The sequence below is a fragment of the Ascaphus truei genome, chromosome 14 (genome assembly GCF_040206685.1).
Source record: "Ascaphus truei isolate aAscTru1 chromosome 14, aAscTru1.hap1, whole genome shotgun sequence".
In the NCBI taxonomy this organism is placed as follows: domain Eukaryota; kingdom Metazoa; phylum Chordata; class Amphibia; order Anura; family Ascaphidae; genus Ascaphus; species Ascaphus truei.
In genome coordinates this window covers 40959716-41031804 of record NC_134496.1, presented here as the reverse complement: position 1 = coordinate 41031804, position 72089 = coordinate 40959716, and positions in this window count along the sequence as shown.

Below are 72089 nucleotides of genomic sequence, written 5' to 3'. Positions count from 1 at the left end.
GCTAAATATATAAATGGGGAAGACAATGTGATACCCAGTGTATAAAACATATAAGATAAGATAAAAAAAAAAGTCCCATAGATATGATGCAGTTGAAAGACTATCCTGGAAATGAATAAAGCACCAAAATAGTGAAGTACAGTAGGTATAAAAGATTTTAGCACGCAAAAAAAAATGCCACTTGCGATGTTATTCTGCCAGATTGTAAGTGGCATTTTTTTTTTTGCGTGCTAAAATCTTTTATACAGTACTTCACTATTTTATATCTGGTTTTATACACTGGGAATCAGATTGTCTTCCCCATTTATATACCTACCTCGCTCACAAGCTGTGCTGACAAGTCAGCTCGGCAGTCCCACAACCACCAGGTGTTGGGGGCGGGAGGGAAAAGAGGCGTGAGCAATTTCTATAGCTCCAGAGGCTCCGCACAATTCCTGTCCTTACGCCCAAGCAGTTCTAGCAGTCACAAGCGCACAGTGTCCTCAGCCTCCGTGTGTTTGAGAGAGGAATTGGGAGACGCAAGGAGCTTAACGTAACAAAGTGTAGCTCCTGTGAAATCACACAGAGCCCCTGTGTAGTATATGTGTGTATCTATCTACTGATGCAGCAGCCGGGACTCGAACAAATCACAGCGCCGTTTTCGGGTGCGCCGCTGTACTCCACACGGCATTAACGCCGCCAATCGCCCCATGCACACGTGTTTATCACGGTTGCTTTATTTGAATTTTATAAATTGTGTGCAATTAAATGCAATGAAATGAATGAATTGTAATGTGTACAGTACTGTGCTACTGTGTCAATTTCAGGTGTTTAAAAGTCAGAACTCTAAAATGCCATTTTATGCTTTCGCGTCTTAAGGCGGTACGGTTGGAAGAAATCCCGCGCCATGACATGGGCATTCCGAGGTATACACCGCGTGAAGTGTATCAATAACGGCCGCTGCATCTGTATCTATCCAGAAGACTCCACAGCACTAACTTAGTATAGATAAAAAGAAAAATAAATTCCATTAAAGATAAGAAATTAATAAAAATGGGCGACGTTTCGGACAAAGGACAATATTGGTCCAAAAAGTCACCCATTTTTACTCATGTTTTTGTTTGACATGGAATACATTTTTCTGACAAACACTCACCCTTCTATGTGCAGCTCGCTACTTACGCTGCATGGCTACCAGCCCCTAAGGGCTTGTTTCAGGAGACACAGCTCCCTAAGGCTGCGTCCATAGAGATGGGAGCAGTGCTGAACCGTGCTGACGCTGAGGCTCGCCTGCTGAAGCCTGTGCGATTTTATGCACATGCAGGCGAACCAGCGGGCGCGATCGGGAGGCGGGGGGAGGCTGAGGGAGGCGGGGCAATAACATCGCTGTTCCAATCACCCGCGACGCACCGACGTCAATGTCACGGCGCCGTGACGTTGACGCTGCTTCACACTGATTGGATGTTTTCAGCCGACAGCGCGCTGAAAAACAGCTTGGATGTCGGCTGAAAAATCCAACTCCTCAGCACGCCTGCGGACGCTCGCGTGAGCCCCCTCTAAAGACATCCTCATTGAGGATGCCGGGGCTCAGCGCGGAGCGTCCGCACGGCTCAGCGCGGCTTCCCCTGCTATGGACGTGGCCTAAGTCTGCCTTAAAACATTCCTTGTTCATTCAGATCAGGCTAATTAGCTGCACTTGAGGGTAGCTTATCCAGGGGAAATTAACTCCATGTACGCTGGAAAGTCCCCTAGATGCCCTATTCAACTAGAGACAGTGATTGCATCACAATATATGCTCTAATTAAGAGCACCCCTTTGTTGCCCCCCTTTGTTGCTTTGGGATCAACATTGGTGTTACCCTGGTTACACTAGGCCAATACGGGAATCCTGGCTGGTCCTTCTCATGTGACCCAATATCTTTGGCCTGTTTGGGAACAGTCACTCCCATACAGACTGATGAGGAATATTAATGTAGATCCACGGATAGAGTTGATCCGCCGACACCTGGGATCCCTATTTTATCAGGCCCTCTTTGACAAGCCGTTTTCCTATCTCGTCGATAATCAGTATATCCTCCTCCTGGGATACGAACTTAAAGGGGCACTGTCCCTATCTACAACATAATAAAACGGGGGGGCCTGGTCTGTGCTATTACTTTTTGATCCTCCCTATCAACTCTCCCAAGGTTCCTCTCCTCTTGTACTCCCCTTCCCTTCCTCTATATACTCTCCGTGACATCATAATTATATGTCAACACAGTGTGGGGCTACAGTATATAATATAAAAATACACATACATACAGGGCTTGTTTTGTGACGGAACTGTCCGGTACTCAGTACCGACACCTCTGTTACCCCGGCTGCATGTTTTTCCCCTGCTTGCCGAGTGGACGGGGCGAGAGAGAGAGAAGAGAGAGAAGAGAGAGAAGAGAGAGAAGAGAGAGAAGAGAGAGAAGAGAGAGAAGAGAGAGAAGAGAGAGAAGAGAGGGAAGAGAGGGAAGAGAGAGAAGAGAGGGAAGAGAGAGAAGAGAGAGAAGAGAGAGAAGAGAGAGAAGAGAGAGAAGAGAGAGAAGAGAGAGAAGAGAGAGAGAGAGAGCTCTCACAAAGGGAGAATAGGAACAAGCAATTAGTGAACAATATTGTCACTGCCAACTGGATGAATCCTCCGGTTGAAGGATACGCGGTATATCTGCAAACAGCTTGTATAGCCCGGGAACTAAATCAGCAACTCAAGATACTCCACGAGCAGCTGGTAGTTGGTGGCAAATCTCAGGTCTTCTGATCATGGTAAAAAGAGCAGCTGCAGTAAGCAACTAGCGCTCTCAGCTTCCGGCAGCAACGGGACGCGATCTGGCCACGATCAAACCGTCCCAGAGTGATGACGCAATGACGCTACTTCTTCCTGATACGTTTCGTCACTCTGCAGCGACTTTTTCAAAGGAGTGTGATTGGCTATCAGTCTAATGGGGATATATGCACCCTACGGGTTGTTTAGCAACCCGAACATAGCCAAAAACATATATAATGCATAAATGTCTTAGCAAAACTGCTAAAAACCTTAGCCAAATAAAACATAATAATAAATTAATAATACTAAACATAAATCCTCTAAGATGTCAACAATATCTACAATAAAAAATAAATAAAAAGCACTTATGTGAAATCCATATGTATAATATAAATATATACATATAGGTTAAACATGCATCATAAAACCGAAATGATGGGTGTAGTGATATTCCACCAGTTGTACCAGAAGATAACTTGAAGAAGAACAAATACAAAAATACAAATATGCAAATGTCTGGGAGAAAGTCATATCACCATTTGATAATGATTTTTTTTTTTGAGAGAAACTGCCTCCAAATCCAGCAGCGAGCTGGTTAATTACACACAGGCAATGAACCAGATCCACCAGGCTGATTAGGACTCTGAGAAAAGCCTGATGTGAGAAACAGGAGAGCGATTCCTTAGCTCACATTTGGGCTGACAGAAGGAGAGCAGAGAAGCCTGCACACAGACAGGCAAATGTGAGATCTAGACATCCAAACACCCAGAGACCTATATTTCCAGGACACAGAGGACCCAGGAACCTGCCAGAGACTGACATGGAGGGCAACCTGCTTAAGGTATCTCCTGAGACTTTGGGGTGATAGGCTGGTAATGGGAATATCCTTCCAGTCCTGCAGAGAGGGTCTGGGGAAGTAAGTTAGCTCTTACTAAGGGATAGGGGTTTGTTATTTTGCTGTTTTTGTATGTTTGCCTGGATAAAGGAACAGGCACAATAAAGCCACAATTTCATTTCACCCTAATCGGTCTCCATTAAATGTACCTCTGCACACATCCCTTAAACGTCATAGCAAGAGGTGGCGTTACTCACATCCAGACCCTGACGTAGGTCTTTTAAAGGGTCTGGGTGAGTGTAAGACCACAGATAGGTAGGATTTAATTATCGTATTGTTATTTACAAGATTCTTTTCCTCTCCTGTCTTCTCTTTTTTTAACTTTAATTAAAAAACTATTCAGGGACCTGATAGAAGTCACGTCACCATTCGGTAAGACCAGCGTAACGCCATGTTATTTGAAGCTAACGAAAGGCAGTTCTAACTTGACATGGTGTTAAGGGAATGCTAATAACAATGAATATTGTTTTTGCGTGTATTTAGCTTTGAGGATATCTATTAAATGGAGAAAAATTAACGCCCGTTACCCAATTAACATCCATTAGTAGGCCAAATATAACAGCCCTCGGAGGATTTACCCCTATGTACCTACCTTCCTAGGGCCACAATTTCTGCACTTCATGAATATATCACCCAAATAAGTGCCACAGTAGCGTACTGATTGTAAAAATTATGTAAGACTTTTTTCATTCTTAGAACCATCTCTCAAGCATAAAAGAAGAAATATACCAAAAGATACAAAGAAAGAGGGCTAAAGAAAGATAAAACAGAATAAACTAGAAAGGGAAATTCTTTCATCGGCATGAAAATAAATCTTGATACAACTTGGACATGTGACTGATGTCCTTTCTGTGCCAATGATATATTGCCTACGATACCTGTTGGCAGAAAGACACAATTTCATCTACCGACAATAGCACATGCAATGAAAAATATGTTTGCTCAATTTTTCTAAAAGTATAAGAGTTTAGAAAAGGTTTCACATTTTAAGGTTTTAACACGTACCTGTGACAGGGTCTACACCCTCATCTAAAAGGGCTTCACACAGAAAGCCTGTATTTGTCTGATGAGTCCAGCAGGGAGCTGGTTAATTGCAGCTACAGACAATTAGCCAGTCTGGTTAGCCTGGTTCATCAGACAGGGAGAAAATCCTCATGCTTAATCTGCAAGGAATATCTTTAGCACTGAGGAAGTGTTGCTGACAGAGAGAGTTCCCAGGAAGCCAGGCCCTCTATTCAGGACATAGAAGACCCTGGAACCCACCAGAGGGTGCACCCCATGAACACCAAACACAGAGACTCATATAATGAGCCCCTGCTTGCAGGTACCTCTTTGGACTTTGGGTCAAAGGCTGTAAGAGGCTTAGCCTGCCAGCCCTTCAGATAGGGATTGTGAGTACGAGTTCTCCCCTACAGGGGGATAGAACTGTTTTATTTGTTTGGTATGCTGACATGAAGCTGTACTGTTTTGAAACTACGGGCTAAATAAATACCAATGTTTATTTCCCCCATCTATGTCTCCCTGGTTGTACCTCTGCACTCGTCGCCTAAAGAAAACAGATGGGCCAAAATAATTATTCACAATGAATGCAGATTAAAATGTATTTCACAAAGTTACGTTTATCTGGATATTTATCTCAAACAATTACCAAGTAGTCTTTTTTTTTAATAACATTTTTATTGAAACTTTACATAGAGTAAAGTAACATATCATAATGATACACATCGAGGAGATACAGAAAGGGAAAGGATCACAGTGACACCATTACATTGCATGTACCAAAACAACATATTTTTACCTTTACCTTACCATATTTTTACCTTCAAGCATATACAGATGCAGCTGCCATAATTTTATGAAATCACGCAGTTTATATCTCATATACCATGTGATGTGATGGCGCATGATTACTTCCAACCATACCACCTTAATACGCGAGTGCAGGCGAGTGCATAAAATGCGAAGCAGAGGAAAAGACCTCCCAGCCCGACGCTACAAGCCTGGTAGACAGCGTGTATCACGCGCAGGCTAAATTAACCCTTTGCACAATGGAGACTAACCATGTAGGGATAAGAACTGCAGCTGTACTGAAAACCTTGATCACATTGAACGGGGGAACCCCTGGACACGCGTTAGAGGTTTCTCTTTTTAATTAGCTAAGTCCCAATAAATAATTTGTTATTTTTTCATTAGCCTCCAGTTCTCGTTCTTGTATAGTTGTGCTCCAAGTTTTTTCCTCCTGCTTACCTGCGAGTGCATAAAATGGCATTTTAGTGTTCTGGCTTTTAGCACCTGAAATTGACACAGTAGCACAGTACTGTACACATTACAATTCATTCATTTCATTGCATATAATTGCACACAATCCATATAATTCAAACAAAGCAACCTGGGGCGATTGGCTGCGTTCATGCCGCGTGGAGTACAGCAGCGCACACGAAAACGGCGCCGTGATGCTTTAAAATAACAGCCACTGCATTTGTAATAGAAATTTGTATTTGTCAATGTAGGACTTATAAGAATGTATGTATTTTCTCATTTTACTATATTATATCCTTACGTCAGCAAGCAAATCATAGCAACTACAGCAAGTACAGCTGCGTCAAAGGAGAATCATCAACAGTTTCTCCTTTCCTCGCCTCTCGATCCATGGATCCCAGGTTCTATAGAATCTCTTAACCGTGTGTTTTAAGAAAGATACTGTAAGTCACTCATAATAACCTCATCTATTCTTATTCTACTACCCTTTGGAACGGGACTAAACGGTTCTTTCAAGCCGCTGATATTGCACATCTACAGTAGCAGCTGTTAAGATATATGAAATCAATCTCTGTGTGTTATTACTTACATCTTCCACTGGTTTGGCGAGAAGATTTATCAAAGGATCAAGGGGGGTTTTAATTTCTACTGTTTCCTCTATACTGTAATTCTCTGAATCATTTTCCAGTACGGTTCAGTTTTTGGGGATATCCACCATTGTGGGCCATACAATATCTCCCATTTGTGCCCACACTGTCCTGTAAACAAATAGCTTTTATTAACACCAACATTCTTTGAATTTAAATAAGTATTTTAAAAAAATCGTATCATTGGATTAGCATGAAATGTGTTCCATTGAACAGTGCATCATATAGTTTTAAAGCAGCAGTCCAAACTGCCATTTTTTTCCCTTTAATATGTGCATCAATACAATCCACAAAATTCTAAGTAATTAGGTAAGTTGTCGATTGATCGATCGGGGAAGTTTCACCTTCGGGGTTCACTAAATGGCGCAGCAGAAGAGGACCAAATATGACAAAGTTCTGTGGGGAAGATCATGTGACCAGGCAGTCACTAGATAGAATTGGTGCACTACTAGATAGGGCAGGGCTCAAAAAGGGGTGTGCCAGAGTCTTTCAGAAGAGGAAGAGGATATGACTTTGTAAATGGTTGCTATAGAAACAAAAATGTTTGTTACATTATAATACTGTAGTGCCCATGGTAATTCTAAAACAAACCAGTGGCAATCGCCAAAAAGACCCAGGTACATGCTGGATACATGCCTTAAACTTGCCTTAAACTAGACCCAGCATTTCTGCATTGATTAATGGTCCATCAGATTAACAGCGGGGGTCACTGGCAGTCCCATTCAAACTGAATGGTACTGCCAGGGACCCCTGCTGTGTTAATCATATGGGTCAATGCAGAAATGCCTTAAACTTGCCTTAAACTAGCGAGGTTACACCCGGCACATACCCAGAATGTAACCGGGCTAGTTTAAGGCAAGCTTTAGAATACTCGTGGTCTCGTCTGTACATTAAAAATGTCAATTAGTAAAGTTAAAAAGCACCAAGCAAAAGAGTAAAAAAGGGTAACATAGGTCCTCAAGGCTTATCTGCAATAAACACCTTGATAAAGCGCTCCTGTAGTGCGAAACACATAGGTGGTGTGCATTTGTTTGTCCTTTAGTCTATGAGACTTTAATAAAACCTTTCTATTGGGGCCACCTCGTGATGTTTGGTTTTGTTAGTGCTCCGTTTCTCACCATCATTTTTTAATTATCTGCAATAATTCAGTCTTTGTGGAGCCTGTTTTTGCGCGCCGTGATGATGTCACTAAATGGCCACATCTTGATCTCTACATGTCCTCGCTATTCGCCAGGTACTGCTCCAAATCCAAATCCAAAAGGATTTTGGAGCAGTGTCTAGCACTGTGTTGTGTATATACATTATATTGGGAGAGATATCTCTATTTCTATCAATAGATAGACAAAAGATAAAGAAGTTTCACTTAAGATGCGCGTGCTCAGCACACACAACCTTTTCTTATTTATTTTTTTAAAGGATGGGGGGGGGGAGGCGCTACCAACATGCCGCCTTGGGCCCCACAAAGCCTAATAACGGCCCTAAACAATTAAGGGTGTTGTTACCCAACTGGAGCAGATTTACAGGTGTATTACGGTTAGAGAGTAGAGGTTGCTCACATGGTGGTTTCTCTCTCTCTTCTCACTTATATTTTAATATTCTCTCTCTCTTCTCACCTATATTTTAATATTATCCCTCTCTTTTCACCTCTATTTTAATATATTATAAAATAATATCCTACAGGCAAACAAACCAAACACCAACTAGTTGACTAAGAGACCGGTCAGATTGATCTCCCTAATACCTATACCACTATATAACAGATTATAAATAAATGCATATAGTCTCTCACTGCACTTTTGTTTCTCTCTTTACCCCTCTGTGCCTCTCTGAGGCAGCTTTCTCAGTCCTGACACACTCAAACCCTGCCTTATTCTTCTAACGCCAACATGAAATGGACGCGAGGGAAGGAAGAGGTGGCTTTATAGGAAAGGGAAAATGCTGCAAGATCCAAGTTGAGCAGGACATGAAAAAGAGATTTTTGCCTCGTTTCCAGCTCAAGTCAAGCGCGGGGATCTGTGATGTGGGCGACATTTTGTTTGGATTTGTGAAAGTTCCGGGTGGTTCAAAGTTCCACAATCTGGACCTACTCATTGTTAATATGCAGCCGGATATTAGAGATGGACGAAATCTGCCTACATCTGTTTCCAAGATTTTCTCGCGTCTCCCCAAAAAAAAAAAATTGTTTCCCGGTGTAAAATCCGCAAACAGATTTGGTCGGATTTAATCCGTGCAGGATCATCAAAAACTGCCATGGGATACAATCCGTGGATGGATTTGTAGAATATCCAATCTGCAGATTTAGCAACTTGTTGGCGGATTCTTAAACATCCATCAACGGATTGCTGAATCCATGGATTAGATTCTACAAATCTGTCAACGGGTTGCGGAATCCGTGGAGTGTATCGGCAATAATAAAAAAATCCGCAAAACGCGTATCGCCCTTTTTGAGATTGATCCGCTGAAATTCGCCCAACTCTACAGTTTGTCTCATGTGCACGCAACCAACCACCGTGTCATTGTTTCTAATGTAATAGTGTACTAGCACTTCCACAGTATTTCACAATGCAATGTAGTTTAAAATGTAAAAAAGCATTCAACGCTTTTAACGTTTCTAATATTTAATAAACCTAGGGTAACATTTATGAAGATTTGAAGCGAAAAAGAAGATTATGGCCCAGATTCACTACGCAGTGTAAGACGTTACACTGTTAGAGAAATATAATAATAATAATAATAATAACTTAATTTCTAATCCCTATGGCTGGGATTCACTAAGCCACGATGTGGGGCATCGCTCACTGATACAACGATAGCTGCTATTGACTTGAATGGCAGTTAACTCTAGTTTGGGATGTGATTCTCACATCAGAGCTTAGTGAATCCAAGCGTACAGTATGTGTTCTGTTTGAGTGGTTTTGGGTGTGGGAGGAGTGCCTCACATTGGGTTAGCATGTTTAATATTCAATGGAATGACACTGCACAATATAGTTGAGTTATTGCCGCCTGCCATGCTTAATTTATGGAAGGTCTGATGCCATTTGTAAGTCAATGTGATCCACACAGCTATTATGCATGAGTCACATTACAGTATGCAGTTGCATATTTTTTATCTGGGCAACATTACCAATTGAATATTAAAGCGTACAGAAACAGAATGAATGGTTACATACCCACCTGATTACCAACAGCATTCACTAAAGTTATGTGCTTTGAAAAAGTTAAGAAAAATATACCACTCTTTCAAATCTCACCTGTTCTAATTCTCATTTGAATAAGTTAGCCACTTCCAAAAACCAAACCCAGTTTATTGAAGATATTCAACCAAGTTTAATTTAGAGAACACTTTAGAGCAGGGATGGCCAACTCCAGTCTTCCACGGCCACCAGCAGGTCAAGTTTTAAGGATCTCCCTGCATCAGCACAGGTGGTTCAATCAGGGGCTGAGTCACACCTGTGCTGAAGCAGGGATATCCCTAATACCTGGCCTGTTGGTGGCCCTTGAGGACTTGACTTGACCACTCCTGCTTTAGAGTATGTGCTACTTATTTTGGTAGCATCAACATTGAAAGATCCAAGCAAAACTTTTTGGTGACACATACTGTATAATAGTATAGGAGTTAAAATAAAGGCAGTTTCTTCTTTTCTTCATTTGGGTAAGAACAAGTACCTAAGATGTGATCTTATGAGGTTTTGCTGCCATCTTCTGATGAAAGCTTTGTGAGATAATTAAGAAAGAACACAAATGCTTCTTATGGGGTTTAATTGTGATGTGGCAAAAGGACATTAATGATTAAAATCTATATTCCTTTAAAAACGTACACACATTTCATACTTTTACAATGTACAAAATATATAATAAGATTAAAGATGGGTGAATTTTTGGGGTGGATTTAAATCCGCAGCCGATCGTCCGGTTTCTTTGGTCCGTGGATTTCTGCGGATCAGTCTCAAAAAGGACGATTCACGTTTTGCGGATTTTTTATTATTATTACCAATACACTCTGTGAATTCTGCAACCCATTGATGAATTTTAAGAATCCACCAACAGATTGTATCCAAAGGCGGTTTTTGATGAAACCACGCAGATTAATACCGAACAATTCTGTTTGTGGATTTTACCCCGTGAAATTGATTTTTTTATTTGCCCATCTCTAAGAGTTGCTGAAATTACCAAAAAAAAAAACATTAGGTTCATAACCATTGAACCACATGGTTTTTTTCTTTCATCTGAATGAATGTAGGTTACTGAAGTTAAAAATAATTAGGAGGGTTGTCCCTTCAAAAGGACTGAGAACAGTTGTGATATAACTTGCCGTTTTAACGGTATAAGCACTGGGCATAATGCTTGTATGATTGATCACGCATTGGTGATCATCTAAATCACAGTGGGGCCGATTCACTAAGCTCCGTTAAGTGAATTTAAGAGCGCAAAGTACCCTTTAAGACCGATACGGCTGCAGTGAGATTCACTAAGCAGTGATAACTGCGCTTTATCGGTCTTAAAAGGGCTTTTTTCAGCCCTCTGCGCAAAATGCGCACGATCAGGCTATTGCACTGCTTTTTGCCAGTACTAAAGATTCACTAAGCAGTGCTACAGTAAGTGAATCGGCCTTAAAAAATGTGCCAAACAAATGCGCCAGCTAAAGGCAGGCGCAAAAGGAGCTGGACTTAGAAAAAAAATCTTTGTTTACCTTTTTCCAGACACACCATCCATACCACAGGCCCGCGGGGGTGCCCATGTAATCCCCGAGGGACTACGGTGGTCCCCGGGGGTCCGCGGGTGTCTGGGGGTCCCCGCGGGGGTGTCTTGGGGTCCCCGCAGCCATCTGCGGGCCTGCGATACCAATGGTGTGCCCCCAAAAAATAAACAATACTCTAAAAAAAATACCCCCGTCCCCTAACACATACACTACAGTAATGGGCAAAATTACTATAATCCACATATGGATAATAATGCATTTGCCCATTAAATATACATTAATTACAATGAATACAATAAATACATTTTGTACTCAATAGCGTATTTGTGATGGTGCTCAACAGTGCTGGGACTATGTGAAAGGAGGGGAGTAAACTGGGTGATAATTATATTTTACAATGGCACTGTCCCTTTAATTGGGCATAAGGTACCCTGAAGGTAGGAGTGGGTTGCCAAAGACAGCCCTCTCTTTCCTCATTAGGTAGCCCCAGGTTTAGTACTCACTGAATCTTCTTTCTTCTCCAGTCTCCCCTCCAGAGCGTGCAGCTGTATTAGGGTGTAGATCCAAAGCCAGGGTGTGCAGCGCACAGCAATAAGGAGGAGCAGGTCTTGCAGAAAAAATAGTCCTTTATTTAATTCATGGTGTGGGACAACAGCAAACCTTCAACGCGTTTCGTTCAAGGAACTTTATCAAGAAGTGCTGTTTTAGGTTAAAAGCTACAGTTTATATACAGCTGACTGCCTTATTTTCGCGCCAAATCGTGACGTCATGTTTAATGTCGAAGCCACTAAGAATCGTTATACTCGCGCATGCGCGCGGCGCCAACAACTCTATCATAATCTCTATGGTATTCTGAGTCCTCCGCGCATGCGCGCGGCGCCAAGTTATCAGGGGGTATGCTGCTGATGTCCGCCGAGTATTCCAGCTTGTACACGCCCTTGGGGCGGTCCTAAGCGCAATCCACGCCTCAGACTCACACAGGATAACTCCCCCTTCTTATTTATACCTCGCCAGCGCTCTTAGTGATCTCTGGTTATGTAAGACCTCCGCGCATGCGCGCGGCGCCGAGGTATCGGGTAGCCCACTCCTAATGTCAGTCATGTACTGCAGCATAAAAGCGCAATGCATGCCCCTGACTATAATGAATGAAGTCTCCCTACTCCACGTACCGCGCGAGCGATGAGGTAATGAATAACATATCACATCCCTGTTACAATTGGGCTATAGAGGGGCTATAATGAGCCACTATGAGATAAATACAAGGAATGAATTTGTATAATGGCAGTAGGCTGTATACATAAAAAACCTATAGGCAATATATGTATATAGATAAACAATAACACATGATAAACAAATACAATAAAATACATATTTTAAACAGAAAAAACACATATATAAAGGACAGTTTATTGTTTTAAAATATGCATTTATCAAAAAATGATTAAATGATAAACACAAAGTAATAATAAAAACATTTTTTAAAAAAGCAACAAATATGTCTCGTGCCTTAATTACAGCAAATTGCATATCCCGCTGGATGAGAGTAATAATCATGTAAGTTATTAACATCGATCTAATGTGGAGTTATGAACATATATATATTAATATTTAAATTTGTACCAATTACCTTGCCCTGACTTTATGGAAACTTCCAATTGTCAATATGGTTTATCAAATCAAGATAGTTAATTCTAAGTCAAGAGGTGGAGGTCATACTGAAAGATAATTTCTTATTTTGATTGTTTTGTAAACATTGAACTTATTATTTTAATTATCACGTAAACACATTCACAATATATAGGAACCTTTTGATGTGTTTCTATAGATCGTTCCAAAGTAAATTATACTCATTTGAGAAAATGGTTGATATTCCATTCTATATTTATTCCATCAGGGAACCTAGTTCTTAATGTAAATATCCAGTAAGATTCTCTGCAATCTAATGTTTTCACAATGTTACCCCCTCTTTCTTTTCTGATTATTTTCTCAATGCCTACAAATGAGAAATTACTGATGCCTCCCTGTCCACATTCCGAAAAATGTTTGGAAACAGGGTGTTCCCTATCATTTTTACGTATCAACCTACAATGTTCTTGCATCCTTATTTTTAATGCCCTTGTGGTCCTGCCGACATATCTCTTCCCACAGCCACATGTAATCAAATACACTACAAATGCAGTGTTGCAATTGATGAAATTATGTATGGTATGGCGTTTATGTGGACTGTGGGAAAAGACATGTCGAGCTGGTTTCATGAACTGACACATGTTGCACTGATTACATCTAAAAGATCCCTTTGTCACAAAATGTTCTGATCTCTTTACTGGTGTTGATACTACACTTGGTGATAAAAAGGTAGCTAATGTCTTAGCTCGTCTGTAGACAAATTTTGGACCCTTATCTGTGTATTTCTTTAGGATTGGATCCATCCGTAACAATTCCCAGTGCTTATTCACAATCTTATTTATTTGACTGCTAGATTTGCTATATTGTGAAATAAACAGTGGACATGCTTGGTCCTCTTTTCTGTCTGTTTTTGTTTCAGTATATACACCTCCCCTCTTCCTTCTGGACACAGACGGCATTACTGTAGCTCTTTCAATTCCCTTGACCTCCTGTAGTGTAGTCTGGAGGGTCTCCCTGTCGTATCCTCTCTCAATAAATTTGTTTGTCAGCTCCTCAGACTGAGTGATGAAACTCTCAAATGTTGAGCAGTTCCGTCTCAGTCTGAGGTACTGGCCTTTGGGTATTCCTTTGATCACCGACCTGGGGTGGCAGCTGTCGGCTCTAAGAAATGAATTGCGGGAATTTGGTTTCTTGTATATATCCGATTGTATTTTTTGATTGATGTCGATATAAAATAAAATGTCCAGGTAGCTGATGTGATGAGTATGATAATTAATAGTGAGTTTGATATCAAAAGTGTTGTTATTTAAATATTCTATAAATTCAAGTAAAGTGTCAGTGTTCCCGTGCCAAATAAAGATGAGGTCATCAATAAACCGTTTATAAAAAATAATATTGTGCCTGTAAAGATTTGTGCTTCCAAAGATAAATTTATTCTCCCACCACCCCATAAAAAGGTTGGCATAGGAGGGGGCAAAACTTGTCCCCATTGCCGTCCCCCGAAGTTGTAAATAAAACTTGTGATCAAAAAGAAAATAATTGTGCGTGGGTAAAAAAAGTATTGATTCCATTATAAAAGTGGTAGTAGGTAATGAGCTGCCTGGACATTCTATGAAATGGCAGACAGCCGTCATGCCCAGGTCGTGTTGGATGATCGAGTACAGGGAGACCACATCCATAGTAACCCACAGGTAATCTTGATTCCAACTAATATGTTCTAATTTAGTTAGCAGGTCACCTGAGTCCAGAACCAAGGAGGGCAGTTTCCTAACAAAGGGCTGTAAATATGCATTCACATATTGAGACAAACCATCTCCCAAAGATCCAATACTGGAGACTATTGGCCGACCAGGAGGATCGACCAAAGTCTTATGGATCTTTGGGAGATGGTGGTAGATGGGGATGATAGGGTGGCGATTAATAATAAAGTCTGGTTCATTTTTGGTCAAAACATGTGTAGCTGTTCCCAGATCTACAAGCTCAAGTATTTCTCTCAGAAAATGATCCGTGGGGTCCCGTGGAAGCACAGAATAGGAGGACACATCCTCCAGTTGGCGAAATGCTTCCTTGAAGTAGTCTGTCCTACTCTGGACCACCACAGCACCCCCCTTATCGGCATTTTTTATTACTAACCCAGAATTCTCTTGAAGTGATTTAATAGCAGTTCTCTCCTCCTTGTTGAGGTTATCATACCTAGAAGGGGAAAAGGAAAAACCCTGAGCCAGCAATCTGAGGTCACGGACCACAAGGTTCTCAAACATATTTAGATAGGGACCTTTGGCAAAAGTGGGGTAAAAAATGGATTTCTCCCTGAGTTTGGATTCCCAATCTCCTAGAATGTGTGTTTGTGTGTCTTCTAAAGTGTTACCTTCTAGAAAAAGTTCTTCCATATCTCTCAGTAAACAATCATCTCTAAATGAGTCAGAAGTTCCTATGTTAGAGGAAGAGGATAATGAAAGAGAGGAAGGGTTAGGTATATTACACATGGTTACATTAGGTGCCTCACAGGGCACTTCATCTGGTGTTGTCACCGTTTGAGACCCACCACAGCTATCGGAATGATGGAAGAATTTTTTTAAAGTAAGTTTGCGTACAAACTTATGGACATCGACCACTACACCAAAGAGGTCGACGTCCATAGTTGGCGCATATTTTAAACCTTTATTGAGGAGTGAGGTCTCAGCAGGTGACAAGTCTATACCAGAGATGTTGATTACATTGTTGGTACAGGTTAATAATTCTTTTTCCTTTTGTTTGCTCTCTTCCCTCCTGTGTCTTTTCTTCCCCCCCCTCCTTGTCCTCTTTCGTCTCTCCTGAACATAAGATAGTTTTTTGACTGTTGGTCAGTTTGATAAGAGTCACTCTGTTTGGCAGCTGTGGATTCCCCCCGGGTCATAGAACTGTCTGATGGACGCCTCTCTTCTCTGGGATGATCCATATTCCCACGTTGTGGATTATTTGGTCTAGTTTCCATATCCATAAATGAGACCGAGTGTGATGTAGTCTCCACATCGGACAGTTCAGAGTCCCCACTTTGATAATCAAAATTGCTTGTTTTTAATATAGATTTACTTGGGGTTGATCTGCGTGATTGATTACTAGATGTGTCCCTTGAGAAACGATCAAACACAGGAACCGTTCTCTGCCAATTGTATATCTGATTTTTTTCGTAGTCTATACGGTCACGGTCATATTTGTTTTGTTTACGTATCATAATTTCTCTTTCTGCCTCCTCCACAGTCTTGGCTAATATTTGGTCATATTTGGAAAAGCCCTCTATGTCCTTAAATTTCCGCAGTTTATCCTGAAGTTCTTTAATCTGCGTGTCTAGTGTCGATTTTTCTTTGATTTTGTGTTGCAAGATTAATTCCATTAGGCCAAATGAACAGGTATTCAACATGGTGATCCACTGTTCTTCAAAGTTTTTATCAGGGAAGCCAAAAGTTGGCGCTTTCTTCACTCTAAGGCCCCGTGGAATTCTTTTCATTTTAAGATAGTTCTCTGTGGCCACAATATCCCACCAGATACGAGTTTTATAAATCAACAGTCTTTCCAATTTCTGGAAGTATATTTTCAAATCACAGATATCATTTGTGTCTGTTTCCACTACATTTTCAAAGACTCGTAGGGCTTTTTTCCTCCTACATGTGTCATCTCCACAATTAAATGTGTATGCAATAGGGATTGGGTTTACTTGTACATCCTCCATATCATCCATTGGGGTTCCCACAAACAATGTGTATCAATGTCCAGAAAAAACAGTTTTTTAAAAGCTGAAAAAATGCACAGACCTGCTCCCATAAGAGTTACAATTGTATATGCAAATTCCTTAGTTCATAATTAGTCCACTTATGCACGAGCAACCATAAAGAGAAAACGTAATAGCGTATTTGTGATGGTGCTCAACAGTGCTGGGACTATGTGAAAGGAGGGGAGTAAACTGGGTGATAATTATATTTTACAATGGCACTGTCCCTTTAATTGGGCATAAGGTACCCAAGACATTAGCTACCTTTTTATCACCAAGTGTAGTATCAACACCAGTAAAGAGATCAGAACATTTTGTGACAAAGGGATCTTTTAGATGTAATCAGTGCAACATGTGTCAGTTCATGAAACCAGCTCGACATGTCTTTTCCCACAGTCCACATAAACGCCATACCATACATAATTTCATCAATTGCAACACTGCATTTGTAGTGTATTTGATTACATGTGGCTGTGGGAAGAGATATGTCGGCAGGACCACAAGGGCATTAAAAATAAGGATGCAAGAACATTGTAGGTTGATACGTAAAAATGATAGGGAACACCCTGTTTCCAAACATTTTTCGGAATGTGGACAGGGAGGCATCAGTAATTTCTCATTTGTAGGCATTGAGAAAATAATCAGAAAAGAAAGAGGGGGTAACATTGTGAAAACATTAGATTGCAGAGAATCTTACTGGATATTTACATTAAGAACTAGGTTCCCTGATGGAATAAATATAGAATGGAATATCAACCATTTTCTCAAATGAGTATCATTTACTTTGGAACGATCTATAGAAACACATCAAAAGGTTCCTATATATTGTGAATGTGTTTACGTGATAATTAAAATAATAAGTTCAATGTTTACAAAACAATCAAAATAAGAAATTATCTTTCAGTATGACCTCCACCTCTTGACTTAGAATTAACTATCTTGATTTGATAAACCATATTGACAATTGGAAGTTTCCATAAAGTCAGGGCAAGGTAATTGGTACAAATTTAAATATTAATATATATATGTTCATAACTCCACATTAGATCGATGTTAATAACTTACATGATTATTACTCTCATCCAGCGGGATATGCAATTTGCTGTAATTAAGGCACGAGACATATTTGTTGCTTTTTTAAAAAATGTTTTTATTATTACTTTGTGTTTATCATTTAATCATTTTTTGATAAATGCATATTTTAAAACAATAAACTGTCCTTTATATATGTGTTTTTTCTGTTTAAAATATGTATTTTATTGTATTTGTTTATCATGTGTTATTGTTTATCTATATACATATATTGCCTATAGGTTTTTTATGTATACAGCCTACTGCCATTATACAAATTCATTCCTTGTATTTATCTCATAGTGGCTCATTATAGCCCCTCTATAGCCCAATTGTAACAGGGATGTGATATGTTATTCATTACCTCATCGCTCGCGCGGTACGTGGAGTAGGGAGACTTCATTCATTATAGTCAGGGGCATGCATTGCGCTTTTATGCTGCAGTACATGACTGACATTAGGAGTGGGCTACCCGATACCTCGGCGCCGCGCGCATGCGCGGAGGTCTTACATAACCAGAGATCACTAAGAGCGCTGGCGAGGTATAAATAAGAAGGGGGAGTTATCCTGTGTGAGTCTGAGGCGTGGATTGCGCTTAGGACCGCCCCAAGGGCGTGTACAAGCTGGAATACTCGGCGGACATCAGCAGCATACCCCCTGATAACTTGGCGCCGCGCGCATGCGCGGAGGACTCAGAATACCATAGAGATTATGATAGAGTTGTTGGCGCCGCGCGCATGCGCGAGTATAACGATTCTTAGTGGCTTCGACATTAAACATGACGTCACGATTTGGCGCGAAAATAAGGCAGTCAGCTGTATATAAACTGTAGCTTTTAACCTAAAACAGCACTTCTTGATAAAGTTCCTTGAACGAAACGCGTTGAAGGTTTGCTGTTGTCCCACACCATGAATTAAATAAAGGACTATTTTTTCTGCAAGACCTGCTCCTCCTTATTGCTGTGCGCTGCACACCCTGGCTTTGGATCTACATTTTGTACTCACCCTTGTCCGGCACCCACAATGAATGCCATCCTCATCTTCCTCCCCGTCCATACACTGGGGTGCTGAAAAATATACACAATAAGAAAAAGAGCCAAACTAATGTCCCCTAACCCCTTAATGACATTAGCGGTTATTAACTGCTACAATCATTAAGGAGTTAAGCCACCCTGACCCGATACCCACCCTTCATCCATTTATTTGTACAGTGGCTTCATCATGTATATATATATATATATATATATATATATATATATATACTGTATATGCATGATTAACCAATATACAAATAAATACTGTACATAGCCAAATACAAATCTCTCCCAATATCAAACAGCACCAAGCAAAATCAATATCTAAGAAATCCAAATACAAACACTCAATTTGACAATGTGTACATGATACAATTAATCTGTGCATCATGTATACTATGTCAACCAATGCTCCAAATCAAATACACTAATCCAAACAAGATACAAATACAATCATTAAAGAAAAACAAAGCATCTCAACACAATTAAATTATCATCAATTAATCCAATCACCAATCAATTACAATCCAAATCAATTACACACTTCAAATCCTACAAACAAACCATTGTGAAAAATAATATATGTCAAAGTAACCATCACACTAAATCTGTCTTCCAAAAATAAGCCAATAAAATTATCTATAGAAACCAGCCTTTAACTAAACATTTGAAAAAAATAAATATACATTAGAAACACATTTTTACACAAAGCAGCAAATTGCAATTCCAAAAAACATCCAAACAAGGCAAGCCAACAAGTTTTTATTATACCTGTATGTATGTCCATCTATAGTTTACAGACATCAATACAGGTGCAATAAAAGAGCATCAACAACAATTGAATCACATTAAAAATCAACATACAATACAACCACTGATTTGTCCTGTACGTATGTATATCCATAGTGACATAAATAAATTCAGGGCAAATAAATGGACATTAAAAAAAATGGAGGTCATGAAAAAAATTCCAAAAAACCTGTAAAATAAAAATAAAATACATTTATTTTGTTTACTTACCATTAGATGAACCACTCACCGAAATCAAGGGGAACTGGAAGCTCTCGAACATGTAATCCAACAACAGGAACCAGGTAACCATAAATAAATAAACCCTTACAATCCACAAGTGTCTGTATCTTCTTTCTTCTATTTGTAATCCATAGTGGGGGTCTTCTAAGATTTTGCTATATTTAGAACTTGCATTACCTGTTAAAGGAAATAATTAATGAGATTAAAATAGCAATCCTGACAAATGTAAATATTGTTTTGTTGCCATCATTTGAAGGGGGAGGACCTCTGAAGGTAAACCGCATTATTTTGTGCTTCAGAGATCCCCCATTCCCAACATACTTCCCGTTTTAGTTGCCGCGGTTTCTTCCCGGACATTTAAACGGTTGTCCAATAGGAAGCAGCAATGTAACCCCCACAATGACGTTGCAACTTCCTTTTGGTCCACAAGATTTGGCAGCAATTTTGATTTCCTTAGAGAGGAAGAACGCATTGGCAGCTAAACAAGTAAATCTTAGATACTTGGGAGTTGAGGGGTGTCCCCACAGCTAAAAATAGAGCTGTTCAGCTACAGAGAACCCCCCGGCTCGAATTCTGCTGTAAAATTAAATGGGTAGGCAGTTTTCTGCTTTACAGATATGCAAAGAATCTGATATTGTGCCCAGTCTTGTCATTAAACTAAAGTCAGTGTCTGTTTAGATAAATCCAGCCGGCAAGATTGAAATGAAAACATGTTTTCAGCCAGGGGAAAACTATAATGAACAGCAAATAAATGTACTGTATAAAACATTCTACTTGTTTATGTAATCAATTGAGGGTGCAATTTAATCTAGTGTAACTCACTGCAGCCTGGAAGATGAAACAATAATTGTATACTTAGCATGCATTTTATTTACATCACCACCAATGTGTCAGTTCTTGAAGAACCCGATGAAAGACTTTTGTGGTGTAAAAAGCTGGTGATGGCCAGTCAAGATGCACTCTTTGTATGCCATATTTATAGTATATTGTAAGCAAATAGGCCGCCTTGGGTAAACCCAACTGTAAACATCCACTGAAAATAACGGGAAAGAGTGAAAGTTTTAAAAAAAAACCTGAAGTATAAAGAATAATTTGTCATTGCTTTAAGTACCTCCGTACAGCTATTAGTCACTGCAAAATAAACCTCAAGAAGAGGGGTTGACTTTTGACTAAGCCACAATACTGCAACCACAGCAGGGGAGTATTGCAGTAGCGATTCCCACATATATTCTAATTATCCTCACTGTAGCATTATTGTCAACATTAACATCCAGCTGAGAATTGACAATGTTAACTTGACTGTGGTCCATGCAACAACTGCTGGAATAAATCTGTATTAGTGGTTTTGTCACAGGCAGCGGTTCTCTGGTACTGACTACAAAACAGGTCCCAGATTCTACTTTTCCAATTTTATTTAATACTGTTACTATTATTTACCAATTTGAGGCCTAATTGGTGGCCACATATGAGTAGTGTGGGTTGGGCGAGTAATACTGATGTAAAAGTAGAAAATATGTAGTGAAGAAATCAAGCGTTATGCATTCTCTTGCCATTTTCTCGTAGGTGTAGATACATTTTCATGACAAGTTTCCCAGAAGGCAAAGAATATAATTTGTTCCTGTTCCTTTCTTTATCACATCCAACGTACTTTAGGAATAAATGTGTTTAGACGGTGATCACAATTAAATAACTATATCTTAAAGCAGCATTCCTGGGAGAGAGAGAGGAGAGAGAGGAGAGAGAGGAGAGAGAGAGAGGAGAGAGAGAGGAGAGAGAGAGGAGAGAGAGAGGAGAGAGAGAGGAGAGAGAGAGAGGAGAAAGAGAGGAGAGAGAGGAGAGAGAGAGAGGAGAGAGAGAGAGGAGAGAGAGAAAGGAGAGAGAGAAAGGAGAGAGAGAGAGGAGAGAGGGGAGAGAGAGGAGAGAGAGAGGGGGGAGAGAGGAGAGAGAGAGGAGAGAGAGAGAAGAGAGAAGAGAGACAATGAATGAATGTTCCACTGAAGTTAGGACCTTGACAAAATACCATTGTAGTCTGAAACGTTGCCCATTTTTTCTATGGGTTTTGCCAGATGGGTTAAATAAATTCCATATTGCGTTTCATTAGGCGAGTGCTTTAGATTACTTTCTCCATACTGTATATACTCCCCATGACTGGTTGGTGATCCTGGCTCTTCTGCGTGCACCCCACACGAAGCAAAGTATTTGTTCTTTTATGCCCTTGCGTGCACCAGGCATGATTGTTATTGTGTCCTGATATGTAAAACCATAGAATTCAAAGACGGTGTACTTTCTATTCCACGCCACTGTATAAGAAAGCTAGCCGTTTATTCATCCGCGTGAAGACATCACTTTAATACAGTTTCATGATTACGTTTATTGTAATGTCATATTCATTACGAGTACGGTACAACTGGTTACTTTGAATTGTTTATAAGAGCAATGAAACGTAAAACTATATTAACCACATTTGAGAACAAAAGCTGCATTTGAGCCGCTGTTTGATGATTAAGGACTAGAAAAAAATTATCTCCACGTGAACACTTAATTATACATAATGAAACAGTACAGTGCTGTGTTTCTTTATAAAAGTTCTTTCTTTGAGTCTTTACATCAAAGAAATGTCAGTTCAGGTAAAACATTGTGTTTTATGTTGAGCTACGGGTTTTTCATTTTCACAAGTTGCAGCAAAAGCTTGTCAGCGGTAGAACTAGCTCACACGACCTTCCCAGAGTGCAGCCACCCTACATTTTGCACGTCGCCTTGTTAGCCTGAGTTAAGCATTTTGCAAATACAAAATTATTGCCATTTAGACATTTTTTTTTAAGCAAAACACTTGAATGTTGCAAACGTAATAAATTGTAGTGCTATGAAAAATAGAATAACCCTCCTTAGTGATTAGAAGATACAAGCTTTTCTAAATGTAATCATTACAATAATCACTCACGCATTTCTCTTCTCCTCTCGATTTGCTGTGTTTGTACCCATAGTAATGAGCCTGGTAGATATGCAAAATGCTTCAAATTTGCTTTGCAACAGTTGTCAAGTTTTTTTTCTTAAATATTAAGTTAGAAAATTGATCAACGTTTTCGCCAATTTTGGCTAGAATTTAGTCACCTAATGCAAGAACTTAAAAATAGCAGTAAATGGAAGTATGTAAAAGGGCCCTTTGGCACTGCAGACTGTAAGGTTAGGCGCCCGCTGGCTACTGCAGCGCCCGCTGTGGCGGACGCTGCAGGGACAAGATCCGCCCCACAATGGGGCCGGGCCCGCCATGGCAACATGATGTCACATGACCCTGCTGCGTCATTTGACGCCGCGTGGCCATGGTGATGCGTCTCCAGAAGCCGTCAGAGCCAAGGTAAGCGCAGTTAACAGAGGCCTTCGCCACTTCGCCGGCATTTAGTTTAAGTGCATTCTTCCATGGATTGCACTTGATATAGCCTCCAAGGCCTTTTCCCATGCTCCTACCCACTAGGCATGTAGCTCCAATGTCACTCTGCATCATCCATGAAAATCACAGATGCTGCGTGTTTCCCAGCCGTCAACAATACGCACGGGCCTGATCCTGAACATATCAGGACAAGTGACTTACACTGAAAACGAGACGTTGAGCAGAGAGAGAAACACTGGAGCAATGCAAATGGTGAGTAGGATTGTGGGAAAAATCTACGGCCCGGGTGCACAAATAGCTAAAAATGTGATGTTATTTTCCGGGAGTTTAACAGGTATCCACTAAACTAATGACGTGCAAAAATAGCGTCCGTCACACCACATACAGTAGCTGTAATGTACTGTATGCCAAAGTAACTTTTTTTGTCAGATGGTTTTCAATCCGCGCTCATGTTTCCTACAGCAATCTTGAAGTAGATCAGCTCAGCCCCCGGTGTGTATGCACGCGGCAGGGTTGGTTGGTAAACAGCGAGGAGGACCTCACACACGGGACCAAGAGCAGCGGGAGAGCGGAGTGCGAACCCTGCGGAGCGCGAGAAAGGTAGCACAGTAACGCCGAGACACTGGTTGATCCCAGCGCGTGGGATCGATCAACCTGTGTACAGCCCCCTCTCCAGACTCTTGACCAACTGGCGTGGCAGCTCGGAGACCTGATCTTTTATATAGATACTGGACTATCAATTCTATCCATGTAAGTCACTACTTGCATTTTTTAGTGTAGTTGTAAATACATGCTTCTTCACCCTTGTGCTCTCTTCTTTTCTGTAACTTTTTTTGTATTCGTTCATTAGATAGATCCCTATGTCTCTGTACCCCTTTTATTTTGATGGAGGCTATATTGCATTGTTCTGCAATGTGATGCCTTCTGCTCCATTACTGAAGACATTCTACAGGATTATTACTTCCACTATTTGCAGTATAATTGTATTATTCAATGAGTTCTCTGGCTTTGAAATATAATCATTTATCTAAAATACAAACATATTCATGGGTCTGCACTACACAGTTGCCTTCTGTTTTATCTTCATTTAAATGTAAAGACAAGAAGATTAATCTTGAATACACTATTTTAACATTAAAACGGCATTGTTCTGCTAATACACAAATAGTAATATATCAAATGCAGACTAACATTACCAATGTATTATTTACAATCTCCCTTTGGTGGTGTGGTGCTTGTATCTTTGCATGCTTATGATGCAGCAGGACACACTGTGATTGTTGATGTGTATTAGGAAAGCTATTATAACCGGTAATACTTTATGCAATTTTGTTGTTTTTTATAAGTCATTTTGTTTCGGCTTTGCAAACCCGTGTGTTATGCAAACGTTGTATAGAAATGTGTCAAAATGATCACATGTAGTCCGCTGATTTTATTTTACATATATAGTTATATAAAATGTTTTTTTATTTAAGTGGAAATCTTATTTTAAATGAATCTACTCTTAATACAATGTCCAATGCCATTGGCTGTTGGAAATGAAGTTTCGAATATTAAGCGTTCTAAGTTAAGTTTCAAGTTTAAAGCTGATCACTGTCGGTCATGTAGGCTGTTTAGATTAGTAAATGCTATGATTCATCACTCACGTGTTATTTGAAATAAAACATACTTTTTGCAAATGTAATATTGTTTGTAAAATGCTTTTAATAATAATATATATATATATATATATATATATATATATAATTGGCTATCCCAATAATCAATGGATGGTGGCTCATGAGATCAATGGAAGATGTTAATATGCATACTCAAAACGGCCTCAATACTACATTGCAAGACTCAGTATGTTATTCATAGACATTGTTGCACAGTATACAAGAATAAGATGCTTTTGAAGTTTTCAAAGTTTTTAATATAAAATGACGTCTAAGAAGAAATGTCATGTTGGTCCATGAAAAGACATCACAACATGTCAAAGGTTTTTTTACAGGACCAACACAGCTTTTGTAACTCTGAACTACGTAATTATATAAGGCCTAATAGAGAAAACCCTACTAAATGCATAGGAAGAAGCCAAACTGTTTTGCTATGTTTGTTTAATGATGCTCCAGCACTGCCTCCAAATACTTGCTTTTTTTGACCATCTCGCACAGAAGTCCAAATCTTCCATAATTCACTCACTTTTTCAGATATCGGCAAGCTTTTCTTCAATACAAGATGATGCAAGATCATCAAAACAGAATCTTTGAGAACCTAGTAGCGGCTGTCACTTCTCTTTTATGATTTAGCCTTTTATTGAAAAAGGAACATATATCTTTTGAAAAGATCGTGAAAGAGGATGAAAAAAAAATTGTGGTTTTCAAGTAGAACTTTCACTCATCTTTCTTCCAATGTAGCGAGAAGTGTTAGAACATGCTGTAAAATACCTGAGTTACAGCCTTTTTTCATTTTTGAAAGAATATTTTGATGAAAGTTACTAATGAAGATATAATTCATCTTTAAATGCTTCCATTTTTCATTCCAGATGAAAATGAATGGAATTGTAGAGTTTATACATTTTCGGTTCTTTCTTTGATGGATTTTTTATTCTAGTAATCCTGAACATCCTTGCATTCAGGCAAACGCCAAACCTCAGGAGTTAGTTAGTGAAAACTTCTTAACAAATTGAAGGACGCTGCTAATGGCACAAGACGATGCAACAACACGCTGCAAACTTAGCAAACATATATCCAAGATCCCACAGCCAATCACAAACATAGAACATTCAATGTCAAAGGAACATGTTGCTGCAAATCAAGGAATGTGGTATACTGTATATCATTGTTTCCCAACTCCAGTCCTCAGGGAACCCCAACAGGTCAGGCCTTAAGGATATCCCTGCTCCAGCACAGGTGCCTTAGTCAAAATGACTGAGCCGCTGATTGACCCAGCTGTGCTGGAGCAGGAATATCTTTAAGACCTGACCTGTTGGGATTCTCTGAGGCCTGGAGTTGGGAAACACTGCTGTATATGATTCAGTGCAGCAAATGTGACCAAGGATGATACAATGGTGAAACCAGCCCAAAACTTCAAACCAGAACGAACCTACACAGACACACAATAACACACCATGAAGATGTAAGATATTGCACTCCAGTAGGAAACCACTTCACACAGCCAGATCATTCCATAAATCTATTAAAAAAATCAAATTCTCAATGGAATGTTTAAAAGCATCAAGAACAGAAAACATTCAAACTCAAAATAATAATATCTTTGACATTAAAACAAGATGACTTGTTTTAAACCACATAATATTTTGATATGTGGTTTTTAACCCACTACTAAAAAAATTGTAATTTTTCTCCCTGTCTCTCGGTGAATTTTAAAAATAACCCCTTCTCCCTGCCTGTACTGTATCTCCACCACCCTGCACACTGATGATGGATGTATGGTCCTGTGTCTCACTGCCAGCTACTGTACCCCTTCTCTCCCCCTGCATCTTCACCCACTGCACACCATCCTTGATGGATGGATGGATCCGGTGTCTCACTGTCCCTTTCATCCGTTTATTGCCCTGTCTGTTTATTCCTTCTCTGCATCATCTGACTTAGATGGCTATCTTGTCTTTCTTTATCTGTGTTAAACTCATGGAATCTGTGTAAATCAGTATCGTGACCTGATGAAGAGAGAGAACTCTCAAAAACATCTCTTATAATATCTTTTGTTAGTCCGAATAAAAAAGGTATTACCTAATACTGAAGTGCTCATTTACTCTGCAGTAAGCTCTTACAAAAGGATAGGCCTGTTTTGTGTAATTGTATGCTGTCTTAAATCTGTACTGTTTTGAAGCTACTGTACGGGCTTAATAAAAGTGAATGTTTCATTTTCCCCAATCTATGTCTCCTAGGTCCTACCTCTGCACTTTTCTCCTACAAATACACAAAGCACGTTGTTGATTAAAGTACAGCTCTCCTAAGGATCTTGATTATTTTTAATATTTATGCTACAAAACAGTAATATGTAAGGCATGGCATATTGTAAACTAGAAGAATTAGATTTTTAATGTAAGCATGACACATATTTGGATAACTACCCGTCACATGTACAGTGACTTACAAATAACATTGTAATGTGTGATATACAGTACAAGGAAGTGTATAATTGTACATGTATACATTACATTGATATACACTGTATGATGTCTGCTTTTACTTACCAGGTTTCTCCTATGGCATATACCCAGTGTCCACCAGAGGTGGAAGGCTTACTACCTGGGAAGGTGAGATCACTTCCATCATCCCTGTCTCGTAGTTGAAGAGAGTAAGTTGGGGTGGGGATCCCCATTCTGTGCGGCTTGTCTGGCCAGCATGGTCAGACAGTTTTATTTTACAGCTTGCTCTTGCTGTCTGCCAGAGTTTCTTTAGCATCTCCACCGTGCAGGCAGTATTCCCCACCGCATTTATCGTTTTTTTTCCGCAGTACTGGTTCTTGGCACAGTTTCCCTAATAATTTGGAGTGATCCACCCCACCATTGTTCAGGGTTTCCAACTCCTCATCTGTGAATTTGATGCTCCTGATATTTCCAGTGGTCTAGGACATTTGGACGCAGCTATTTTGCCATGAACAAATTGCCGCCGGCATTTTGCCATCACTCACCTCACCGCAGGGACATCTCTCCACTAGCTGCTTCGCTGTCAAGGTAAGCTCATAACCCTACAAATCCATAATCTTAACCCTTAATACTAATGCTACCGCCTACCCTAAAAACCTTAACCCCTTAACCTTTGAACACACACTTTGAATGCAAACTTTATAGTAATCTTAGTGTTTCAGATTAGATTACAATAGTTTAACAAATTTACGAGCTATGAAGGAGAATTTACCACAATGTACATAATATAATTACATCAATTTAGTTAACATCAGTTGATGTCTACATTGTGCTTCTTACATAGTATTAATCTACATAACAGCCCTACAATTCTGCTTCATTTCATGGGGATTGAGTGAGAAATATATACAGTAAAATATGATTAAAAAAAACGAAAGGGTCCCTTTTTTCCTGAACACGCTATATATACACGTGTGTGTGTGCATCAACGAAGATATCCGAGGCACTCAAACAACAGTCAATAACCATAGGATCCATGAAAGGTACTTAGTACCCAGTAGGGTGCACACGATTGGGCTGGGATCACCACCCAGCTCCAGGAGATACTGACCAATAGAACAAAGTCCACAGCACTCGCCTAGTTGTAGAAAAAAATAACAATTTATTCCATCAAGCTCCTGAGGAGCTTGACAAAGGACTCGAGTGTCCGAAATGTTATCTGATTGTGTTATTGATGGAATAAATTGTTGTTTTTTTCTACAACTAAGAGATTAGTGCAGACTGTGTTCTATCTATATATCTATATATCCCCATAAGTCCTTATCATTTCAATGCTGAAAGCAGGCTTTCCAGGCACTGCGCTTGCAAGTCACTCTTTTCCATGTTGCTCCAGCAGAATACGGTATGCATGTTCATGAAATAAAACATTAGAATAAAATGTTTCCAGAATTGGATATACACAAATGGACTTTGTACACAGTAAGTGTAGATGTCAAGCTACAAAGATCACGGCCAGTCACGAGAGACGCTGGAACAGAGTGGTCAATCTACAAACACTCTGTATAGAGTCTAAACTTCACACCTGCATTTTATATTGCTACACTGTGGGTGCTGTGTTTTATTTCTGTTGTTAAATTTGTTGAAAACCATCTGCCCTATATATGCACGTCTTTTATGCGATATCTACATTATCCACATTTTGCTGACTCTAAAGCCGCATTTTTAGTGGGGGCAGCGCGAACAACAGACCTGTTTCTATGAAGCCATCCATCGTGCGCACGACCCCGTGAGCGATTAAGAGGGACCGCGCGGCAGATTTTTGAAAAGACAAATCATTTTGTCTTTTGGCGCGACGGCTGCGTCATGTGAGTGGTTCAGCCAATCACGGTGAACCAGCCTGGTGACATCACGGATATGCCTCTGCCGCACGTCCTCATCACACAAACCCTGTGAGCACAAATCTCTTGTGCGCCATATTTGCGCAGTGCTATGTGCTCCGTCACGTGTGTGCACCCACTATAAAGGCAGACTATGATCCAAAAAGAGGGGGCTGTGACAATAGGGGCAATGTGACTCATATATAGGTAAAGCCCAGCCATTGCTCTATCATCTGGAAGAATATACAGAGTAGCCCTGTAAATTCATCCTATTGTGGCCAACCATGTCATGTATAAAGTGTTTGTAACTTGTGTCATGCTAGAAATGTTGGCGTGATGTATAACAGTGTACTGTATTTTTTGCTCCCTGGACATGTTAGGCTGGTAATCGACATACCCAGTCTGCATGCCCAGGAGTCTGGATTGTGCTGGTTCCACTGGGAGATTGGAGACAATGGAGAATGGGGGTGGGCAGTTCTATCTGGGAGACGTTAGTCCGATAAGCGGAGCCATTGTCTGCCCAGACAGCAAGGTGTCTATCTCCTCCAGAGATAGAGGCCTGCACTGAGAACAGGAGGAGGTAGGCACTGTTCTCATTGGCTGGTTTGCAATTCACACCCTCCTGGCCTCAGCCTCCCTGTCACGATTGGCCAGCACAGACGAGCCCTTATCTTTTGATTGGCCCACCACACAGTATCCGTGTGGTGATTGGTCGCTGTCCCGTTTCCATGTTTTTATATAGAGAAGGTAAACCTATAAGAGTTGCAGACAATTTGAGTACCAGTGTGGTTGCTGACTCTAGCGTGTGGAATTGATAAGCGGTGTTCTCCGAGGTTGTGCTGGAGCAACCCGAAAATGAAGGCTACGTGCTCTTCTACCAGAGGAGGTTTAAAAATGCTGCTTGGTGACTTGCAACCAGCGATAACTACATACTCCGAACCCCCACATTCAGTATTTGTGGCATTCAGGATTTACATTTTTGTTTGACTGCATGACAGCACTTTATCATTGTGACAGACAATAGCAGGTCTATCTGAACAGCTTTGTTGCCAGTACCTCGACTGTCAGTGGAAACTTGGCTTATTTATAGGCTGGTATATTATATTACCACACTATAGTGTGAGAATTAAATTGGCCAGACATTACTGTTCTAGCTGACATTTGACAATACTAGGATCATTTGATAACAAAATACACAAATCGATGCCGTTTCAAATGTAGTTTTGCCCATGTTTCATTCTGTGTTATGAATCTTTGTCCTATTAGGCTTACTTGCTCATCCCACAATGCTGTATAAAATATAGCGTTTTCCTAGTTAATAATCACTGGGGTCTTCCCTGTTTCCCAGCATCTTTGAAAATTTCCCTTGCATCCCTCTGCTTTTCTTAAAACAACGCTGGGCTGGACGAGACCATACAAATAATGAACACGTGGCAACATCAACCAACGGGATCCTATTTTCTGTCCCATGGATATCCCTGAGCTTGAGAAAGGACTGGCAAGAGAGAAAAAGACAGGCATTCTATGTGGTGTCATAGTGAATAACCACAGATGCACATCTTTCATAACAAATGATATTGATGGGCGAATTGGCGAATTGATGATACAGCTCGCTCCAAAAAAAGATGCTACTAGCAACTTCTAGAGAACATTTTTCAACCATGAAGGGTTCTTCTGCTTCCCTTACATTGTCTAATATCTGCTACAAACATATATTAGCCTCAATAGCCAGCCTTAGGCTTTGTGGGGCCTAAGGTGGCATGTTCGCAGCGGGGGCCCCCATGTAAAAAAAATGTAGCCCTCCTCCAGTAGCGTCCCGGCATCATATGATGTCACAGCATCGTGTAACGGCAGAATGCCATTGCAACTCGGCAGCATATGGTGCTATAGGAGGTGGCCTGGAGCGAAGGTAAGAGCGCGCGCTCCCATAACCACAACCCACACACCCCTCTCTGCTGGTCGGGGGGCCCCACACTCCCCCACGCAGGATCCAACTTCCGACCAGAGGAGGGAGCTGGAGGAGGGGGGTCCCCACGCTCCCTTCTTCAGCTCCCCCCTTCGGTCGGGTGAAAGTCTGATCCCGGCACCGACAGGAAGGAGAGGAGAGAGAGGAGGGAGCGCGGGTCCCAAGGCGGCGGTCTTGCTCACCTTGTCCTAAGGCCATCCCTGAGATTTTAGCACAAATCAAAGCTAGAAACTAGTATTAATGAGGTTTCCTTCTCTTTAGCATTCAGGTACTTCTCAACTCCAGGAGATATTCTCTACATAGATACTACAATACATACACAAGCAATACATACACAAACAATACGTACACAAGCAATACATACACAAACAATACATACACAAGCAATACATACACAAGCAATACATACACAAACAATACATACACAAACAATACATACACAAACAATACATACACAAGCAATACATACACAAACAATACATACACAAACAATACATACACAAACAATACATACACAAGCAATACATACACAAACAATACATACACAAACAATACATACACAAACAATACATACACAAACAATACATACACAAACAATACATACACAAGCAATACATACACAAACAATACATACTGTACACAAACAATACATACACAATGAATAAGAAGAAAAACATTTCAATGAGGGGAAGTTATCACTCCAAGTAAAATGTCCTCAATATTTCCTTTGGGGGGGTTGTGTGAGCTTAGAGCCTAACCAGCTAGATTTGCATTGCTATAAATGTTATTAAAAGATAGCATAATTGATGTCTTGTTACTTTCCGACAGCACATTATAATTATCTATGGTGAGAGAGGATAATAGCACGTTACCAGCTAATGTATACAGGCTTATCAAGGAATGTCACTTTCTACTCAAAAAAAATAAAAGAAGTATATCTAAATTGGCATTTTCTCCCTGCAACCGTTCATAGCCTTATTATTTTATATATTCATGTCAATTGATGTGAGTGGTCAGACCATTAATTTATTGTATTAATAAGTCATACAGGAGACAAAAATGCACATTTATATTTTCCATCGCTATTAATCAAGTAAGTTTAATATTTTAACATCAACCTATGATGCTAATAGAACCCAAGCTCAAAGTTTAACATTTAAAAAAAAACTGTGTGCAATTAAACCTGAGCATTCAAAATGTTATATACAATATATTAAGTAAAAATGGCATTATTTAGGGATTGATACTATTTGAAGTGGTGGTGTATATTTTTTATATAGCATCAATCATTACTTTACTGAGATAATGTGTAAGACATAATACATGAATGGTAGAACAAAACGGCACTCCAGGTGATTCAGTTCAATAAAAGTGAAAGATATTTATTATAATAATAATAATAATAAAAATAATAATAATAGCATATTCTTGTATAGCTCTGCTAGTTTTACATAGGAAAAGTTACTGTAACAAAGTACATATTTATTTAACAAATTTATCAAGGTCCAAGTTGTGGATCAAAATGTCAATCATCATCTACAATAAATATTTTTTTACTTTTATCGAACCATGTCCTCTGGAGTCCCGTCTTGTTCTACCATTCACGGGTGAACACTTTACAGGATTGGATGCACCGGTTCAGGTGCAGGGCATGCACTCGAGGCATTACCTGCGAGAGTCACCTGAGTGCATCTTTTCTCTTTCTAAATAAGACATAAAACAGACAATAATAACACAACAAGAGAAAAGGGCATAATAAACTGTACACAAAAGTAAACAAGATAGGATTCCTGCCCCCAAGAGCTTAAAATTGTGTTTTGGGAGACATGCAGAAGAAGAAAAAAAGAAAGTGGCACTTTTATTGGGCAACGTTGAGATTGTACGGGGGTATATTACACACATTCTCTGACATGGACACCCTTACCTCTTATGAATCTCAAAATAGCCCAGACGTGTGTGAGCATGAAAGGACAGAACGGTCTAGGGCAGAGGTGACCAACTACAGTCCTCAAGGGCCACTAGTAGGTCAGGTTTTAAGGCTATCCCTGCTTCAGCACAGGTGGCTCAATCAGTGGCTCAGTCAATGACTGAGCCAACTGTGCTGAAGCAGAGATATCCTTAAAACCTAACCTGTTGGTGGCCCTTGAGGACTGGAGTTGACCACTCCTGTTTTAGGGCATTAATAAATTTGGTACAAATACAGGTAACATACACATGACAATGCATCAACTTCAATTTCCGGCAATGGAAGTTTATTTATTGTTCACTGTACAATACTATGCTTCTCACTACAGTATATACTATATAGTCTGTGTTTCAAAGGAGAGTAGATCAAGAATCCATACCATCCCCTTTATATACTGTATCTGCATCTCTGATTCATCTCTACACCATTCTCTCTGCAAGTACTTTATTGGATGCATCCACCTGCTGAGTCACTGCCTTTGTTGCATCAATTAATTAAAGAACTGGGGTGTCAATTACAAACTCTCTTAGTCACTCAAAAGCCTCCCGATTGACATGTTCCCAATGCCACTGCTCTTCTGTTTCACCTAACTCTTAATATACCAGTGTCAATGAGAGATTGCTTTTAAATGTAGGAAGCTGAAGTTATCATTCACTGACTTTTATTTCCTGGCGTAGGATATTTTTCTGACAGCTTGTGCTTTGCATTCATTTTTTTGAGCCATCTGAAGTTAGTACGTGTCCAGTTTATTCAATTTGTGTCACTATGCTGTGCACTGTTGTTTTTTAAGCTTTAGATTCTGTTTGTGTGACTGCTGTAACGCTGGTTGCACTCTGCAATAATGCCCTTCTAACCTGCTACCCCAAACCCCAACTAATAGATGTGCTCCATCCCAAAACATTCACTTTCAGTTCTGCAGAAAACTTCAGCAGCTCAACTAATGAGTTGAACTAACCCAAATGCCAAAACACAGAAATGTATGTGTAGCCAGGTCCCCTCTGGCTCCCCAGACATTCGGTTCTCTCTCTCTTACCTGCGACAGCGTGAGGGCAGTTGCAGGGGTGATCACGTCACCGGGGGCTCCCGGCGACATCAGCTACAGGGCGCCGCCACCTTGTGTGCGTTCGCACATGCGCGGAAGCTCGCGCACGCACAGTATAGCCCCAGATGCGATACGGCAGCCATTACAGGGAGTGAGAAGAGGCGCTCCCTAGTCAGGGACATCCCCCAGTTCGCACATGCGCAGTTAGCAGCGGCGGCGGCGATTACACAGCGCGCACGAGGCCCCAATGTTAAAGAGAGCCACCAAGGACTACAATTCCCAGCAGCCTCTGGGGACTGCACTTTCACCCTGGTCACAGGCAGCCAGACAGCCAATAAGGCTGACAGATTCTCATGCTGCAAAGTTGCAACAATGTTGTGTGAAGACAGGGATTGTCAGTTAGGAGCTGGGACACAGAGAGGGGAGGGTGTGTTTGTGCAGGGAGGAAAGTAGCCTCCTGCACTAGGCCAGAAGTCTCCCCTTAGCCCCAGCTAGGCCCTACTCACCTCTGCTTGTGGTTACTACAGGGACTCCCCTTAGACTAGGGACAGGGTCCTGTAGAACCCAGACAAGTGAGGGTCCAGCCAGGAACCGTGACTATCCTGGAAATTGCTGTGAAGGTAATACATCCTCTGCGTTAGCAGAGATAAGAGACATTATAAAGGTGGATCACTCCATGCGGGAGCCACCCACCGTTGAGGCGGAGGCATCTTGGATCATCTCCTGGAGCAAGGGATTCCAAGCAAAGGTCATCTGCGCACCCGGTAGCAGGAGCACCGGGCAGGTATTATCCAAGTCACCAAGTGCACCACCTATACACTTCATCTTAGTGGGCAGCGCTGTTCCACACGTGGGTGGGGTTGTGGGACTCTTGGGACTTTGGGTACAAGGACTTTGGGGATACTGTGTAAGGAGGTTATAGCCCAGTTAGGGGCAAGGTTTAGCTGCCAGCTAGTGGCAGAGGGTGGCATATATATCGTTGTGCATACTGATGATGTTGCACTGTGAAAGTATGATACTCTGTGTTGTGTTGCTATACAATATGATGTGATGTGATGTTATTGTGTTATTTGCTCGTTCAGTAAACCTTTTAGCCATAACCCTGGTGTATGTGGTTTCTGGGTGGGTTCCTATGCTAGGCCCATTCTACATTCCTATAGAATCCTACATAGGTGGAGGCGCTGACCGACGAGAACGTTCCAGAGATTCACCCCAGGCTCTCACTAGCGGAGACTCAGACCTCCTGTGGGCCTGACAGGTATAACGCATCACACCAGGTAACATTAGGTTCCCCCCACACACACACATACTATATGCGATTGGGTGGGGGGGAATACCCGTTACATATGCATAATACGAGGTGTATGGGATGTACCAAAGAAATTGAACTAGCTAAAAAGAATAACCTAGCATGTAATGATGCACAGTGCACCACTCAGTCTGCAGTCTCATACAAATGTTCCATTTTCTTTTGTTTTTTTCTATTGTAATTACATCGCAGGTCACTTTCAATCCTTTTTAATTTAGCCGTTAAAGCTATCAAAGCAAAGCTAGATTTATATGTCCTGTATGAAATATTTCTACTTTGTCAGCATATTACATTAACAATGGCTATGCCATTTCATTTTCTCCAAACCCCATACTACTGTGTATACAGTTCTTTCATTAGAAAAGTTAAGAATGGAAACAGTGCACTGAGGGGTCAGTATATTAAAAATATATACAATGTTTTAATTATAATTTAAGTGTCCACTGGAAATTAGTGGGCCACACAGATTTAAAAAGACAATTCTTCAACGTAAAATAATGTTAAAGCTGCAGACCAAGCAATATCCAACATGTGTTTCTATAGCAACCATTTACAAAGTCACATCCCCTTCCTCTTCTGAAACAGGTTCTGGCACACCCTTTTTGAACCCTACCCTCTCTCTAGCAGTGCACCAATTGTATCTAGTGACTGTCTGGTCACATGATCTTCCCCACCTAACTTTGTCATATTAATATGCAAATGCATTCCACTAACTGCAGAATACTCCTCTGCAGCCATTTAGTGAACCCCCCGAGCCAAATCTTCGCTGGTCGATCACAGTAGAATAGATCAATCGGCAACTTAGCTAATTACTTATCATTGTGTAGATTGTAGTGATGCACATATTAAACCGGGAAAAAATCAAATGAAAAAACAAAACCTCACCTTGGACTGCTGCTTTAAAGACAATAACAAATAATATTGTTAAAAGCAATAGTTTTTAACAGTATTATTTGTTATTGTATTCAACATTATTTTACGTTCAAGTATTGTTTTTTTTACATCTCTGTGGTCCCCTAATTTCCAGTGGACTGTTAAATTATAATAACAATATTATATAATATATATTATTTGTATACTGGTCCCCAGTACACTGTTTGCATTGTTTTCTTCTTTCTGGTTCTGTGAGACCTGCTTCGGGAGAACTCACTTAGGAGTATCTCCTGCCAAAGGCTGCAATGGGTTCAGACACTATTTCTGCACATACAAGATAGCACAAGTGTGGATTCCTCCTCATGCAGCGTTTGTTCTGTAATTACTAAAAAAATAATCAATGTGTACTATTACTTTGTGTTAACACTTTACTCAATTGCTTAACAAAAGTAGTACAGTATGTACGTTTCCTCCAAAACATACATACTGTACTACTTATTTTAGACTTTGTACATTAAGATACAACATGCCACATATGTATTACTGTATGTACAGTAACCTTTCAGCACCTTTGAGATGACAATAATCACAATAATCATATTCTGAGATGTAAGATGGATACTGCAAATATTTAACAACATTCATTTCAATTTCTCTCAAATGTTACCATCAATCACCTTTTGCTTATATTCATGTGCCTGTATTTCAGATTACTTAATGCTTTAACTCAGGGGCGTGCAAACTTTCTGTGCTGTGCCCCCCCTGCCTGCCAGCCCCTATGCTCGCGCCCCCCTTACCCAATATCCAGCGTCAAATGATGTGCGGGATCACGTGATCCCTGCTGCGTCATTTGAGGCCGCATTGCCATGGTGATGCGGTGCCGAGGAAAGGTAGGTGAAGTCCGCACCCCTCCAAAATAATCTTGCGCCCCCCACTTTGCGCACCCCTTCTTTAACTAATAGGATTCTGAGCGAATATTAAGATACTGTATCTCCTTGGCAACTTAGGTGTATTCAGAAATATTGATTCTTTCCTTCCTACTGTATGTTATATGTACATTTATTTACACAATGCATTATTGCAGGGGTGCATAGTCTTTTCTCCCTGCACCCCCCTGCCTGCTCTCCTTCCCTGCTCGCGCCCCCCCCCCTCCTGCTCAGCTCTGGCATCAAATGACGATGCGGGGTCATCTGATGTCACATTGCCATGGCAACGTACCATTGCGTGAACCCGCTGCGTCATTTGACGCCGGGTTACCATGATGACGAAGTGCTGGAAGCCAAGGTAAGTTAGTTACAGAGGCCTTGTGCAGTCCCCCGGCATTTAATTTAAATGCCTTGGGGGAGAGACGGGACCTCTGTTACTACCGCATCCACCCCCAGAAAATCTCGCACCCCCCAGTTTGCGCACCCCTGCATTAGTGCCTAACATGATGCTTAGGTGGGTTTACAATATAGGGGAAAATTTTAAAACTGATTTAAGTAGATTTTTAAAGTGACTTAAACGTGACCTATATTAAAAGTGTTTATATACTAAAAGTAGTTCCAGCAATATTATTTCAAAGTACAGAGATTCAACCACAAAAAAAGAGATGCATTGTTTATTAGTTTAAAACATATTTTACATTACGTAGGACTAATTACTTATGACATTGTCATTGATCCTTAATAAATAGGAGTGGTAACAAATTTGGTTACATTTTACATCTACTGCATACTGTATATTCATATATGCTACATGTATTTCATACGTTAGGGCCATTTATATATCATAAAGTCCCATTGGTAGAATCTCCCCTGCACTAGCCACAAGAATGACAACCTAACTGTACAGTACTTAAAAGACTCCACACTAGGGATCAGCAGAAACATTAACCAAACAAGAAATAATCCAATCCCATGGGCAGAGAGGATGTGTGAAGATTAATGGGTCATATTGATGACTCCGTCTCATATATTCCTTATTTATACTCCAAGTAAGCCAATATGTACTTCATGGACCTTCGGAATATTGAATGGATTGCAGAGCCTTCCCGGACTCAAAAGTTAAAGATTACACACTTTTGCTACATTAAAATGAAATCAGAAACACGTATTTGTAAACGCATTGTACAATGTACTTCATTTCTTTCAGAGAGCCTGAGTTTTTTTTTTGCCCTGCCAAGTGCACAAAAATAATGCATTCTGCTCAGAAACTGGGGATTCTTTCTTTAATTACCAGCTGCTGCAAATTATTTTCTTCTGATCATGCTGCATTTCATTAACTGCCAGCCCCCCAAACTGCATATTTCTTATTGCCTTCTGTGTTTAAATAGCCCACCTGTTTCTAATTTGTCAAACTACCCAAGCCCACATTAGCCTATTTAGATTAAATACAACAACAGCTGTGATATTGCACATACTGTATATACGTCAGTAATCCATTGTTTCATATGTGTAACAAAGTTTAGACATCTAAAATTCAAATAAATAAAAAAAATGTTTGAAAAAATTGAAATTTAAAAAATCAGTGCCTCGCAATAATTCCTGCTTACAGATAATACAGAAGGAACATATATTTCTGAAATTAGCACAATGCAATTACATCATGGGAAAAGTCAAGGGGGTTTACTCCCATTTTAATATTGATAAAGGCTTTGTGGATTTTCATAGCCCATAGTAATCCTCTTATTTTAATATTTACTCAAGGAAAGCTATGGGATATCATGGCATGTTCAGTAATACAGTAAAAAAAATCAAACTTAATTTGCCAATCCGAATTGATTTGCAGAAAATGATTTATATAATGTATGTCACCAACAACATCGTGAAAAATGTGTGTCATATGTAATATATATTTGGTCAGCTATTATGTTTAATTTATAATTGCCTATGCAAACATTGCATCTTCATGACATTATCTGGTAAATGTTGTTTTATTCTATTAGCTCTTCTCCAATATTGGTTTTATGGCAGGTTTTCTTTCAGTTCATGATTACTGGAATCAAACTAATGGAAATGTGTTGGATTAAATATTGTGCAAGACAAAGTCACACATATTTTTGGTAACTAATTAAACAAAGTGAGCCAAAGGCATGTGTGACCAATAACAACAAACTATAAAAGCTCACATAATTGACTAAATCATTGGACAACAGATTTTGTCTGTTCTTTAACTGCTGCGGGTCTGAGCCAATAGAAGCTATGACCATTAGAAATGTTATTGCTTGCTTTGCGCAGATGGGCCGACACTGAAAGGTACAACCCTTCTGCTGTCCAACCTCGCTACCAATAAGAACAATCATCCAAAGACAGGTGGAGAAAAAGAGAGCAAACAAACAATTCGGGAACTTAATGGTGAGAAGGTTTTTTTTTGTGGAGCATTACACAGGTGAATTGTAGTTATTTTGTAGAAACCGAGGCACACATTGCTTTGTTAAACTGTTTAACGGTCTTCTTCTAGTTGAATAGCACTAACTTAATTACCTACATGTATTGCTTCATAGTAATGGTGAACTGAAGGCAATTGTTGTTACAGACTCTTATTATATTTACAGTAGCAAGGAGGATGGAGAGGGAGCAGTTACTGTATACTGAGAAGTTGGAGGATTTTATAAGGAGCCGTTATATAGAGCAATAGGGAGTTACCTGGAGCAATGGTTGGACTCCAACCAAACTATAGTTTAATTGCAGATCATTATCTTTCCAAATCAACATATTTTATTTGTCTATTTTCTGTTGATTCGACTGTGAGATAGATTTGGTAACCTTGGGTATTTGTGTAATTTCCAAAGAATCCTCTTTTTATCCTTTTTTTTTTTTTTTTTTTTTTAATTATTTTTTCCCCAAAAAAATTATAATGACAGAAAAATGAAAAAAAAAAAATACATTTCAATATTAAAAATAAACAAAAGCAAGTCCAGAGAAATGTAAACAACAAAACATGCTGAAGCAGATCACAGGAGAGACTACTGTATTCTAGACAAATAATGACGTTCGTCTACAGTCCATTACCTATTAGAACCATTAAAGTTAATTTCTGAACTACGAAATTGAGCTCTGCAGCAGAAGCCATTCAGCAATAATGCATTAAATGCATAAAAAGGAAGACTCAGCACACAGCACGAGTGTAGAATCCATTGACTTTTTTTTAACGAAGATTCATTTCCAAAGTGTAGGCTCGGGTATAGTGGAATATAATGTGAATTGAAATTCAACGCGCTTTAAAACGACACTGTAATTGCAACATATAAAGTGACTTATAAGTGGTAAAAGTGATCACGCAGTTTACAGAATAAGCCCTATAGACTTTAGTTCTGGAAACCAGGAAAGATATATTTTTAGTCTGAAACCACAATGCAAATTAGGCCTCAAAAAGTCCATCTGTGACAAGTGTGTATTGAATTTATATTAATCATAACTGCACACATTAGGCTTTTATGAAAATGGAAGTGTGTCAAAACAATATTAACAAAATACGGAGCGTGTACAGTGATTAGTATGAAAACAGAATAATGATTTGTAGATAGACAACTGATTTAATGATTAAAAGATGAAATATTGTGCTTGGTATCATCTCATTCATTTATTACATAGGTGGAGTAAGCAGCAATGTCAATCAACAACCGCCTTGCACCACCCCTCGCACACCTCAACGAAGTGTATGTATGGGTGGATATCTTTATCTATATAGCGCTTCATAGCAGTAATACACATGACATAATATTGTAACACACAATGGGATTAAGGGCTTCAAATATGGAAAAGGAGTAGGAGTCCCTGCCTCGAAGAGTTTACAATCTAAGTGGTAAGTGGGGAGAACATACAGAGACAGAAGGAGGGTGTTCTGGTAAGTGCGTCTGCAAGGGGCCACGGTCAGCGCATACGAGCTGTTTAGTATCAGACAGCGGAGCCACACATATGCTGCATTAAAGAGGTAGCTTTTAAGAAAGGTCCTAAAGGTGAGAGAGACGTTGCCGGTCGGACATTGAGGAGCCTGTATTTAACGCAAGGAATAACATTGCTCCACTGAAAACTACGGTAACATGGGGAAATAATGCCGACTGTTTGTGTCCGTGTGCCTGTGACAAATCTGTCTGTTTGTGGCTGTGTAGGACTGTTGTGACTGGTAAAAGTCTTTGTGATTAATGCTACATTTGTCACAGGACAAACGCGCAATGCATTACGAAACAGGAAACAAAATTACTCCCTCAAGGGAATTTTTTTGCAGTTAAAAATGTATTTAAAAATAAGCACACTTTTACAATATGGACAGATGTGACTTCATTATTATTTGCCTATGTTGCTTGAATTATTACTGTAACCTATTTAGAGCCACGTGTATGCTTGGCCCGAGGTAAAAATCCATGGAGGTATTTTTATCAAAATGAATGGGTTGTAATGAATAATGAGCTGCCAGCAAGTTTTTTATTTTTGTAAATAGATTGTCAATGGATATTAAGGTAATAAATAGTGCCATGCTTGTATATTTTTATTTTATCATTATTTTTAGTGCTTATATAATATTCCTGTTGCATTATTAATGTTCACAGAACAACGCTGTATAGTGGGCTCATACACCAGATATGTAAATTTCATTGTTGTGTGTCAGTATGTGTCGCTCTGGGTACATAACGAGCACAGATTCAAGGTACCAAAATTAAGAGGAATGTAGTTTAAATAGCCCCCTGTAAAGTTAAGGGAGCGGGCATGATGGGGGGCGGGAGGGTTCTCGGTGGGTGAGGCCCTAGGATGATGTATAGGGTTATGTTTTTTTAGTGGTCAAAGTAAGAGGCTGACCTTAGGGGGTTATATTGGGTGAGGGAGGAAATGGGAGGCTTTCCTGCTGGTGGCACGAGGAACCCGCCCTTGTTTTGTTTTGAACGAGTGTTGTTTGTAAAGAGTTAATCATATATGTGTTATGGGTGTTTTATGTTCATTCTCAGCTGGCGGTAGGGTGCAAGGCCGATGAGGGAGGAAAGCTGGCCAAGCTTCTGCTGCTGGGTCTTTGGTTGCCATCGGGCTCCCCCTAGCTGCTGTGGGCCCCTCTGTGCTACGCACCGGTGGGAGAGAGGCCCGATCTCAGAGAAGAAGGCCGGTGTGGGAGAGAGGCCCAGTAGCAGCTGGGGAGAGCCGGGACAACAGAGGCCTCAGACCACCCCAAAAAGTGTGTGTGTTTTGTGTATTGTGTGTGTGTGTGTGTGTGTGTACTGAATTTTGTGTGTGTGTGTGTGGGTTGTATTGTGTTGGGGGTGGTATTTTATTATTATATTTTGTGTGGATAAGGGGAGATTGTGTGGAGATTGTACAGCTATCGGGGGGATTATGTGTGTGTGTGGGGGGGGGAGAGGGGAATGTGTGTAAGGAGGGGTAATTAAGTGATAGCGGAGGGGGGAGTGTGAGGGGAGAGAGGGGGTGGAAGAGGCAGGTGAGAGGGGAGAGTGAGTGAAGAAAGGGGGAAGAGGGAGAAACAGAGGGGGCGAAGAGAAATATACAGGGAGAAGGTGGGGATATAGGAGGAGGCTAGCAAGGTGGATGGGGGTGGGGGTCTTGCAAGGCCACCGACATGTTGGGAGTGGGGGGTTTCCCGGTCAAAACTCTAGTCCTGAGCTCCGGAAAATCTGTCTGCGGCCCTGGTGGGGTGATGTTCAGATTGAACGTGTTAAGGTGGAAATAAGGTGGGATAGGTGTTAATGGGCTGTGGCTACAGCGGCCCGGTCTGGTGATGTCCTTCTGGTATGGCCGGTGGTATTTTGTATATGCCCTCCTAGGCTGCTTACAGCTGGTGGGTTTGGGCATCATCATGACACAGGTGGTTTAAAATAATCCTGGGTGTGTGCAATCTGACACTATCTATGGTGGTATGTTAATCTTAATAAAAACTGTGGCCATTTTACCCCAACCTGTTGTCTACGTTTATTTGGTTTGGGGCGTTGTGGTGGTTAAGGAAGTTAGGCGTAACCCCAGACCTCCCGACGTCATGCTATTCCTGATATTTTTATTGTGGTCCTCACAGCCAAGCATACCAAATAGAATGAACTTGGCACACACACACACACATACAAGTATGGAATTTTATTTATTCTATTTTCAAATCTTGTGTTGCTAAGCTTTTTCATAAAGGTCATTTTGCTTTAACATTTGTCAAATCTGACTTGAACATCATGGTCAGCTTTAGCAACTCAAGAGAAGTAAATATTTATGATGCCTTTTGAGTACAATTTTACGCTTTCTTTTTATTTGTAGAAACAACGTTTGTAGACTAGCTTCTTATCTAATACAGCATTTTGCTAAATGATTTAGAGTAGATTCACAATCTCCTGTTTTACATAGTGCAGAAAAGGTGTTTCTTCCTAATTCTTCAATCCCCACATAAAAGTTCCAAACAAGTACAGTAAAAAGTTCATGTGACAAACCTGGCACCAATCAGAAGGAAATACCAGACCGAAACAGGTCTTCTATGGCCACTATAATTTCACAAATCAATGACTGAATGAGTGTAGAACAGCAGTTTCATAATTGTTCTGTCCTTCCCAAAACATTCAGAAAAACGAAAGACAGCTGTGAACAAGTCAGCATGTAAAACAATACACTTTTTAAACATTATCAGATCTTTTCTCTTCTGTGGTCTCATTTAACATCACACCTTCTTCGAATCTGTCAAATCTACAGCAAAACAGGTGGAAATGCAGTGCAGCGTGTTATCAAAATACAGTAAGGAAAAACCCCACAGCTTACTGAATTCTAGTCTATTTCCAGTGGTTCTCTTCTGTTGATCATTTACCAAAAGAGGCTCTGGAAAATTGAGTAATATTTTGCGTTGATCTGCATGACATAATTCCCATAGACATGAATATTTACACACTGCAATCATTAATACTAGTTGTCTTGTAATCATATTCACTAATAAATTATTTATACTGCCTCTTTAGATCCGTATTATTCAGGTGCAGAGAAGATACAGTACTTAGGTATAGATTAGTGTACTGTAACAACATTTAGTTTAATTACAATATTTTTCTTTTCAAAAGTGCAGAATAAAATCCAGGTGCACGTTCCCTACTACCACAATGCATGGTTATTATTTTCTCAGCCACAAATGCGAAGATCTTTTCTAACCTCCCTCAGAGACCCAACTGCACATAGCTAATTTATGTAATGGCATTAGATTGGACCCATTTCATTTATTTCAGGCATACTTTCCACTGCATGCTTTCTGCTTGAAATTACAAGCATATCACATTCTAGCATTCAGAGCATGCAAGAGCATTATCAAAATGAGGCATCTGAGTATATTTTGGGTGCCTGGCAGAGTACTTTATGTGTATGCAGCTAGAATTCTGTAGCACAAACAATAAAAACTTTCTCGTTAGCACATTTTTATTTATTAAATGTTTTACCAGGAAATAATATATAGAGAGTTACCTCTTGTTCTCAAGTATGTCCTGGGCACACAATGATGATGATAAATACATGGTTACATTAAATGAACAGAGGTTAAACATTCAATTTACAAACATTTCATAGACGGTGTGAGGTAGTGATGTACAGAAATTACCTGGCGCTTTTTCAGCTACCCGGACATTACCTGGACCCGGTAGCAGGAGGCTGGGCCCGGCACCGGGTAGGAACCGGCGCCGGGTAATGTCACTGTAAATGAAAATACTTCATCACTTACCTGCAGCCGGCAACGGCAGGTGAAGAAGACTGGTGAGGAATACCGCGGCAACATCTGGTGGCGGTGGCAGCAACAGAAGTCCGTGTTCAGCTGGCGGGAGCAGGAGGAATACAGCACACAGCTGATACCAGTGTAAGCCGGGGAACCATGTGACCGGAGCAGGAGCATTCATAATAGGAATGCTGGTATCAGCTGTGTGCTGTATTCCTCCTGCTCCCGCCGGCTGAACACAGACTTCTGTTGCTGCCACCGCCACCAGGACCTCTGCCGCTGCTCCCAGATGTAGCCGCGGTCTTCGTCACCCTGCAGGTGAGTACCTGTCTGGGTAAAATTATTGATTTTGCCCGGATACCCGTTACCCGTTTTTTTAAACAAATACGACCCGGCAGAACAATAGTTTGAGGTAATGAATGATTATGGGTATACTGTGTGTAACAGTTACAGACAAGATTAAAACGTGAGACAGCTGAATTCTTGAAATTACTTCAACCGCTTTGAGAGTCTCAGATTGTTCCAGACGAGAGGTGCACGGTAACAGAAGGAGGAGCAACCGGATTGTTTGTTGAACTTTGTTTACATGGTTTTATAACTATTTGAAGCATTGTTCATGCTTTATTATGTTATTTTACCATTTTTCCTATTTTTTTTTTAAGGTAAAATCCCCAAATTACAAAAATTTTAAATCAGAACCAAACCCCAGAATTGTTTTAGAACCAAAACTGTATCCAAAACACGCACTTTCTTTTTTTTAAACAAAACCAAACAAAATGAGGGAAAGTGCCCACCTTTTATTAATGCCTTAAATCATAACTACGTACAAAAAACACACGTTTTACATGTAGTTTAAGGTACCACACAGCTCATTAGTTAGGCCAAATCATTCAGCTAAATCGTATCACTTTTAGTTTCCATTTTGTTAACACCAAATGAACAATGATATCATTATTTTCTTGAACAGGACTCTGAATAATGGACATAAGTATTTCTTCTGTAATAAAGTAGCTCTTCAAAGCGGTGAATATTATAATTATACTAATGAAGTCAGTCAATTGTTATTCATGGAACACTGGAACATTATTACAGCTCCACTTGATGTACTCTAAGAAGTTATTTACACTGGGGAAAATTAACCTTCCTTCTTTTTTTAGAACTTTACAATTTACAACCATTTCTTAACTGCAAATTAAATTCTGCATTTCAGGATTAAAAAATAGAGCATGGCATCAATCTTTTTTTTTTTTTCCAATTTTCTTGTCTAATTTTAATTTGGTTACATTGCTATAGAGTTTTATTAGCCGTCTCATCAATTTCTCAGAACACAAAAATTACAGAATGCAAAGAAAGGGAAAACAAGCTGTAAGGTGCAATTCTCTCTGCAGGTTTATTTCACTTAGGTTTTTTTTTTTTTAACGTATAGATGCGGCGATTTCATTTCTCTAGTGATCTCCCTGCTCATTGGTTTTGTTTCTGAAAAATTAGCCCAAAACCCAGTTTATAATGGCTGCTAAGCAGTCTCACTTAGGCCCAAGTCTTCCACAAAAGAGTGCTAAGCTTTAGCACGCCTCAGTTCCCATTCATATGAATGCTAAACGTAAGAACATTTTTGTGGCTCTGGGCCTTGGTGACATTAGTAGGCTTCTAAGGCTCACATCCCTAAAGCTCCATTAAGTCACAATGTGGTGTTAACCTAACAACATCATGTTAAGATTAAAGGTGTATCTTCAAAGGATAATAAGAATGTTAAGCCACGTTTTCTCCCATATAAAGCATTGCCTTAACTCTAACGGACGTTAGTAATAATGGTCTGCAAATGAGCCGCTATCATGGACGACTGGGAGTTTTCGATGCAGTGTGGTTTTGGCTGGGCCTCTTACCTTCTCCAGAGTGTCATCTCCTCCTGCTAAGTTGCATTGTCATGGCATCATGTGATGTCTCGTTGTCATGGCGATGTGTCGTCACCTATTGCAGGATGAGATGCCGGCTCCGGAGAGAGAAGGTGAGAGGCACATACAGAGGCCAAACGCTCTCCCCCGGCAATCCGTTTAAATGTTGTGGGGAAGAGCGTGAGGCCGGAGCATTAGAGGCTTCAGGAGAGCGGAGGCGCGCTAACGCTGAGGCTCGCCTGCTTAAGTCAGCGCGATTCCACGGACTTGCAGGCGAGCCAGCGTGCGCAAAGGGAGCTGGGGGGAGGTGGTTGGAGGTGGGGCAGTGACGTCGCTGGGCCAATCGCCCGCGGCGCACTGACGTCAACGTCACGGCGCCGACGTCACGGCGCCCTGACGTTGACGCTGCTTCAGGCTGATTGGATGTTTTCAGCCAACAGCGCGCTGAAAAACAGCTTGGCTGTCGGCTGAAAATTCCAAAGCCTCAGCACGCCTGCGGAACGCTCGCGTGAGCCCCCTCTCAAGGCATCCTCACTGAGGATGCAGGGGCTCAGCGCTGAGCATCCGCACGGCTCAGCGCGGCCTGTCCTTCTATGGACTCGGCCTGAGACCTCTGTAAGCGCGAGGCTTGGTGCACTGGAACCGATAGCACTTTCAAGTCAGCCCTGGCAGCTATTGTTACATTTCATAAACCATTAATGTCTGTTAAGGTTACCGTAGGGACTCACGAGCGTAGCCAGGATTTTGCTTTAGGTATGGCATTTTAGGTAGGTAGTGGAGCACAAATTTACCGCCTTGCCACAGAGAAGACTTAACACCACGCAAAGTGCAGCATGAAGTGTCAGTGTATAGTACAGTCTCAGAGTATAACCAGTTTGCACTATACACTAACCATGAGTATAAGCAGACTGCACTATACACTAACCCTGAGTATAAGCAGACTGCACAATACATTGACACCGAGTATAACCAGACTGCACTAAACACTGATACTGAGTATAACCAAAGACTGCAGCCCTGAATATAAGAAGTGAAGCAAAATGAACACGTGACCAAATGTAAAAAAATTCAAAGATGACCAAATAAATAAAAAATGCCAGAACACGACACTAAAGAAAAATCCACAAATTAATTCTAACTAAATTCATATTAAAGTAATAAAGGAGCATTAAAACCCCAGAATACATTACCACCACATGCAAGCAATAATAAAACAATACAGCACAGTACATAACGATACCCGAAACATGACCCATGACATTATAAACCAAAACAAGGGCTCCAGCACTCACTGATTAATAGAGAAAACGAAAGAGTCACGGAATAAGCCAAAAATGTAATAGCGGTAATAACAGAACAATAGGTATCACACAAATATGGAAATGCTACACGACTATAAATGCAGAATATATGGATCTTAAAAAGCACAAGAGCAGGGGGGAGAGACACAGGGAAGGGGAGTGGGGGAAAAAACACTAAAGGAAAAACTGCAAATAAATAAACATAGAATAAGACAATGGGGGGCGGGTAAGAGGGGCAACATTTCAGGGTAACAACCCTTTCCTCAGGCCCATTCCCTTGGTCCAACGGAACCACGTGGTACTTCCCTTAACCCTATCCCCCCCTACAAGACACAAAGTAGCCAAATAAGAATTAGCTCAGAATCAAGCCCTGGTCAAAAGTCCACAGTATATGCAAGAGTGTATACAAACTCAAACCGTCCTTTAAGTGGGATTATCAGGCTTCTGTCCTCTCTCTCTCTCTCAGATTCAAAGGTGGCTGACCCTTGACATTGGGTGGGACGTGGAGATAGGAAAACATTTTTGCCAACATTCGAATTTGGTGCGAATATGGTGTTTCTTCACAGCCACGGAAATCTGCAGCTTTTTTATGACATATCATATCACCATCTGCCACTGCATACTCGATTCCCCCAGAATTTCGAGACCCGGAGATATGGGGGCAGGAGGAGAGAACCCTATTTTAGGTAGAGTCCCAGTGGTACATATATTCCCTGAAAACCTCATTGGCATCATGAGATATTCTCCGATGGTCATGGTTTCCAAAATGTCTCTTTCTCCAGTGAGGTTTATATGGGTATTTCCTACCATTTGTATACAGAGCAGTCCCCTGGTATCATTCTGTCTAAGGAATGGTTTTGTTCTTATTCCAATTCCTTTGTGAACCTTTGGCATAACTTTCTTCGTCTCTTCTGTATTTTTAAACTTTAGTAGCAACAATTTCCTTCTCCAATGCATATAGCTTTCTCTGTAGGTTTTTATCTCTCCTCTTAAACTCCTATTTTCCAGGGGTCCAATTTTATCTTTGATTAGGTTGATTTCCCCATCAAAATCCTTAAGATTTTTTATTTTTTTTGGTATAATTATCAGGTTCATAAGATCCTGGGAACATTTATCCAAGGTCTTATGCCAATTCTTTAAAAATTCTTCATCTATTGTAAGTCATAGGATGGGTCCTTCTTAAGTCAGACCTCTTGGGACTCTTCCACATTCTATATATTTTTCTAAAAATGTATGGTCCCACCACTTTAGTGTCTTTTACGAGTAGTTTCTCAAGATTATTAACTTTGACTGCTAATAAATCATTTTCTTCCATTTCAGGTACAGTCTCGGCTTTCAAAATAGAGTTTATATCAATATTTCTTAATAATCTTTTAGAAAAGACATTGGAGCTCTCCATATTGAACAATCTACACTGTGGATGCAGCCACCAAAACTAGGAAACTACAGTAAGGACAAGTGATCTGTAAAGTGTCTCAATTGGCGCTTCCCTGTGCTTAAACAATAAATATATTAAAGTGACAATACTAAAGGGATTTCACTATGTAGTGATATAAAATACTGTATGTGTATATATATACTGTATATATATATATATATATATATATATATATACACACGTGCAAATAAAAGTGCAATGGCACACTAATAGACAGTGAATAGGTATATACAATCAGTTGCAAAAGTGTAATAAGGCACTGTGAATAAAAAAAAATCTCTGACCCAAAAAAAGGAACCATTTCCTTGGTCCCAAACACATAGAATCCCAAAGTTTTAGCGGAGCAGTGAATGTCCAATATGTGGGAGAGACGAAAACAAGAAAACCTAATGGTGCAATATCGTCACACTAGGTCTGTGGTCTGTGAATTCATCTGAAGTGTTTACTCTCATGTTTTTGGATTAAATAAGCATATCCTATACTGTGGCAAACTGTGGGTCAATCTGTAAACTGCAATCGATCTCGGGAAAAGCAGAGAAAAACGCAATAGTGCAGATAGTATAGACAAATTTTATCTGGACAAATTGAAATAAAAATTTCCAAAGTGACGGCCTTGCCGCGATCTCACCGCCTCCACTGTCTCTCGGTGTCTCACGTGACCACAATCAGCATTTCCAGTTTCGGTCATCCAAGAAACACAGGCGTGTCTCCTCAGTTCTCCCTGCAGACCAGGAACTCAACATGTTTCGTTGATGCACTTAGCTTCTTTAGGAATATCAATTGTCCATTGCAGGCAACCCTTAAATAACATTGGTTCTCAGTTGTTCGATTATCCACAATTAGGATATAATTACATTGTGGGTGACGAGGGGCTGCTACGTGAGCTTCTATTGGCGGAGAGGTTGGCAGAGAGGAGTGTTCAATCGACAGAGCACTGCGGGTCCGGACCAGTGTCATCTATGCCTCCGCATCTACCGGTCATCCCTCATTGCAGCTAGTTTGTAAGTTCACTAAACATTGTCTATTGATATTGTCAGTCCACCTTGTGGGACTTTTTATCGTATATAAATGTATATTTCTGCTACTCAGTGCGTTTTCTCCGCTTTTTTCATTTGCTCTGCAATGTGAGCCCCCTTCTGGGAGCTCACACTATTGGAGATCGTGTTCTCCAGCGGACGGGTGCACGTGTTTTTGCAGCATTATTTACTTGAAATAGCGCGAGTGTGGACTTCCACCAAAATTACTTAAAATGGGATATAATTATTTACCACTGTTTAAAATGGGTTCTTTAATGAGAAGGAAATAAACAAATCTTAACCATTCCTATGTACCTGAATATTAATATTTTCACTCTTGTAAAGTTTACTCATATTCAGGAACAGTACGACTTCACAATTAATATGTTAAGCATGGTGTTTAAGTGCGCAAAAAAGCCAAAGTAAGATTTTGACCACTTGATATATTGTAGAACTTGTCAAATATATAGACTTCTTCCAAGGTCAAATTTACATATTTAACTCAAAATCTAATGCAAACTCCCAATAAACATATTGATCCTGGAGAGTGCAGATCTGTCTTAGTCTATGGCCCCAGTCACTGCGTGCACGTGCGCGTCGGAGCGCCTGGGGGAGCGTGCACCAGTTTTAGCCATGATCTGTGGTCTTCCTCAGCGCGTCCAGGGAAGAGCAGGAGATCGCGACTTGGGGCATGGCCATGATGTCACACGGCTCGCCCTCATTGGCTGAACTTCCGGCGGGACGTACTTAGCGCCAAAAGACAAATGTCTTGTCTTTTGGCAAAGGTGGGCACGCATCGCGCTTTCTGCAGGCGCGCGCAGGCAATGACTGGGGCCGGACCCATAGAGGACAGTATCTTGTTCGCGCAGCCGCGAGCAGTGGGGATGAGGCCTTAGGTTGTAATGCCTTGTAATGAATTAACAAGAGAGTTTGTCACTGATGCAATAGTGCACTAAGCTATTGAATCCTCAAAGGTCTCTTCGACATATGCAAATGACTCCAAGTGAACCTGATCTGAAGCAGCATATACTGTAAAAGCCTTAGGAGCATAGTAAAGTTACAAACATAGCTACATAGTAAGTAAGGTTGAAAAATACATGTCCATGAAGTTCAACCTATGCTACATTTGGACAACAGCTATTTTATCCCAATATTTGCATTTTAAAAAGTTGCAAGAAAAACTATTCTGACATGGCCACACTAGATACTGTATTTACTGGGGAAAGTGGAAGAAATAAAGCGACATGCAAAAAGGAAAGGAGGATACATTTTTCATCTTATTATCAGGAGCTCACGTAGTAAGAAAAGCCTTTATGTATGTTATTAAAACAATTGGTCAAGTGAAAAGAGGGAAAAAAGAGAGCACATCAAACCAATATGACAATAACATGAAACACATTGTGATAGGATAATAATAGATTGGATGGATAATTTTAGCATTGTGCTTTCGACAATTTGATACATTTGGCTGCCAATTTTAGAATAAGGCTGACAGTCCTTAGCTTGCCCTTTAGCAATAAAACTTTTCGAAAGGATTGTAGTTATCTCTTTGTCTTATAATGCCCTTAAATCTGCAGTTCAATCACTAAAGCTATTAACTGACATTGTAAATGTGTCAATACTTTACAACTTTACTTAAACCACTTTTTTTTACTATTTCTCAAGAGAGAGAGAGAGAGATAGAGAGAGAGAGATAGAGAGAGAGAGATAGAGAGAGAGAGAGAGAGAGAGAGAGATATGGATAGATGGATTATCTATCACACCAACCACTATAACACATTAAGGATACCTGTTTTCCTCAAGGTCATTTTCAAAGACTCATTAAGTGTGTTGAGCCGCTGGATCAACGTACAGTAGGTACTTTGAGTTAATATAATAAACGCTGAAAATATTTAGCAGAATGTAAAGATCATTAATCAGCAATGAGAAGGGAGGAGGCTCAGTGAGTAACTACACTGACTCTGTAATAAATGAAGTTGAGTGTGAAGCAGGGGAGCCTGGTTAAATTCCGTGTCAGCTCCTTGTGACCTTGGGCAAGTCACTTCATTTCCCTTTGCCTCAGGCACCAGAAACATAGATTGTAAGATCATCAGGGCAGGGGATGTGTCTGTAATAATCCTGTGTGCTGTGTACCGTGCGCTATACTGTAATTGTGAAGTGTTATATGAAATAAAATTATTATTATTATATTTCATACAAAATTGTGTTGCACTTATTGAAAATAAAAGCAGAATGTTTCTTGGGACAAAGTATCTCCTTTTTTTTTTACACCTTTAAGAGGTATTTATATTTACTGTGTAATGAACACTAAAAATGTATTATATTTGGAACACCTCTGCCAACAGAAGAGAGGCCAAACCAATGTGTCCCAATGTCTCTATAGTGGTGTAGGCAATGCCCAGCAGTTCTTTTACCTTAATTCCCAGGGGGATTACAGTATGGTCTGTGCAGGGCTGGTATGGAAAGTAAGTAATAAGTAGAGGGTGGAAAAAAGTTATATCTGTGGCGCTCAACACTGTAATTATCAATACAATTCTGATAGGTAATTAGAAATATACAACCAGAGCCACAGAAATCGTCCGTCCAAATGGATGCTCCACATGATAAGGGTGAACATGTAAATATAAAAAAATATCAAATCATAGCATAATACTGTATATGCTATGATTTGATACTGTATTTTTTTATATTTACATGTTCACCCTTATCACGTGGAGCATCCATTTGGACGGACGATTTCTGTAGCTCTGGTTGTATATTTCTAATTACCTATCAGAATTGTATTGATAATTACAGTGTTGAGCGCCACAGATATAACTTTTTTCCATTTCCATAACCTGACTGGGGGTCAGGGTTATATCATAGGCTGCCATTGTACTGTGGGATATAGCGCGACCTAGTTGTTTTCTTAATAAGTAGAGGGTGCCAGGAACTTTTCTTTAACTTTATTTGAACAGTCCAATACAACTTCTTCTTCTTCTTTAGGGGTGCTTCTGTAGCATTCACCATAGCGAGGCACAATTCTTTCACTTGTTATCACTATAAGGCAATGCATTTGCCTAAATGAATGTGGCCGCTCCCATCTCCTCTGGGACCCGTTGGCAGGGTGCCCTCACGTTTGAGGAAGCACACCCTATCCCCCTAACATAGCTTCTGCTCCCCTCTTTTGAGGACAGCTGGGAACCTATTCCTTCTGGCAGCTATGGGGTGATACTCTAAGGAATCTGTCACAAAGGAACCAATGATGGAGTGCCATGCCATCCCCTATTATGGGTAGGGCACGCCTAGGGACCATATAGGGGGACCCTGAAACTGATTGAGACTTTTCCCTCACTGGAAAATAACAAAGGGCTTCTTTCCTAAGTATTTACTCAAAAACATATTTACAGGTAAGATCACCTCCTCTGGTTCCTTCTAGGATCTGAACTAGAATATTCCATCCCCAGCTTATATACCCAATATTGAAATCACTAGTCAGTTATGACTACCAGGGGAAGGATTAACTTTCTACAAAGTATCCTTATCCAGTGACATACTAGGCACCTTCTAGAAGGTGGAGGTGGCAATGTGTCTGTCCAGCAACTCCACCTAAGGTGATGGAAGGCTGTTGCACTGCAGGTAACGGGAGTACTAACGGGAGGAGCATTAAGCGGCAGGAGAGATAAGGAACGGTAAAGAGAACAAACAGTCAGCACGCACTTACTACCTACTGTACAGCACTGCAGGTAACCCCTTCTAGGAATAATCAACCCAATAACCTACAGTAGCATACCCCATGGGTGCTACATAGTATTGACACAGTGGAAAATATCAGAAAAAGTCGCTAGTTCAACATAAACAGATCGCAAAAGGGTGAAAAAAATAGTGTCTGAAGAGAAATGATGTGATAAAATCAATATGAAAGGCATTTCATTACACGTGCTCAATTCAGATTTAATAGTATTTAAAACTACTCATGTCCAATGATGATCCATTCTACTATACTGTATATAAGACAGCACAATTCTGTTTTGTACCAAGTTAAACTAAATAGTGCATGACCAGTTTGTGTATGATTTAAGGGTAATAAAGGTTGATATGTGAAGGTTATATCTTCATATAATTTTGTACTGAGGCTATAAGGGTGAGTCATGCAGACAAAAATCCATGTTAACATTGAAAAAATAAGTCATATTGTTTTAGTGTGTCATTCATCAATGAAATACAAGCGTTTGGAGGAACAGCATTGAAATCATCTTTTCTGATGGCTTGGGAGAAGTACCTCATCAATTCCATAACCTGAAATTTGGATAAAGAGATCCAATACTTTTTAATTTAGAAATTATTGTAATGGATACTTCATTGATCAATATCTCTCAAATGTGTCTGTTGTTTCATTGTCCATTAACATGCAATGGGATGCTTCGTATTAAGTCCATTGCTGTAAAGCGGCTAAAATAGCTCTTAACCTCAACCCTGTTAAACAGGACACATTTTGCACAGCATATATTATGCCTTAGAATATCAAGTAAGAACAATATCTATTAAATGATGTTTAATGCACAGTGGGTACATTACTAGGGAATTTATTTAATGTAAAAACCAAATAGCATCCATGAATCACTTGTTAGACCATTTGTGCATTTAGCTGAATTTCTTGTATTGTTTCTATGGACCTTGCATAGTGAAATGTAAGGAATTCAAGGGCTTCAGAAAGGAATATGAGCCCTGATGGTTACACAAGAGCCCTAAGCCACAATAGCTGCTATTCACATCATGGTGACCTATCTCAGGGGTGCTCAACTGTAGTCCTCAAGCCCCCCACCCCAACGGGTCAGGTTTTCAGGATATCCCAGGTTCAGCACAGGTGGCTCAATCAGAGGCTAGGTCAAAGATTGAGCCACCTGTGCTGAAGCGGGGACTGATTGAGCCACCTATGCTGAGATAACCTGAAAACCTGACCTGGGGGTGGGAGGGCTTGAACTGTAGTTGAGCACCCCTGATCTACTTTAACACCTCGAACCCAAGCAGAAGAGGGGTTCACTGCAATATGTGCTGCAGCGCGTCTACCCGTATGCTGGAGTACTGTAGATTGTACTCCCATTCATTAAATTAAGCTTTTTCTTCCGCATGGGGAATTTGGTCATCAGGGAACATTGGGTGCAAATTAAAGCAAAAAAAAAGGGGGTTTATTGTGATCTTTGATAACGCTGATAATGCTTAATATCAATCTTTAATATTTGTTTAATGACGCACTTGAAATCTGTTTAATTGCTTTTGATGATGATTAAGTAAAAATACTTGAAGTCAAACTGCCCCTTTTTTTTTTTCATCTGAATGACCCCCTTAATCTATCAGTACCCCTGTGTAATAAGTCAGCAAGTGAGCTACTGAAAACATAGGCTAAAAATAATGTGCTCGCTACAAGATCACACGGAAGCTAATTGAATATTGCAGAGTTTTTCACCTTAAGGACAGAAATCCCATCCGTGCATTAAAAATTGAATTTCAAACATGCACCTTTGCTTACTTGGCTCACTGATAAGGATGATAAATGACTCCTTTTTGTACTGAGAAGAATAAAAGCTGAAGTGATGTCATTCCTGCAATTGGATATATTCACCGGTTTCTTTTTCTTTTCTTTTTTTCTCTCTGCTTAAATGTTATTCTCCTGATCTTATTCTTTATAATCTTCAAGGGGACTTGGATTTCTTTCAACATGTTATTGTTCTGTGGAAAATGTCCTACTTGTAACCTTGTGCTGCGAGAGCTATTTCAAACTAAACACCTGCAAATGCACCTCTAAGTCATAAATTATAATCCTTCTAACACTTCAGGAATTGGTACTGCATTGTTACAGAATACTTAAAAGTACAAGCCTTTTATTCTACTCGACGGGCTTTTCTAATGGAGGCTGTCCTGAATCGCAATGTAGTATTATTACAAAGAGAAGCTAACCTTTTGATTGACAACTCCCTCAAGTTGCTTTCAACCTGGGATAGAAAAATATGGCTGCTAGTGAAGTGACTGGACTTCTCATAGGGCGCCAATGCATTTGGCTGTTCTCAAGAGCCCTATGAATTTTAAATGTGTGCATAAATATTTGAGAAAACAGTGGTCTTTATTTTACTGTGCTCAAAAATAGTTTCAACCGGGGATGGCCAATTCCATCCCTCAAGGGCCACCAATCAGTCCTTGCTTCCATACAGGTGGCTCAATCAGTCCCTGTTTCAGCACAGGTAGCTCAATCAGAGGCTCAGTCTTCAATTGAGCCACCTGTGCTGAAGCAAGACTATTCAAAAAACCTGACCTGTTGGTGGCCCTTGAGGACTGGAGTTGGCTACCCTGGTGCAAACTCGTCCTACCCATTAAAATCCATTAAGCGCCATATTGGATATCCGCTGAAGCGAGTTTATGGGAATTAACGGTCCGAACATTCAGTTTGGCAGAAAAAGAATAATGCCCGAAGTTTTTTAATGGGTTTGATTTCAAATAAAATAATTTTAAAGGCTGTTATAACGGTTTCCGGCCCCGATCTACATATCTCTATTACGTCCCTCCAGTTGGATTAATGCAAAGTTCACATCATGTTAAGACTAATTGTCTACCTTCAAAGGAATAAAACGTTAAGTCATGTTTTCTCTGCGCTATTATCACATTACATATTTACTAAAGTCTGTTAAAGCTGCAGTTCAAGCAATATCCTACGTGGTTTTTTTTTTTTTTTTTTTAATAAATCAGTTCTGTACTATGAGAAAATACTTGTAGCATTTACAAAAAATGAAACCATTTTAAAGACATTTTTAATGTATTCTAATGTAACAAGCATTTGTGTTCCTATAGCAACCATTTACAAAATCACATTCCCTTCCCTTTCTGTAACAGCATCACCATTTCGAGCCCTGGCCTCTCTAGCAGTGAACCAATTCAATCTAGTGCCTGCCTGGTCACATGATCTTCCTCACTGAACTTTGGCTGTCAGTGCAGCAGAAGAGGACTCAAGATGCATTTACTGAACCCCGAGCCTTATATTCAGCGATCGATTACAGGAGAACACAAAAAATCAGTAACTTAGCTAATCACTTGTCAGTGTGTACATTGTAATGATGCACATATTGAATGAAAAACTATTTTTTTTTTAAACGACAGCTTTAAAGCAGCAATTACAGGTTTGAAGCATGGGGTGTCTGGAGCTGAACCCAGTTAATTTCAGCTCCAAGGACCCCCTGCGTCAGAGAAACTTACCTCCTAAGGCGGTGCCGGTTTCTCTGTGTAGTTTAAGGTCCAGATCACGCGGGCCAATAGGAGTCCGCACCGGATTATGGCATGGCAGGACACGGCACATTTAAACATCGTCACTATATTACGGATCTCAGTTTCTCTGCTTGGGGTGGGGCCCCGCAGCTGAAATTAACGGAGTGTAGTTCCGGAGACCATCTGCTTCAAACCGGTAATAAAGCTCTATATTTATTTTAAAGTTAACTCATTTTTCCACCTTAAGGTTAGTGCGGGGACTTAACATTGCATTATTAGTTGTTATACAGTTGTGTTACAGTTATACCTAACCTTGCCGTTACTCCCATCTAGACACAGCTATAAGATTTTTGCAGTGTCTGAATGCCGCAGTTACAGAAGGTATAATTTAAATAATATAGAGTTATTATCCAGCCTTTTTTCCCTCTCCTCTCCACTTCAGCAAAATCCCTATTTCAGTGCCTGGATGGGAGTAAACACAAGACTTTATATAACATCACGTAATTGTAAATGAACATTGCGTTGCCTGTGCAAATGAGATGTAGTTTAAACTATGCTTTTGCTTATAATTAGCTTTGATTATTAGCTTTTAATGTTTTGTTTTTTAAGCATAGATGGGAAACAGGGTCTCTGGAGCTGAACCGCATTAATTTCAGCTCCGGGGACTCCCTGCTTCCTGGGATACCCCCAAGAACCATCCCCTGCTGGAGGAGTGGGGTATTTGGTTTTAGATGTTCCATATCATGCAGGCCAATAGGAAGCCGGAGCTGAAATTAACACGCGTCAGCTCTGGAGACCCCCTCCAACCCACCTATGCTGAGAAATGGGAAGGGGATTTACAGGAAACGCTCTGTTCCTGTTTTAGGTAACATCATATTATGAGCGCTGATATAATGTTGCTTTGTGTATCCAGCCCTTAGAGCACGGGTGGGCAACTCCAGTCCTCAAGGGCCACCAACTGGTCAGGTTTTTAGGATATCCCTGCTTCAGCACAAGTGGTTCAATCTGTGCCTCCATCAAAGACTGAGCCACATGTGCTGAATCAGGGATATCCTGAAAACTGACCTGTTGGTGGCCCTTGAGGACTGGAGTTGCCTACCCCTGCCTTAGATTCAATATGAAGCATTGAAATTATGTTCTTGATACCTTTCTATATTAGGCAAGGATTGTTACATAGTAGATAAGGTTGAAAAAAGACATACGTCCATCAAGTTCAACCTATGCTAAATTTAGACAGCAGATACTTTATCCTATATCCGTACTTACTTATTGATCCAGAGGAAGGCCAACAAAAAAAACCATTAAGGGGAAAAATAAATCCCTTCCTGACTCCAAGAATTGGCAATCGGATTAACTCTATGTTAACACTCATTGTGATCCATTACTTAGATAAAACCTAAATGATACACACAATTATTGTTTATCTGAAGAGATGGCATAACCAAACTGTATGCCCTTTGAGTAGTTTCCAAATGGATGGGAAAAAATACTAAAATAAATGAAAACCGGTGAAAGGAGAAAGGCCAATAGTGACAATTGCTTGAGTATAGCTATTAGTTTCTGAAGCAAGGGCTCTATGATGAACAGCAGGAACCTTTAAAAGAGTAATAGATACAGTGCCTGTAAATGCTCAAGTTAATTATAGAGGGAGAAAAGTTTCAACAAGCAAGCTACGTGTGACTTTTTCATTATCTCCTAAATATGAAACCCAGATTGTCAGAAAGAAGTCAAAGGTGAAGCAGAAACCTCAGAGCCTTTTTGCATACTAAGGAACTACAGTATAAAAACAGAATATGATCAAATACAAAAATACCCTGCAGTACTTGCTATGGCTTTTGTCCAGTAACACTTACACTTCTCTCTTTTTGGCCAATCCAATTATATACAATAAATAGGTTTATTTCTCAACTATTTTTCAGCGGTCTGTGTCTTTGCTTCGTTTAAAACAAAAATACAGTAGTTAACCAATGAGAGAATCAACTGTCACTGTGGCACCGTTTATTTTATTTCAACAAAAATAAGTATAAAAAGTTGTCTTTTGATTATTTTATTTTTTCTGTGTTACTCCAGGTCTAGGCAGACAGTGATCTCACAGAGGAGACTGTTGGTTGATTGGTGATGGTTAATTTACATTGCGGTCTTTGGATTTTAGCCTATTTAATAAGGGCCCAAATGGCCGGGCAGCAACACCGCAGAAGAAACATTAAGTTATATCTGGAGATTTGTCTTTTTATGACTGACTTTATATCACCCATTAGTCCACATCATATTCTTCCCAGACCAGCTGCTGCACAATAGATTCTAAAGTGCTTTTTCCAGAGAGGTATTCAACAGTTACAAAGCCGCCAACAGACTATCTATTGCTCCTCCGCTCCTTACATATGCAACAGGAGATTCTGCATTTAAAACTCTATGTGATCCCTAGAAAGGCTCATGTGAGCACTAACTATATAAAGCAAGAGAGAAAAATGGCAGCATGTCATTTCTTTCTTATAGTTAGTAGAGATGTCCCTAAAATTCCCTGAATTTTGCAAAAAAAATTCACAAACTGAAAGTTTCTGGAAAAAATAATTGCCAAACACTAAAAGTAAACTAGCTGTACCCGGCGTAGCATACGCCAATCTGGGAGATCTAAAAGATTATTAATTCAACATTACTCGTTGTTTTCACCCCTCCTGGTAATGCCTTGCTGTCTATTGTCCCCTCTTCCCCACCTTACTCTCTCCACCATCATGCCCTGCTACCCTATGTACTCTCCCCTCCCCTCACATCATCATCATCCACCTGTCTCCTCTTCTCTTTGCTGTCTTTCTGTCTCCTCTCCTCGTTTGCTCTCTGTCTCTGCCCTCCTCCTTGCTGTCTCTCCATCATGCCCTAATCCTCTTTACACTCCCCTCCCCTCTCTTTGCCCTCCCTGCCTTACTGTGTCTGCTCCTCTCTGTGCAAACTATACTCCCTCCTCTCCTACTCATCACATCTTTGCACTCCCTCCTGCCCCATGTGTACATTGCTCTCCATTCCCTCTTTGTCATCCATCTGTCTCCCCTCTCCTTGCTGTCTCTCTCTGTCATATCTCTTCCCCGCCTTGCTGTCTATCTGTCTCCTCCTTTCCTTGTGCCTCTCCTTGAGGAGCCATTCTTGTTGTTGCTTAGCAACCCTGTAACATCTGAACCATTGTATGGAAACATAATTAAGATATGTATATAGGTGTGTGATGTATATATGTGTGTGTGTGTGTGTGTGTGTGTGTTTATATATATATATATATATATATATATATATATATATATATATATATATATATATATACAGGCATACCCCGGTTTAAGGACACTCACTTTAAGTACACTCGCGAGTAAGTACATATTGCTCAATAGGCAAACGGCAGCTCACGCATGCGCCTGTCAGCACGTCCTGAACAGCAATACCGGCTCCCTACCTGTACCGAAGCTGTGCGCAAGCGGGGAGACTATAGAGCCTGTTACACATGCGTTATTTACATCAGTTATGCACGTATATGACGATTGCAGTACAGTACATGCATCGATAAGTGGAAAAAGATAGTGCTTCACTTTAACTACATTTTCGCTTTACATACATGCTCTGGTCCCATTGTGTACGTTAATGCGGGGTATACCTGTATATATAAATCACATAACCCTTTACATACATCCATTTTGCTAACTTCTGCCCACAAGTGGAGAAATATGGGTGAATTTAGCTGAAATGTCTCCAATTTTTACAGTGTGACATTTTGTGAAATTTAAAAAGAAACAGCTACATTTTTAAAAGCAAGATTGTAGACATTCCCACATACAGTATCTAGCATTTAGTCATATTTTTACCCACAATTCAACAAATTCTTCATAACCAGTAAAGGAATAATATTGTTGTGGTTTTTTTTTTTTCCGTTTTTTTTTACAAGATTAAAAAATACAGCAAACATTTTTCAATAATTACTCGTTACAAAATGGAAATATCTGCAGGTATATTAAATCACTAACTTTCAATGCATTTCCCAAGCCTTAACATATTTTGGCCATACATAAACTCAGTGACCTTGATATTTTCAGGTTTGAATAATTATACAATATACCTAAAACCATTATCTTATTTAAAAAAAAAACTCTCTCTATTTGCATTTTTCCCTTCAGAATAAAATGTGTTTATCTTTTAGTTATTGTTAATAATATGAACATTATTAATATAATGCCATGCCTGTCAGTTTATTTTCAGAAGCCTTTCGGAGTAGACCAAAGAATAACTGCTGTAACACATGGCAAAAAACACACCACAAGTATAGGTTTTATATTCTATAATCAGAACCCTAAGGTTCACATTTTCCATGGATACCATTCTTTTTAAATTTAGACATATTTAACATTAATCTTAGAAAGTAAAACAAAAAGTAATTTCTATAAAGTAAACGATAGCAGATAAACAACTACAGTATATACATTATAATTCAGAGTGGTCAACTCCCATCCTCAAGAGCCACCAACAGGTCAGGTTTTAACACAGATGGCTCAATCATTCTGACTGAGCCACTGATTGAGCCAGCTGTGCTGAAGCAGGGGTATCCCTAATACCATGTCTGTTGGTGGCCCTTGAGGATTGGAGTTGATCACCCCTGTGCTAAATAGTATTCTCCATTCAACATACCAATAACCGATATTGGTGCTTTTTGTTGAAGGTGAGAGTTTTCCAAAAGACATCATAACATGTTATTGCGTTTCATAAATGATCTTGTTTGTTGTACTGAGAGGCCAGGAAATGCTGAGTTCTGACTGATGAAAAGTCAGGTTTTACTTACAGCATTTACTGTATGTTCTGGCACTGTGTCGTGATACTATTATTAGACAAAGAAAATAGGTATTTGAAAGGATTTTCACTACACTTTGACAGTAGCCCAAGCTTAGCTGTAGCCGTCTCTTACGGAGTTTATTGGATAGTTTATTTTATCTCTACTTATAGTATTATTAAGCATGTATATATTCTTGAAGGATTGCTTTTTTTTATAAGCAATTACAGAAACATGTAAGCTTTAATAATGTTTTTTTTTTGTGCATGGATTATGACCTGCTTCTATGTGGGTTAGAAAAACAGGGAACAAATTAATGTATGCTCTACAAATGTCATCCTCAGAGCTGATGTACAGTATGCAAACCCAGTAAAGCTGCCAAGATCACTAACTAGTTCAAGAAATGTATGATATTCCAATGTATTTACTATGCCTATTTCCCATTAAACACAGATTTTTCTACATTTTACATAAATCTATATAGTTTGTAATGAAAACATGTATTTCTTTGTACCACTATGTTTAGAAAATATGTTTAATATTAAAATAGTAATATATCCATGTATGCCATTCTCTTTGTAGTGCATATACCCACCTCCTTCAGATCCCTTTTTCTAAAGGACCACCATAGTCCATCTCTGCAAGCCTTTATTTGCTATGTAACCCACTTCTCTCTATTTGTCAGTCTCTCACTGTACAGAATCTCCATCGGAATGGCTCCTTATCAGACAAGGATTCACCCAACTGGAGTGAGCCACATGTCTCTGATTTTGAATAGAGAATATCATATCTCACAGACAAAACCAGTGCAGAGCCTACATGTACAGGAGACCATTCCTATCTCTATACTTGCACGAAGCATGACCACAACTCAGTGCATTGAATAATATTGCAAACAGAGTCCTGATGTCCCCTGAATTCCACATGATCTCCAAGCATTCAAGGCCTGAATAATTCAATATATCTTTGTGTATTTCCCAATATGATTTAAACAGGTTGAAACTGAGCTGATGTTAGCAATTGCCTACTGTCCCTTCTCCCAATGCGCCTTACGGTCAGTAATTCTTCTGCCACGGAACTTTTCCATGGTGTTCTTTTCACACTTGCTGTAATTGCTTGGTTTTTATTGACACATATAATTACTAGATAGCTTTAGGTCCTAGAGAGCATATAATAAAATTTAACACAGAAACAAACAGAAAGCAAGGAAGAAGTAGACACATTGCAAGAAATGCCTGAACCAGAAAACCGCTAAGTGCTTAGCAAGCTTCACCGCATGCACTGCATGTGAGTACATCTCAAAAGACTTTAATTCTACCTCTGGCCGAGTCTCTGGGCAGCAAACAGTGCTTGGAGATGGAAATACAGCAGGGAATGTTATATATTTTTTAATTATTTGTTCAGATGTCTTTATTGACAAACTCCCTGAGAAAGCCATGTCAACACCTCTGGAATGTTTTGTGATATATATATATATATATATATATATATATATATATATATATATATATATATATATATATATATATAAAACAAAAAAGTGTGGCGCCAAAAAATAAAAATATAATAGTGATATAATAAATTAATTATGACTATAGTTAATGAATAAAAAGTTGTGTAAAGTGAATGATGTATGAAAGGGTTAATATCTCAATTTCACTAATGTGACCTTAGTGCATATTGATACAACACAACCAATAAAAGTGTACAAAACAGTGCATGAACGTGCTCAAAAAAGAGAAAAAGAAAGACACAAAAATCAAAAAACTCCAACCAGTCCTTCCATAATTAGTCCATGATGATAGGATGTCTGATGTTGAAAGGGGTCTTTAGGCTGCTCTCACACAGGGTAAACCAACTCCACAGATATCTATAGACAAAAAAAGAGAGAGAGCGCACGCCCCATAGCATAATACTGCATAAAATTTATTAAAACAAGGAAGGGGATGGGAAATGGGGGGGGATAGGAATCGCACTCACAGGATGCAAATGGTTAAAAGGCAATTTGTGATTATATCACCACCATCCGGTTCTGGATACTGCAACACGTCTCCGTGGACTCCTTCAGGGCTGCCAGACACGATCACCAGGGACCAGATGTTAAAGGCTCCGTTCGCTGTCTGTATAGAGTCCAAAACTCCAGCTCACACTTCCAATGGCCGCCGATCGTATTCCCGCGCTTGGTGTAGGCTGCTGCGCGTGCGCGGCGTCGTCGTGATGACGTAATCGCGCTCTCAGTACCCTAACGCGTTTCGTCACCTGACCGGTAACTTTCTCAAAGGGCTGATGTAGAAAGTAATCAAGTCCTGCCCTTAAATAACCAGTCCGTTGCCAGGCAACCCGTGATCGGGTGATTAATACAACCTGTGGTGGTATTAAATGAAGCTAATACATAACATATATGCTAATTATATAGAGGACTAGTTTTCTAAGGGCTGATAGGGACTAATGCACTTCAGGAATGAGCATAAAATAATTACAAATGTGCAATTACAACACAATAATATACAATAATGAACAATAATATGGGAACAGAAAGGATATCATGACATTATTTTTTAAACACTAACAATAAAATTCAAACATTTTGACACCATATATATTCATCAATCATTGTACTGCAATGTATATTTCCAAACATTATTCTCAAACTATATTTGATGGTTCCCCATTAGGAAAATCCACAAGATAAATGTTTCACAAGATGTATTCAAAATTTATTTTTCACACTCTCCATAGGTGTGAATAACTATACCATACATTGCACTACATGATCAACATATATGTTGATCATGTAGTGCAATGTATGGTATAGTTATTCACACCTATGGAGAGTGTGAAAAATAAATTTTGAATACATCTTGTGAAACATTTATCTTGTGGATTTTCCTAATGGGGAACCATCAAATATAGTTTGAGAATAATGTTTGGAAATATACATTGCAGTACAATGATTGATGAATATATATGGTGTCAAAATGTTTGAATTTTATTGTTAGTGTTTAAAAAATAATGTCATGATATCCTTTCTGTTCCCATATTATTGTTCATTATTGTATATTATTGTGTTGTAATTGCACATTTGTAATTATTTTATGCTCATTCCTGAAGTGCATTAGTCCCTATCAGCCCTTAGAAAACTAGTCCTCTATATAATTAGCATATATGTTATGTATTAGCTTCATTTAATACCACCACAGGTTGTATTAATCACCCGATCACGGGTTGCCTGGCAACGGACTGGTTATTTAAGGGCAGGACTTGATTACTTTCTACATCAGCCCTTTGAGAAAGTTACCGGTCAGGTGACGAAACGCGTTAGGGTACTGAGAGCGCGATTACGTCATCACGACGACGCCGCGCACGCGCAGCAGCCTACACCAAGCGCGGGAATACGATCGGCGGCCATTGGAAGTGTGAGCTGGAGTTTTGGACTCTATACAGACAGCGAACGGAGCCTTTAACATCTGGTCCCTGGTGATCGTGTCTGGCAGCCCTGAAGGAGTCCACGGAGACGTGTTGCAGTATCCAGAACCGGATGGTGGTGATATAATCACAAATTGCCTTTTAACCATTTGCATCCTGTGAGTGCGATTCCTATCCCCCCCCATTTCCCATCCCCTTCCTTGTTTTAATAAATTTTATGCAGTATTATGCTATGGGGCGTGCGCTCTCTCTCTTTTTTTGTCTATATATATATATATATATATATATATATATATATAATACACACACACACACAAAGTCTACATTTCTAATCTTAAAGCTACAGTCCCTATGTTTGTTTGTTTTTTTAAGACCGAACCATGTGTCGTTATTTGAGCCAGTGTGCGACACAAGAAAATACAAATATGGCCAGACAGGGTGACACATCAGCCCCCAATTGGCTGCCGGAGCAAGGCTGACCCTGATGGCCACAATGTCACCATTGGACAATTACTGTTGCCCAGTGGAAAAACTGGAAAATCAAGGGCGTACCTGGGCCCAAGTGTTATTTTCTCTATGGGTTGTAGCTGGTTTTCCTTATGGTCAGCGTTCTAGGATAAAGACACAACTCACCCAGAACACTTAAACTGTAGTTCTGGGCCACGGAAAATCTGTTGGAAGCCTTCCCACTGTGTATACTTCTTTGTCTCTCTGAGCGGTGGCTCTACGGTCTCTGCTGATCATTGCATTCCAGACCATTTTACCCAATTGGAGATGTGCCTTTTTTAAAGAGAACCAAATGCGCTGCAATACTTACCGTTTGTGGCTAAATCCTGATTCTGAGACATACAGTACTACTCTGTGTTTGTGTCCTCTCTTTTTTTCTTACCTTTTGCTCCTAGGAATTTGTTTACTGACTCTATGATTCAACCATTGTTAGTTTGAGAGGCTTAAGACAGCGGCTAATAGGGAGAGATTAGGTCAATGTGAATTTATAAGTTAATATTAACATCCATATGCTCATTTGATCACAATAATTTATTTAGCATTATTAATGGTTTGGTTTGTGCTCTCTGTTCTCCTTTATGCTATTAATACCTCTGAATACCTACATATACATTCAATAATACATTTAATCACTATAGCAATTACAATGACCTTTTTCAATCATATTCAGGTACTATATATTCCATCACATGTAGATCCTAACAGATATAAATTATGGCTCCATCACACATCGCTAGATCCTAACAGATTACTTATAGCCCAAAAATGCATATATGACATAAAATAGAGACCCCCAAAAATATTTGGGTGTCTCGTCCTCTCCTGGTATCCATTGTTCTGACGCAAGGCATCTTGGGAGTGGTGTACGAGCGGCTGTACCGGTAACCCCAGTGTCTGCTAAAGCTCAGATGGAAATGTTGCAGGAAGAGTGAGACACTGTTATATACAGGCATACCCCGCATTGACATACGCAATGGGACCGGAGCATGTACCTAAAGTGAAAATGTACTTAAAGTGAAGCACTACCTTTTTCCCACTTATCGATGCATGTACTGTACTGCAATCGTCCTATACGTGCATAACTGATGTAAATAACGCATTCCTAACCGGCTCTATAGTCTCCCCGCTTGCGCACAGCTTCAGTACAGGTAGGGAGCCGATATTGCTGTTCAGGACGTGCTGACAGGCGCATGCGTGAGCTGCCGTTTTCCTATTGGGTGATATGTCCTTACTCGCGAGTGTACTTAAAGTGAGTGTCCTTAAACCGGGGTATGCCTGTAATGATTAACAAGCTTTTTTTTACTTTTGTATCATGCAAGTGCAATACTTTACTTACCATACATTTTGTTAAAATAAGTAATATAATACAATATTACCCTATTGGTATCTTCCTTATTTTCTTTACTCTACACATTAACTAATATGTATGTTGCACAGCAGATGCTATTGTTAATGCCAATTATTGGCTATGGAGACATAGTGTGTGGTCCAACACGCCAAATTGCCCACAGCAAACTTGATATTCCATACAACTCAATATAACATATTGTTTTATTATGTTAATACAGCACTTATCATGGTGGTATGTTTACAGGACTAGTTAGGCTATCCTGAGGGGATCATTCTATATTGTCGTAAGTGGTCATGCGGGATGTTTTTGGCCAAAAATACACATCGAGTTCAATGTGGATTTTCAGCCTAAAGATTTTTACTGCCTAATTTTCTAATACTTTCTTGACAATTTACCCACATATGATCAAGCGTCTTACCCCTACCATACACAGCACTTATCACTTAAGATTTGCCTTCAGAAGCCTGGTCATGATTCAAAGACTCAATAAAAAAACAGTTGCTCCTTTTTCTCTTTATGGAAAACTCACTTCTGGAACAATTTTTTTGAAACTCTCAAAACCTCCACCTGTATAAGATTACATTTCTACTGTTCCAGACTCAATAACCCTGCTCCCCCAATACATATAACCCCTTTTCCCTCCAATGCACATAACACCCCCCCCCCCCCAAAACACACGGTATAACATCTGCTCCCCTAATACACATGATAACCCCTAATACACACAATAAACCCCCCAATGTACATGTAACGGGTCCCCCCCCCCCCCTCCAATCGCAGATAGGGACCATGTGGGGAAATACACTTGTGTTATCGGGTGTGGTGCGTTACCTGATAGGCTCATAGAAGACCTGAACCTCCGCCACTGGGAGCCTGGGGTTACCTGATGATTCGTCGAACACAGCACCTCCACCTGTAAGGGCTCCCACCTGAGTGGGATGGTCCTCTTACAGGAACCACAATAATAAGACACGCACACAGTGTATGATAACAACTGTTTTACTATTACAACTACTAATAACTCCGGTACCCTGTACCACACAACAAAATGCATATAACCACACACATGGAAGTGCACCGGGTGCACACATCAACATAGGTATTCCCCAAAGTACCTTATGTCCAATCCCACCCACGTGTGTTGGAGATAGCGCTATCCCTTGACGTGTTGGTGCACTACTTATAGATACCTGCCCGGGCTCCAGCTACGGGTGCCGCAACATAACTGGATTGAATCCGCCTGATCCGACGTGATTTCCTACTACGCGTGGGGTGAATTCCGGCGTGGATAATATCACCTACTCGCACCGTACCGTCTATACCTTGCAGGGTGTCGTCTGCAGCCGGCAGGCCGCAGTCACTGCTTGGTGTGGCCTCCGTAAAGATAGTCTCTATATAACTGAGGGTCTGATCCCAGACCCAGGAATCAGGCAGCGCGCCACTGAGTGCTTCCTTAACTAACCAAACAGCTAAAGGGGCAGATCTCCTTCCTTCCTTAATGCCTGTCCCTGAAGCAACCAACAAACTGGGGCAAAGATAATAACTGGGCCAGGGTATGAGGCCTAGTGTAGAGGCTACTTGCCTCTCTACACACTGAGCTCCTTCTTCTTCCCCTTCCCGGTCTTCTCTCCCTAATGTGACAGGTTCCTATCCTAGGGCCTGTCCCTGTGACCACCCACCCTCACTAGTGGGGAGTCCGGGCCTCAACTCTAGCCTAGGGATTTCTGGCCTAGGGCCCCCTCTGTGTCCTCCTCTGTGTCCTCAGCCTGAATAATCCCTGTCTGCACACAACATTGTATCTTCTTTGCATCATGAGAATCTGTCAGCCTTAGTGGCTGTCTGACTGCATGTGACAGGGATCCTAGGGAAGTCCCCAGAGGCTGCTGAGAATCGTAGTCCACTCAGGACCTCTTTCCTATGGGGACCGCGTGCGCGATCTCTACTGCGCCTGTGCGAAGCTGTAATGGCCGCCGCTATGCTCAACTGCGCCTGTGCAACCTCCCAGAGCTCCTGCACACTTGTAATGGCCACCGCTACCCATGCCAACCTCTGCGCATTGCGCGAACTTCGCGCCACCCACAACATGGCCGCCACGGCTATCTGTGCATGCGCAACCCTCCGTGCATGCGCGAGCATCAGGACCCCGACTGCGCCGGCCCAGATGGCGGCGCCCACCGGGAGAAGACGTTGTCCCCTTCCCCCACTGCCACAGGGGTAAGGTAGGGGGTAAAGGAAGATCAGGGGAACCGGGGGTGACCCCCTTACACTCTCCCCCTGGGTGAAACACCAACGTCCCCACTTGGAGAACAGCGTCACATTACAGAAAGTTACACAATAAAAATGCATTGCATAAACGGTACAACGTAACATGTTGACTGTAACATCACTGATACATGGCATATCACACACAGTAACACCCGAGGCCAGCTGAGTGTAAGCTGTTTGCTGAGACCAATTGTGGGGTGCCCCTAACTGATAATGTGGGGGTACCTCACTTTGACTTTTGTGAGCCTCCGCCTGGGTAGTCTCCGTTACCGACACTGGAGTCTCTGTAGACTCTCTGAGATTGTGGTCATGTGCAACAGTCACTGGTTCAAAACTACTTCCCCCCCTGGTGGAAGGAATAGCACAGTGTCTCTGGGCCAGACCTTTACCCGGCCATCCGCGGCATGGATGCGGTAGGCCAGGAGACCTTGACCTTTTCTGCGGTCCACCACATGGTGAATGGAGCGCTCCTTTTTGTGCTTAAAGGAGGCAAATTTCACTGTATCACGCACAACACAGTCCTTGTCCCTAAGTACTTGGGAGGCTTCCACTGGGAAGTGAGCCATTAGCACTGTCTCTGTACTCAAAATCTTTGTTACATCCTGCAGGGGGTAAAGGGTTGATACCTTACCAGTGCACTGATTCACGGTGGCCAGCAGATCATCAGGAACGCTGACTGTTACCACCTCGGATGTCTTGGAACCTGTCCCCGGCACTTCTGGGGCAGTCCACTCACTTTCTGGAAACTCTGGAGCATTGGATCCCAGTCCTGGGACCATTTGAGTTGGAGCGCACGGGCTCACACTCAGTTCAGTTATAGTAGTGGTTATGGTGGCACCCGGGCCCACCGTCAGGTCATGAGCAGTCTCACCTCGGGCGCACGGATATCCAGCGACGTTCTGCTGCTCAGCATGAGCTTTAGTTGGGGCCTTTCCATGGCCGCCTCCATCGGAGCCTGTGGGAAGTATGGAGGTTCCTCACCACTCCACTGTCTTGCGATGGGTTCCGGTTCATCTGGAACACTGTCAGGAACCATCTGTGCTTCACTGGACATCACGATGGGGTTGACTTTTCTCTTCGCCTGGACGATAGGCGGTAGGTACTGGTCTACTCGAACCACTGGACAGCTATCTTCTAAGGAGGACACCTCCGCCAGGACGCGATGCCGAGTGGAGCCAATCTCCCTGGTGGCCAGACTTAAGGAGCTACCGTGCTCCGCGGTCACATGGAAGCTCACACCCGACACCCCTGGGGCAGTCAACTCACCCTTGTCATCGTTAGGTACTGATCCCCAGCCTAGGACCGATGGTACCATTGTAGTAGGCCGGACTGGCCATTGTAGGGCACACGGGCCCATATCAGGATCCGCAGCAGATGGGATAAATGTCTCTTTATCTCCAGCTTCACTTGTGTGGTCCGCTGGCTGGCGCATCACCACAGCTGGTTGTTGGTCGCTGGAATCACTAAGAGAGGATGGGGGTAGAGACACCTTACCCTGTGATTCCGGAATCTGCGGTTCTGAGTGTGGAACCGAGTCTAGAACCGGGGTTAGAGCGCACGGGCCCTCCGAAACCATCGTGGCTGGGATAGATGGGTCATCAGCATCGACCACCCCAGTAGAGAGGTCAGTAGCCTCTTCCTCTGCGGGTTCTGTAGGCCGCAGCAGCATGGGCATCAGGAACTGTGCCCCGCAGCAGGCACACTTGGGCCCCCAGCTCAATCCGCCATCTGGAAAGTCACTTGGGGCATAGGCCTCTGACGTACCTTTTTCCTTCCAATCTCACTGTCTGAACCCCTCCTAGTAGCTGATAGAGCTCAAAATTCATACCACCAGAGAGTTTAAGGTCTTTCTGTAAGCACGGGCACAAAAGAAACGTTACACACAGTCCTTCTACTGGCCAAACACCATACAACTGAGGA